The sequence below is a fragment of the Mercenaria mercenaria genome, chromosome 19, assembly GCF_021730395.1.
Source record: "Mercenaria mercenaria strain notata chromosome 19, MADL_Memer_1, whole genome shotgun sequence".
Classification (NCBI taxonomy): domain Eukaryota; kingdom Metazoa; phylum Mollusca; class Bivalvia; order Venerida; family Veneridae; genus Mercenaria; species Mercenaria mercenaria.
Genome location: NC_069379.1, coordinates 3,879,636 through 3,951,724, shown reverse-complemented (window position 1 = coordinate 3,951,724; position 72,089 = coordinate 3,879,636). Strand labels below are relative to the sequence as shown.

At 33.6% G+C, this 72,089-nt stretch overlaps 1 protein-coding gene across 1 annotated transcript; it reads right to left on the bottom strand.

The window, feature by feature from the left end:
• Positions 1 to 27,703: 27,703 nt before the first annotated feature.
• On the bottom strand, positions 27,704 to 55,706 carry LOC128550892 (uncharacterized). The gene is made up of 4 exons (XM_053530878.1): positions 55,610 to 55,706; positions 54,566 to 54,776; positions 31,834 to 32,007; positions 27,704 to 31,345 (listed from the first exon to the last, which is right to left on the bottom strand). The coding sequence occupies exons 2-4, from the start codon at positions 54,768 to 54,770 to the stop codon at positions 31,110 to 31,112; spliced, it is 615 nt and encodes a 204-aa protein (XP_053386853.1). The 5' UTR covers positions 54,771 to 54,776; positions 55,610 to 55,706; the 3' UTR covers positions 27,704 to 31,109.
• Positions 55,707 to 72,089: the final 16,383 nt, after the last annotated feature.

Here is a 72,089-nt window from a genome sequence, read left to right as displayed (position 1 = left end):
TATCCATGGTAAGCAACCAATTAGTTTCACATTTATGTAGCATTGAAGTTTGTCTCAATTTATCATTTCTAATATTAATAAGCATACTTTGTAACGACTAATAACTAATGTTTCTGACGAATCGAAAAAAAATAAACCATTTTGGTAGTGGAGCACACAATAACCATTTGTGCAAAATTATTTTAAAATCGGGCCAGCAGTTTCACACTTACATGGTTTTTAAATTTCTACTATATACATATAGGGGAAAGTGACCATGCCCTCAGGCGGCCAAGTTTTTGACGAATCAAAATAATTTGAACAATCTTGGTAAACGGTCAAACAAGGACTATTTTTGCAAACTTATTTAAAAATCGGGCCAGAAGTTTCACACAAGAAGATTTTTAAAATATCAACTATATACATGTAAATGTTTATAGATGAATTAAAATAATTTGAACAATCTTAGTAGAGGGTCACACAAGGACCATTTGTGCAAAATTATTCTATAATTTGACAAGCAGTTTCATATTAAATAGATTTTTAAAGTTACCATTATATAAATATAGGGAAAAGTGACCACGCACTCTGGCGGCCATGTTCTTAGACGAAGCGGTATAATTTGAACAAACTTAGTAGAGGGCCACACAAGGACCATTTGTGTAAAATCATTCTAAAATCGGTCAAGCAGTTTCACACAAGAAGATTTTTAAAGTTTCCACTATATACATATAGGGAAACGTGACCATACCTCTGGCAGCCATGTTGTTGTTGTTTTTTTGGACAAATCAAAATAATTTTGACACATGCAATCTTAGTAGCGGGTCACAAAAGGACCATTTGTGTAAAATCATTTTAAAATCGGTCCAGCAGTTTCACACAAGAAGATTTTTAAAGTTTTCACTATATACATATAGGGAAAAGTGACCATACCCTCTGGCGGCCATGGTTTTTTTGACAAATCAAAATATTATTTTAAGGTTACGAAGTAGGCCTTGAGAAACAAAAATCAAACAACTCTAAATCATAGAAAGAAAGATTTGTTTGACATGAAAATTGAACAGCATGTAAAAGATGTATATTACTTTACGAAACAAGTGTCAGTATACTGATATAAACATTGAATTCCAGAAAATGACTGCCTATAGGGGCCCCACTTGCGGACAGTCAAACGCCTTTAAAAACTCACCATTTTCGAAGGGCTATTACACATGTTCGTTTTGATGCATTTGCAATAGCGTGCGAGTGGTGAAATTTGACATAACAAGGTGGAACACAGTTTTCAGCAATTGTTTATCTTTATTTCTTTACAAATGACATTCATTTTCAAAGGGAAACAACTTTTTCTCGACGATTACTTAAAATAATCGGAAAAAGTTGTCTTCCTTTGAAAATGAATGCCATTTGTACTTAAAGTATTCCGAAAAAGTTGTCTCCCTTTGAAAATGAATACCATTTGTAAAGAAATAAAGATAAACAATTGCTGAAAACCGTGTTCTACCTTGTTATGCGAAATTTCACCACTCGCACGCTATTGCAAATGCATCAAAACGAACATGTGTGACTGTTCTTTAAAAATGATGAGTTTTTAAAGGCGTTTAACTGCCCTTAAGTGGAGCCCCTTTAGGCAGTCCTTTTCCGGAATTCAATGTTTTTATCAGTATACTGACATTAGTTTCGTAATGTAATATACATGTTTTACATGCTGTTCAATTTTCATGTCAAACAACTCTTTCTTTCTATGATTTGGTGCTGTTTGAGTTTTGTTTCTCAAGGCCTAATTCTCATCCTTAATAATCTTGGTAGAGGGTCACACAAGGACCATTTGTATAAAATTATTTTAAAATCAGACTAGCAGTTTATACAAAAATATTTTTAAAGTTTCCTCTATATACATAAAGGGAATTTGACCACGCCCTCTTCCGGTCATGTTTTTAAACAAATCGGTATAATCTGTATAGTCTTGGTAGATAATAGCATAAGGACCATTTGTGTGAAATTATTCTAAAATCGGACCATCGGTTTAGGAGGAGATGTCGTTTGATCTTTTTTCCTATTCTATAGCTCTTGCAGTCTCTATGTGCAACCATGCGGGACCATTTGAACAAGTTTTGTAGAGGATTATCACAGAAACATCATTACCAAATTTCATCAAAATCAATTTAGTGGTTTTGGAGATGTCGTATAATCACAAATGTTGACGACCGACGACTTGACGCACGGACGGACGACGGACACAGCGTGATCACACTACCCCGACATGAGCACTTCGTGCTCAGGTAAGCTAAAAGACAATGATAATTATAACAGCCTTATTGTAATATACAATCATGACCGCACCCCTCCCCTTGAGGTCATTTTACTACTGTTGCGAATACCAGTGCTTAAATCATCACATGGTACGCCAAGACGAGCTGCATACAGAGGTTCAAATCCCCCGGTAGATTTCAGAAACAGTTTAAATAAAATGATTATTCACTTTGGAAAGAAACTTTGAAGTCTAGTAGATAGAGCAAAGCCTTTTTGTTTTTTACACCACAATGAATATTGACGACGAACGAAGCGCTATGCAGTCCAACTCTCAAAACACTATTGCACAAACACATTAATCTGTATGTGATACTGATTAGCAGGAATAGTGTTGACAACACTTAAAATATTTGTCACATATCTATATACAAAGTTTGTACATTAAATATCCCATATGCCATAGTTGGTAACATTTTTTTTCGAACGTGGGGAAGTAAGGAGAGTAGGTAACGGACTGGAGGAGCGTTACATCTTTTCAACATGATAAGGAGCATCATAGTGGTTAGGGTCGCTGATTTCGAAGTACTTGCCCCTCACCTCAGTCGGGGCGTTGAATTTTTATGTGCTTGTCTACGGAAGGTCGGTTGCGACTTTTCCATAGTTTCTACAGACTTCCACAACCGAAAATACTATTTCTGGTGAAACTTTGTATCTTCAGCATCCACAAGGGGAAATTCTTAGTGTGCTGTCCAGTTAAAATTTGACATAGCGTTGATAATTGTAACACAAAGCTGTTCTAGGTTTCCTTACTATAATTTGAAGACACTGCTCCAACTAAATTTACGAGATTCAGACAAATAAATATTGCAAAATTGCATTTCTTTTGCTGCTTTGAAGTAAATGATTGTTCATGGTTGTCAGCTTCAGATTTCTCAGAGGGCATTAATATGTAGCTTGTCCTTATCGGTAGTTAAGAAGTCGATGTACAGGTCGAGGGAAGCCATATCTATTAGCAAATGTACTTAGGAAAGTGTTGACATTGTTAACATCAGAAACGATGAGGGTACGTCTGGGGGATTTTAGCAACATTGCCATGTTCTCAGCAAACAATCCTTCATTTTCTGTCGACTGTTTTTCCTTGAATACCACGGAGAACAGCAATGTGGTTCTACAAACGCTAAACATATTACCGGTATTAACACGTTTTTAGTGAGTAGCATCACCTGATTTTCTGTGAAACCATTAGGCCTAGTTCTTTCCTTTCAACCTGTAAACAGTAGTTCCGATACACAACAAGTGCCTTCCAATTTATAAAGTTTATACAAGGTTTGTTTGAGTAAAATTCTTTATGATGAAAAACAAATGTATAACAAATATATCAATCAAACGTGCACTTACCTGCAAATTCGTGGAATATTACCCGCTTCTCTGCAGAAATAAAACGTTTAATGAATTTTTTGATGACTTATATTTTTCGTTCTATTTTATACGCCCTTCACATGTGGAGATATTCAAAGGCAATAAACCTATTTCTTGAAAGTAAAGGAAATGGCAATGTACGGAATGGATTAAATGCGTATGTGACATTTCAGGATTTTTCTGTGTTCACAGAACACTTAAGAAAGAGTAAAATAAATAGTATTTGAAAGGCGCAAACACGTGTTGAATTACACAAATTCCTGTGACGAATTTTAATCGAGATTTTCTCAAATGACATTTCGTCAAATTTCGACCCAAAATGTCATGGTGTATCACAATCTTAACAGAAGTTCTGTCCTGTTCTAAGACAGTTATTGAAAGCATCGTGGAAGGTTCCAGCACATTCCCGTATCACCAAGAAAAATGAAAATTCTGGAAAACCTCAAAATAAACTAGATTTTTAAAATAATCTTAACACGCTGTTGAAAGAGCCCTCAATAAAGTCACAGAATATTCATAACTTATTTGCATACATGATGTCTCAAAAGTATGACAACCATAACAGTATGGAAAAACTCATCAATATAAATAATGATACAAATGAAGATCATGGTGTTTGAAATGTACATAACACATTTCTACAAAGTATCATAAGCGTCTGTCTCCGTGTCATAAACTATCATTTCAAAATCAATCAAGAAATTTTGTTAATATTGTCGTTAAATAGAAAATAAATCAAATTGTCTTTAACCGCAGTAAATAGGCTTCAATGTAATAAATACATTAAATCAGCTCCTAAATGATGTTTCTGTTACTTTAGATTTTTTTATGTATAAATTTCCATGTTATTTCTTCTGTGTCGATTACTACAGAGAATGCATATTAAGATTTGTTTTCAAGATTTAGCACTGTTTTGAGCAAATATATTTAAAAAAAAAATAAATGTAATTCCGATTCAGTAAATTCGAATAGCACTATTAAAATTTAAATATCAGAGAACTTCCAAGAACAATGCCTTCGAAAAGTAGTATTCAGACAAAAAATAATTTCAAGTAAAAAAGGAGGTACTACTGTCACGACTAGTCTGTTCAATTGATGAATCAATGCTACATATCCGCCGATGTTTGTGGTTCAAATATTGACAAGGTTAAATCCTGCCTTGCGAAAAAAGCCATCATGCATACATAGGGTTACAGTGGCGCCTGCGTGTTTGTTCCCCGAGTTTGCGGGATAACGCGAGCAACTCGCGTGTTGAAGGCGAAAAGTGAAACGTGTTGCACGGTTAGAAACGCGTGCATAAACGAGAAATAGTTATTGCGCATGCTCAGCGTGCAGCGTGCGCTGCCGCGCAAATAAATGTTCTCCTGCGCATGCCCAGCGTGCCAAACCGAGAAGGTTAAATGCGCATGCCCAGCGTGCAAAACCGAGCAGGTTAAGTGCGCATGCTCAGCGTGCAATGGATTTAAGTGTTTTAAAAAAAGTATATGGATTCATCGTCTTACGGTTCTAGTTTGAAAGATGATATTTCTTTCAAATTTTATTTTTGATTTGAAATTTAACTTCTTGATCATTTCCGTAAAGAATTTTTTGTAAACAGTATACCCGGAAAGTAGTGTAGACAGGATCTAGTAGATGTTGTCTACATCATAAAAAGACGGCAGTTTCACTGCATATTAAAGCGGCGACACTGAGATAATTTAGATTCGCCTTCCATCAGTAAGTGTTGAAATGTTACTATAGTTTCGCTTGATTTTATTGAGCACTATGTACTGTATGATAAACACAAATGTAATATATACTTCACTGTATCTCTCATAATTTCGCGCATTTGAAAGATTTTTAATACTTGTAGCCCGCAAATGTAATTACAATCAAACTGACTAACAGTGGTGACTTCCCTTTAATAATTTTACACCATTTGCTGTCAACGAAGGTGTTGTCATCAGTTGTTGAAAATATGAAATATTCATGTTGGTTTTACTAGTTCTACGGTAGGTACTGTACCTCATTTTACTTTTTCAATGTATGTATTCCATTTTTCATGATGCTAAGCCTCCTAATAGTAATACCAGTGCTAACAGGGGCATAGATATTATACTCTAAAGTGTCAAGGGAAGCTGTTTTACAGAACTTCAGTAGAGCACACACAGTAATTAACAGATCATATATAAATCAGTATATCGCCTGTAAATTCATATATCTACACATCTTTTAATCAATATTTCGGTAAGTAAAATTGTTTACAGGGCTCAAGATAAGATGTGTATTAGCGTAAATTATGCTTTGAAATAATGCATACACGCTGCATGTCTGATAATTTTTAAGCATATAAAAACGTAGATCTATATGAAATAACAGAAACGCACGCAATGACTTTTTATTGGCATAAACAAAATCTGAATCGTCCGGATGCTTTATGTAACAGAGCACAGTCGGCATCAATTCTCCCACATTGAACATACACACGCATTGAATGGTACTCTATAAACCTATGTTAAACTGTTTTTTACACTCAATATCTGTGTATATCAAATAGTTGGGAATTAATATTGATGGTACGGTAGTGTATTTTAAAGCGGTGTCGATTTAAAATATCAATTTCCGGTGCGGAATAAACAAAAACATAGGCGTAGGAGCAGGGGGGGCCAGCGGGGGCCAGGCCCCACCAAAGCTAGGAGAGGGGGGGCCAAAGTATAGTTTGGCCCCCTGAATATTTTGGAAAAGAGATATAAATTGCAGTCTAATATAACATTTACTTAGCATCATATAATTCTTTTCTACCTGAATTCTGATTTGCATTTGGCCTTCCCTTGTATTCTGACTAAAAATGTCTCTTTCCGTAGTGTGAGTACTGAAATCTGTACGCGCCACGCCAAGAATTGTTTACATTTTATAAAAATAATATATCATTGAGCGCAATCACTACAGTTCCGGTTTGAGCGTCTGCAAAATCAATGTAGGCCTAACTATTAAGCCTGTTTACGCATGTAAACTTTATGTATTTTTTTGTCTTTCAGTCCATTCAAGGGAAATGATATTTCCACAACTTTATACCACAATTAGACAAATGCAGTGCTAATTGATTGTATGTCCAGGGCTTCAACAGAAGAATGTAAAAAAATGGCACACTTAATTAGAACAATACATAATATGACTGATTAAGACAGTTCAGTGCCTAGTCATATGTGTATCATTAGAATAACTCAATGATTGCTAAAACATAAAGGTTTGAGGGGTCTATGGCCCAATTAATCCCTGTACAAGGCTTTGAGGCTTTGTCACGAATAATGCACTGAGGATACCTTGCCGCTAACTCCCCCCCCCCCCACAACCCACACAAACCGCCGGTCGAAAAGGTTTGGCCCCCCCAAAGTTAAACTCGCTCCTACGCCCATGAAAAATGTCTATTTCTAAGAATGTATAAAAAAGTGAACAAACACTCTGTGCATTCTTTAAACCAACAAAACTGATCCCCAAAACATAGCTTAAGGTATATTGAATATTCTATTTTATTCGGTAGCGAGTGTGAAGCCAAAACCAGCCAAGGGAAAAAGAGAAGCAAATTAACTTAAATGATGAATTGAAACTAAACTGCAAACAAATGCATGGGTGTTACACCCAATAAATATGTTAAAAAACTGATTTCTGTTTTTTTTCACATTTAAAAATTTTCAAGAGTAAAATTACTTGTAGTCAGTTTCAGATTTTACCATTTTACTCATTCACAAAAAATATGTTGAGTAAACACTCATTGGCCAAGAAAATTATCTGGAGCCCTGGTTTAGAAAAAAGTCACAGTCAAATCAGCACCTTTAAATGCACATCTGGGGGTTTATTTTTGATTACACCAGCACATAAATTTGTGAAGTTTTAACTTCGAACGCTGTGAATTTTGCCTTTGGGGACATGTTTTCAAAGAACTATACAAGTGACGTACTTTAGGGTTATAATATACTCCCAAAATAAGTCGACAATTCATTTCTCTGCCTTTCTTTCAATTCACCGGAAGCATTTTGATGTTGACCGGTACTTTCTTTTAAGTTTAACAAGCTGCTGATGAAATTGAATGACCATGTTGTAAACCAGTCAATCATGACCTTCACCTCAGAAAAGAAAGGGAGAAGAATTTCGCTAATTTCTAAAAATAGAAAAACCTTGTGACCTCTCTAGAGGCCATATATTTCATAAGATCTTCATGAAAATTGGTCAGAATGTTCACCTTGATGATATCTAGGTCAAGTTCGAAACTGGGTTACGTGGGTTCAAAAACTAGGTCAGTAGGTCTAAAAATAGAAAAACCTTGTGACCTCTCTAGAGGCCATATTTTTCATGATATCTTTATGAATATTGGTTATAATGTTTACCTTGACGATATCTAGGTCAAGTTCGAAACTGGGTCACGTAGGGTGAAAAACTAGGTCATGAGGTCTAAAAATAGAAAAACCTTGTGACCTCTCTAGAGGCGATATTTTTCAATGGATCTTCATGAAAATTGGTCAGAGTGTTTACCTTGAAGATATCTAGGTCAAGTTCGAAACTGGGTCACGTGGGGTTAAAAACTAGGTCAGTAGATCTAAAAATAGAAAAACCTTGTGACCTCTCTAGAGGCCATATTTTTCATGAGATCTTCATGATTATTGGTCAGAATGTTCACCTTGATGATATCTAAGTCAGGTTCGAAACTGGGTCACGTGGGGTTAAAAACTAGGTCAGTAGGTCTAAAAATAGAAAAAACCTTGTGACCTCTCTAGAGGCCATATTTCTCAACGGATCTTCATGAAAATTGGTGATAATGTAAAGCTTGATGATATCTAGGTCAGGTTTTTAACTGGGTCATGTGCGGTCAAAAACTAGGTCAGTAGGTCGAAAAATAGAAAAACCTTGTGACCTCTCTAGAGGCCGTATTTTTCACGAGATCTTCATGAAAATTGGTGAGAATGTTCACCTTGATGATATCTAGGTCAAGTTTAAAAGTGGGTCACGTGCCTTCAAAAACTAGGCCATTAGGTCAAATAATAGAAAAACCTTGTGACCTCTCTAGAGGCCATTTTTTTTCAATGGATCTTCAGAAAATTGGTCAAAATGTTTTATCTTGATGAACTAGGTCAATGTGCCAAAAACTAGGTCAAATGAAAAAAATAGAATAAGGACCCATACTCATCAACAGGGGTCATGTGGGGATAGGGGCGATTCGGACCATCAGGGTCCTCTTTTTTCAAAAGCTTCGTTTATAGATTACTTTAGTTGCTTGAAATTAAAAAATTTTCTTTTTTAAATATCACTGCATTTTGGTTACATTCTTCTAGTCTGATTTATTTTTTCAAAATTTAGCCCATTCAACTTAAAGATTTTTGGGCACTTCGCCGGGAAAATTAAAAACCCTTTACTTCAACATAAGATAAGATTTGAAATTAAGAGTTCTTTATAAACATCTCTGCATGTGTGGAACAACCTTTTTAAAAATCTGATTTGTATTTTTTACCAATTAGCCCTTTATATTAATTTTTTGACAAATTTTTTTTTCTGGGCATAACTTGGTTTTTTAAAAAATAATGATTTAAACCAAAATATATTTTTTACCATCGTCATAGCATGTCTGGTAAAAATCCAAAAAAAGTCAAATTGTGTTTTTGACAGAAGACCCCCTTAGTGTATTTTCCCCTTTTAAAAGTAGAGGTCTCTTATTGAAAAATATTCTTTAAAAAATGCAAATCGCTAAATAGTGGAGGCGCTGTCTTAGGGACGCTTTTAATTTTAAAATCTTTTTTTAAATGAAATCTTTGTCAAAAGGAAGACCTAATTGGGTCATTTTGCTTCAGTTGAGCGACAAAGGCCCCATTTGGGCCTCTTGTTTTCTGAAGTCTTTTAAAAAACTTACTAAATTTTTTTCCCCAGTCAATAGTCAAACTGTACTTTCAGTGCAGCCCTCGGCAAAAAAATTGACTCCTTGAATGTTAATGTTGTTGCTGCACAACTCAAATAAGTCAAATTTAAAAAATAATAAAGTAACTGACAGCCATATTTCAGAGTTGAAATGTTTGGAATGAGGTTTTTTTTTTCGGACATTTAACCACAATATAGTTAGAAACGTCTTGAATTTATTTTGAAATTTATTTTTGCATCCCGGACATAATTTTCAACATAAAAAAAAATAGTGATTGAATAGTTGGGAATTTCTTTTTTGGAAATATCAACTCATTAAACAACAAAGGGCAAAGGGACTGAGGCCATTTAGGTTTGGGGATTACAGACAATTAGAACAATTACAATCGGAAATTTTATTACGTCATCCCCCCAAGGATATAAAAAAAAAATGGCATATAACAAAGGGTACTTTAAAATTTTTTAAATTGCGGGTTTTCCTGGTTTAAATAAAATTTTTAACCTTTACCCGCAAATTTTCAAAAGGATAGTCGTCATAAATTTTTGGGCAGTGTCTTTATTATTAAAGGGGTATTCACTCAAAATTTATGACCGAATAGCAAACAATGAAACCATGATCGGCCCGCACATTTTGGCCGCCGGCCCAAAAGGGAGAATAACTTGCCCCCAAAAAAGTACATCTTTTTGCTAAGGCTAGCCAGGGGGGTTGCTGGTACCCACTTGAATTTTTTTCCCGGCAAATTTTTTTACTGATAAATAAGATCGTTTTTCTGCCAATTGTACTTTAGTGAAATTTACAATTTGCCACTTTTTTTTTTAATGTAAATGTCAACACCGGTCAATTCGGAAAAAAACCCAAAAATTTATCTTAAGTTTTTCTATAAGTTTACGAAGCTGTAACTTGAACTCCAAAATGACGTGTGCTTTTTTGCTCCGATTCAAATAATGGGTAACAATTTATATAGGGACAAAAAAATTTTTTCTAAAAGTTCAAGGCTTACGTTTTTGATATTTGGATGTAGCTTTTCTAGGGTCTCTAAAAAAGTTTTTCAAATTAGCCCCGGGTTTTAAAAAGGGGGAACACACGGGGGTCACTTTTCATGATTTATTTGAATAGATCTTCAAAAATTATCAGATCATATTTCCTACCTGTTTAATTATAATTACCTATGCCCCGAGCTATAAGGGGGTCACTTGTCTGTGACCTTGATTTACTGACCACTTCCTTGTTTTTTAAAGATGCAGCCTTAAAATTTTGGATGACATGACAGTTTTGCACACGTCTTAAAACTGACTTTCATGACCATAAATTGACTTACTGACCTACTTTCTAATTCTTTTAGCATCAGTTGCCATTTTAAACATGGGCACTATTATTTTTAGGGACACCCAGAGTATATGACGATGTTGTTTTGTAAAAAGATATTTAAATAATTCCCCCTTAACTGATTCTATTTTTGGAAATTTGTATTCACTTTATTTATTTTTCTATTACTCTTTCCCCAGGGCAGGTCATAAAAATACAATTTTTAGGGACATTATTTTTCTTTTTACGGTCGTGTAAACGTAACAAAAAGTCATGCGAATGGACTCAAAATGTTGACACAGTGGGGTATTTGAGACTTAAATTTTTCAGGATATAACTTCATAAAACGGCGGATAAATCAAACTGCGAAGTTTTTCGAGGGGCGAGTAAAAACTTTGTGTCTCTTCGTGGGAACCGAGATACAATTTTTACGTAGCATTCAAATAAACTGTTCGGGAAACAAGAAAAATTAACATTTGGGCAGTGTGAGAAAGGAAATTTTTTTCTGCATACGAGAAAATGATGTTTGCATGCATTTTTTTATCGGAGGCAGCTAAATTTTATGTTGTGATAGACTTTTTGACGGTTTTGGGCCCCGTTTTGGCGAGAGGGAACATAGTTTATACGAAAAACTGCGATTAAGTCTGGAATCTCGCTTGGGAGAGAAGAAACTCGATTTGTTTTCCCGCTAAAGAAAAAAATCTTGCGTCGAACCAAAAGCGTGTGAATCACCCCCGAGAAAAAGCACTGCGTCGGCCAGCTGCAGTTTTTTACCACTCTAGTAGTTTCTTTCGGGAATAAAGTTTTTTCGCGGGACCACTACTCTGCCAAACGGCCCTCTTTTTCTCGTTCTCCTTCCGGTGGTGCGAAAAACTCCGGCTCTTGATCCATAGCGGACGCCCACGACTGAGCATCATGGCACCATTCCGTTAACAGTGTTTTGTTTGTGTCAAATTGTAGGCGATTTTAAAAATGTTAAAAAATTATTTACGACTTTAATTCAGCAACGGCCGCATACTAGCGTTTTTATAAAGCAAGCTTGTTTCAAAAATTTTTTTTCAATTAATAGCAAAGTACTGCTGCAGACGACAATTTTACGGGAAGCGAACAAAACAGAAATACAATCATATCACTTCGCGCAAAGGGAAACCCACAGAACAGTTTGCTGAGGTATTTGACCACAAATACTCTATATAAATAGGGGACTTTGACGTGCAGCGCGCACTGAACAATGCACCCCACCGGGGCCCATTTGAAAGGTCGTGACTTACTTTTTCTCGAAAATGTTGTCGTGCAAAATAAAAATTTTATTAAAAGAAGATTTATTTTCCGTGACAATTCTTTGTTTTTTTCGACAAAATCCCCCAACATTTAAAGGGATATTGTTAAATAATTTGACCCAAAAAAGAATGCTCACAAAAAAGGGAATGTTTTTACAGACCAAAAACTCAAACTATTAAACCCTTTTTTTCTGTAATTTTTTTCGCCCTTTTTCCCTATTTGTGAGTCGTATACCTACAATTTTAATTTTGCACTTTGAAACAGATGTTTTTAAATGCAGAATTTAATTTTGAATCCTGATTTTTGAAAACGAGGACTTCAGCTATAAAATGATAACTCGTTCTTGATTTATTTGTAAGCCCGATTCGGCCTTAATTTGTTCAAAAATTTGTAGTGGTTGACATTTTTTCATACTTAACAGTGTTTCTGTTATGTGATAGGACAGTTAACCAAAACCCGGTTCATTTATTTTGGGTACCTGTTTACAAACTTGTTCTTCGTAAGTAACGCCAATTCCCCCCCAATAATCGAGGTGGGGCAATGATTTCGGACATGTCTTTTATCAAATGCAAAAAGAACATACCCCCTCCCCCCGGGAAATGGGAACCACGACCCTGCGTTCGTAGACGGCGCATTCCTTAGTTAGGGGGGCGGACGAAACAAAAACTAAAAAAACCCGGATTCTAAAAATTTTTTTTGATTTTTGCAGCTTTTTTTTATCCACTAATACAGATTTTACTGCACAAACCAATTATTGTTTTGGTTTTTTTAGCTCACCTGCCACAAAGTGACAAGGGGCTTTTTTGATCACCCTTGTCGTCGTCAGTCCTGCGCCCGTGCGTGCGTCAACAATTTCTTATCTGCACGATAAGGTTTCTTTAATGATTTATTTTAACCAACTTGCACATAATTGAATCACCATAAGATCTTGATTCCTTTTTTAAAAGGGCCAAAATCCTTTTATGATTCAATTTTATGGCCCTGAAAGGGAACCAAATTATTTTTTTTGCCCTTGTTTCAAATCAGCTTATTTTATATTTGAATTAATCAAACTTGCAAACAACTTTTATCACCTAAGGTTTAGTTCCTTTCTTAAACCGGCCAAATGCATTAGGGTTCCAGAGTGTCCCCTCTGAAGAGCCAATTAGCTTTTTTCCCCGTCTCACAAAGCAGCTTAAATTTATGTTTTAAAATTTAATAAAACTTGCACACAACTTGGTCACCATAAGATCTGGGTTTTCTTTTTTGAACGGGCCCAATCCCATCTTGAGTCGAAGTTATGGCCCCTAAAAGGGCCAAAATTAGCTTTTTTACCTGTCTGCACAAAGCAGCTTCATTTATGATTTGATTTTAAAACTGACTTGGCAAAATTTGATCACCACAAGATTTTGGCTCCTTTTTTAACGGCGGATTCCATCATGGAAAACTAGAGAATGGCCCCTGAAGGCCAAAAAAAGCTATTTTGACCTTGTTGCAAAATACGCTTCATTTATGATTTGACTTAAACTAAACTTGCGCACAACTTGTATCACCAAAATCGGGTTTCCCTTTCTTGAACTGGGCAGATTCCATCAGGTTCTAGAGTTATGGCCCCTAAAAAGGCCCAAAAATTTGGCTATTTTGGCCTTTGCAACCATATAGAGATTTCTTTTATGGTTTGACTTGATAGAACTTCCAAAATCTTCAAAAACAAAAATCTTGGATTCCTGAGTTATTTTTAAAATTGATTACCTCCCCCGATTTAATCAAAATGGATTTATTTCATAAGTACTAAAGGACTTTTTGAAATTTATTATTGTCATTAGTTGGACTAGACAATCTTGGGCTGTTTCAAATTACCTCCCCTTTTTTGAAATTAAAATGGAATATCTTCGTAACCAACGAAGATACTGATCTGAAAAGCTTTTCAAAAATGGCCTTGGACAATCAGGGAAAATACATATTGACTGAAATTTTTGACAAATTACCTCCCTTTTTATTTTTATAAAAAGAATACACCTTAGCATCTTTAAATGAGATTTGTTTGAAAACGTTATTTTTTCTTTCATGGGAAGAAAAAGCTTTTAGGTAACTCTTTATAGAACTTTTTTCAATATGAATATTTTCTAATATTTGGTATAGGGTTGTACTCTGTATCTTTTAAGCAATACCAATGATCATTTCCTCCCCTGATTTTAAAAAAAATGGATGTTGATAGAACTCATTTTGGAAATTTTATTATTTTTTTTATTTGACTGAGGCAACCAGGGTTTTATAGGACTGATTTTAGTCAAATTACCCCCCTTTGTTTCAAATTTAAAGGTTTTTATCCATAACCCAAAGAAACACTGATTTTAAAAGTATTTGTCCACAGACCGACAATCAGGGGGAGATAACTTTTGACTGATTTATGACAATTTAAAACCCCCTTTATTTTGTAAACGAATATTAAGTATGTAAAGGGAAAATCAGTTAGTACAAAAAGCGCATTTAAAACCTTGACCCCCTTTTTCAAAAAATTGTCATATCTTTTGAGAATGGGACCCCCGTGAAGGAAAAGGGCCATCATCGCCCCGGTTTATTTTGTAAATTTAAAAAACGCACCACGTAGGGTTGCTTATTAGGGAAAAAATTTTTTTTTTAAAAATTAATTTTTTTAAAAATTTTGTGTTTTTAGGTAAGATACTCCCCTTTTTATCCATACGGTTTTAAAAATGTAAAAGGGACGTTCCTGTTTAATTTTGCTTCTACTGTATTTTTTTTTTCGATTAAAATATTTATAGTATCAATAAAGTTTATTTATTTCATGTTTGGGTTTTAAATTTTTTATCGCTTTGTTGTCTGTTCACCTTTACTCCATTTTGCTACTGATGCATTAAACTTTTGAAAAAATCTCTAAAACCCCAAAAGGGGGAAGCTCTATCTACACGAAATCATAATCCAATTCCGCTACCAGACCATTGTCGATTTCCGTATATTTTTGTTGTTTTTATAAAACGGGGGTGGGGTCGTAATTTAACAGCTTTTGGCCCTTTTTGATGCATTTTCTGGCGGCGGTTGCGAACATATACTTGAATGAAGTTTTTTTATTTTAAATGTCGAAAATTTATACTATTTTTATCAGTTGTCAAATAAAAGTGAAATTAAGAAAACGACTATGTTATCTAAAATATTTAGAAAACGTTACTTTTAAAAAATCAAACACATAAATTTAAAGTTGTTTTTTCAAAACGAAACATCATGTTAAACATATATTATGTACAAAAAAAAGAAATATTTAAAGCCAAGAAACGCTGTAAAAAAAATAAATATTCAAGAATATGAATAGCCATCAAGTATTTTAAAAAAACGTAACATTTTTTTTTTTAATCTAACACTAAATTTACATCGTTAGATGATGACAGCCTGCACATCCGTGAAGATGATATGATTTGCACTGTTTTTCCTTCAACCAGTAATTTTTTGGGATGCACCCCTTTTCATAAATTTTTTAGTACTGTCCAAAAATTGAAAGATAGACAAGTTCCTAAAAAAATTTAGCTGGTAAGGATTAATTTTTTTTATATCGTCTTTAAAAAAAAAATATCAAAATTTGCGTGACGAAAAAGACTGCGACAAATACACTACCTGTATATTTTAACTATAAATGCATTTTAAAAAAAACAAAAAATTAAAAAAACAAAACTTAAGCAATAGCTCAATTTTTGAATAGCAGAAATTAATAATTAATTAGGTTTTTTTCATGAAATTTGGGGCCCGGGCTTTTTTTGTAATTTTTTTTCGGAACACATCTTTAAAAACGATTTTGGATAATCTAAAAATTTTAGAGGACAAGTATAATAATTTCTGTGAATTCTAAATTTCCCTGTATACGATTAATAAAAAAAGGGTAAAAATCTAAAAATAACCCCGATGGAAAGGGGAAAAAACTACAGAAAAGACAAAGAAAGTGAAAATAACAATCAAAGCAAAAAAAAATAAAAATACCTAATAGATCACTTTAAATAATTGGGGAAAGTATTTTTGTGACCCGCTTTGAAACAACAATGACCGGATATTGTTTTCCCCCAGGCAATATTGAAAAACACAATAAATATAAAAGGGGGAATTTTAAAAAAATTTACAATTAAATTATATTATGCTAAATGGTGCAATCTTTGGACTAAAAAAATAAAAGAAAAACGCAATTTTTAAAAGATAAATTAAAAAATGTATCAAATTATGCATTAAATTTTAAAAATACGATAAAATATTGCTTTAAGGGAAATTTTCATTTTCCCCACGCGAGTTACAAAAAAAATTTGTAAAAGTACACCCCACATTTCATTGAAACAAAGATGCACAAATACGTTGAGATGAATGGTCTTAAAAAGAACCTATGCTGTGTTGAAGAGTAATTTGGGTTTTTTCCTTTTTGTAGCTAATATTTTTTTGTCCAAAAAGTACAAGAAAACTCGGACAGTTTAACTTTTCATGAATGCAGGCAGTAACAAAACATTACTAGTTGAAAAGCATTTAAATTATCTCCATTTTTACTTAATTCTTCCCGGGCCAAGCGTCATTTCAAAAATGGTAATAAGTTGCAACTACACATTGGGGATCATGAGTGTGTGCAGGGGGGGGGGGTGGGGGCCGGGCCGGGGGTTCGGTCGTGGACGCAAAAAAAGTCTGTGCTTACAGTTTGTAGCTTTTCTAGGGTACGCCCCCTCGGAAAGAGATAGATAATCTCAATGGGCAACCCGCGTAATTCATTGATTGAGCCCTTTCATTTTTTTCACAAATCACTTTGAAGTCTGTAAATTCTAAAAAAAATCTAAAAGGAAATGAAAAATATATAATGAACCTTGTTACCGGGAAATTTCCGTTTGCGCCAAAAACACAAACTTTGAATAGCAAATTTTTGATGGAAAAGCAAATGGGGAGAATTTGCTTGGCGAATTATTACGGTCCCCCCCCCATTTTTTTTATTCAAAAAAATATCATTAAACGATTGCGAAATAGGTCACCGTTTTAAAATTTTAGGAAAATATAAGTCAGCTGTGTAATATTTATATTTTTTTTAAACCAGTAAACTTTTGTCTACGAGAAAAAACACATCCCCCCCGGGTTTTTTTAAGTTTGAACTTTTAATTTCCGATTTTATAGAAAACTTTAAAACTTGATAAATATGTTAAACACACTAAAACACATTTTTTTTTGAAATTTAAGAAGACTTTTTTCGGATCGGGGAATATTTTTCCACTTTTTTTTACCGGCAAGCGATCCATCAAGTTTCTAATTGCATCGGTCGAAATAAATTTCCTTCAAGTTTCGAGTTCAGTACAGGAAAAATTACCCTTTTCGCAGAATTTTCCCTTTTTTTCACATAATTCTTCCTTTCCCCAAATAATGACAAGTGCACTCCATGAACACTACAAACAAAAAAAAAAAAAAGGTTTTTTTTTTAAAAGATACATAGACTAAGTGCGTTTTTCTATTAGAAGGGTTTGTTTTTAACGCATGAAGATAGTTTTAAACAGCGGCCGTAAACGGAAAATTTTCTTCAATTTACCCCCAAATTTGCCCAATAAAAGAAATTGCCGAACTAATTTGAAAAAATGTACTAATTGTGAGACTCTCTTTGATTAGGTAGCTCCAAACAGCACTAACGTTTCGCCAAAGGGGGTTTGCACTTTGATCCTCGACGGCAGGTGGATATTTTTCATCCGGGTTACCATTAATTGTTTGCGGGATACATTTTTCGCATGTTTTAAATATGTATAATCTTTAGTATTGAAGGGATTACAATTTTGCGAAAAAAAAATTATGTTTCTTCTTTTTAAAATTACGATATTTTTAGAGACATTCCTTTTATAAATTTTCGATTTTCGTTTAATTTATAGTTGAATAATAAATTACATATTAATAAAGTTAAGCATCTCCCTTTCTTTTTTTTTTTTTTTTTTTTGATTGATTTTTTTGACAATGAAGTTTATAGTACATACTTGGAAGAAAAACGTATCTTTTAATATACGCTGCTCCCCCTATAAAAGCTGTATTTTTTTCCCTAATTGAATTCTATCAAAACATCACACTAAATCTAGCCCGATTTTGACAGAGTTTAATCCACGAAAATTTTTTATTTTTAATTTTTCAGCCTCAAAAATTATTAAACATTTTTTAAAAAAGAATAATTAAATAAATTGGGAACCTCAACTTGTAACAGTGGGGTTAAAAAACGCAGCAAAATCCATTAAAAATTATAAGATCATCACCGAGGGATTTGGAAATTATGATAATTTCACCTTTTACTTCTTTTTATTTCTTTTATACAGTATTTTTCTTTGATTTCATTTTTGTTGTGCGCTGTATTTTCGTTGTCTAACAAGTAAAATAATTTCACCTTTTCATTTTAAAACTTATGTAAAACAGCGGTGTTCGAAAAAAAAAGAGAAGTCACGAAAAGGAATTAAAAATGTATTTTTAACACTTGTTTAGAACGAAACGATAAATAAAAAGAAAAAAACACTTTTTTATTTTTTCTTTTAAAAACAAAACTTTTTTCGGTAATTAAAAGAAGACCCAAATTTGTAAATATGTTTTGATTCCCTTAAAAACTTTGAAAAAGGAAGCAAAAAAAGTTAAAAAAATTTCCCCTTGTGATCAAACACAGGCATCATGCAGACGACGCGGCTGCGCACGCGCTTACCCCTCTCCAATTTCACCTGGCAAGCGTTAATGCAACAAAAACGCTCCCCCTTCCGCACGCTTAAACGGTTTAAAACTATTTTATTGGCTGCACGATTAACTAAGCGTGTAACGTGGAACGTTTATGAATGGTGCCACGCAAGGGTTTAATCGTGTGCACGGGGAACCAACACGCGGGCGCCACTGTAACACCAAAAGATAATAGGTAAGGGCAGATTTCTCGGAATCACAGATCACCAGAAACACAGCCCCAGAGGCACGCATTAACATAGTAGGCCAACAAAAAAAAGAAGCTGTAATGGACAAATATTCCAGACGGGTTGCTTCAAACATCCAACAAGTACATATTGATATAAGTTAAATATTCATAAAGGGGAAGGAAATGGTAAGGGGCGAAATAGGGTCGGGGGTGTGGGAGGAATCCGAAGGGAAAAGTTGAACAAGGACGAATATACAAGGGAATGCCATGTTCTTTAAAAACAGTCGCACTGCAACGTAAACCGCAATAGCGCATACAATCATGTACCAAAGATAAACACACAACAACGATCAACTGAATAACATAGACAAACGAACAAGCAACACATAAGAAAACAGTAGGGCACCGTTATAGACTTACAAGCTTACAAACGCATCCACACAAGTAGGAAAAAACAATCAAGTACCGTCTTGGGATTCGGCTGCCAAAACAAAGAAGAGCCACGAAAACTACTAAAAGTAAAAGGGGAGGGGATGCAAAAAGTAGCGTAAATGCAAGGGAAAGGAGAGGGCAAAAGGGGGAGTGGGGCGGAGAAAAAACGCTTACAACAAACAAGAAAATATACGTAACACATAATACAAGACAGACAAAACAACCTGTTGAAAATAGGGGCACCGCCTTGGAACGGTCAGTAACCTAAATAAAGGAAACTGGGGGTTTAAACGCGTTTACGGCATGTCAACCTCGCACTTACCCTATTTTCAACAAGTTAAACAACACAATGTAAATAAAATCCCCACTGAGAAACATCAGTGCAAAAGTAACAGATAAATAAAGCAAAACATAAAATTAAGGTAAATTTAAGGTACAATTACACCAATGTACTCAACAACTTGTCTGAAGTCAGAGCAACAAGAGCCTAACTTTTAAGGGCACGACTAAGAAAACTGTAAGTCAAAAATCAACTCCCTCCTTCCGTTGTATGTAGGATTTAGGACAGGGGAAAGTTGACAATTTCAAAATTAAAATCGTCCCTTTTATCACATATTTTCGTTTCTAGATTGTTTTTCACAATTCTTAATTTAGATCCAGAAAGGACGCTTCTACATCTGAAGTATTAGCCTTGTTAAGCTGTAACTCTTTAGGGTAAATATATTTAATCATTTCTGAAAAATATTGTTGTCCATATTTAAAATATCATCAAGATACCTTGAGGTTCCATTAAAAGCTTCAATAATTTCAAATTGTGTCTTAGTGGATACACTAAGCATGAAACTCGATCTTAACAGTATAAGAATAAATCAGCAATGAGGGGTTTGGGCGCAGTTGGTTCCCATCGGGATACCAATTACTTGTCTGTAAGTTTTATTCCCAAAGGGGGGGTCCCAGTTAGGTGTCTGCGCAAAATGTTTTTTGATTTTATTTATATTTTGTGGTAATATACCTACATGTATTAAGTTTCATTAACGAGTGTTGCTGTTACCAGTTTTGACTTACTTTAATAGATATTCACATTTAAAGTGGGTGGGGTAATCTGACATGTGACCAGCCAGGAACACAATTTCTGTTATTTTTTTAAAAATGGTTCTAACTTTTTACCTGAAACGTTCATGATAAAATAACTATGCAATGGACATTCACACAACATGTTGCATTTTAAATTGTACTGAATACTTTTTTCATCACAGAGCCACAAAGTGGTCTAATCAAAATGGACGGACTTTACCAAAAAGCTAAAACATTTTTCATTAGTTGAGATATTAAGGTGTTATTTACAGCAGATATTGTAAACTAAATAAACATTAAAATGACAGTATATCAGTACACTCTGATTAATACTGGAAGAGTGATACACTTTCAAACTGGGAAAAAGTGGGTGGGGTAAATAAATATTCGAAGCAACACTACAAAAAGTGTGCAGTTGTTAAGAAATGGCCTCAGATTGTCTATTACTATCTTAATTTTATTAAATACACCATTGATTGATAAATTTTAACAAAAAATTTCCCATTTTATTAATGTGTGTCATGGAAAAAGCATGGACCTTGAACATGACATGTAGACAAACCAAATTAACCCTGAAAGCTCAAAGTATTTAACAAAAGGTTTTGCCTGAGGCAGTATATTTTGAGGAAAGCTATTGTTCAAATTAACATTAAATTTTCTGCAATGATTTTTCCATGGCACACATGTATGAAGTCTTATTAAAGTGAACAAATTTTGTTGAAATTTATCAACCAAGTCTGTATTTAATAAAACTAGAATGTGTCTGTAGGATACAGGGTGTCCCCCTCCCCCCGCATGGTACATTTGTCACAAATAAGTGGAAATAATTCAAATGTTTGCAGTCTTAATGGGGTATAGCCTCAAAAAATACTATGGAAAGGATTCATTATTCTATACCATATACTTTTTGAGCTATGAGCATCACAAACAAAAAATCCACTATTTTAGCTATTTCAAGGGCCATAACTCTGTAATAAATGCTAAAATTCTCAAGAAGTGCCATGTTTGCAAAGGTCACATTATGATAAAGACTCACGCAAGGTTTCATGAATTTACATTTAAATACTTCTGAGTAAGGCACCGAGAATACTTCTGAGTAAGGCACATAATTAGGTAAAAATGTACATTTTGTTAATATTTCAGGGGCCATAACTCTGGAAATAGGGGCAAACCCAGATAAAAGATAGTAGATGCGCAAGTTCATATCATGATAAACACTCATCAATTCATATCAAATACTTTTTGAGCTAGGCATGTCACAAGGTGAAAATGTGCATTTTTGACTATTTCAGGGGCCATAACTCTAGAAATAGGGCGCTGACCCAGATTAAAAATAGGAGATGGGCAGGTTCATATCATGATTAAAACTAATGCAAGGTTTCATGAATCTATATCAAATACTTTTTGAGCTAGGCGTGTCACAAGGTGAAAATGTACAATTTTTACTATTTCAGGGGCCATAACTCTAGAAATTGGGAGCGGAGTCAGACGAAAAATAGGAGGTGTGCAAGTTCATATCATTATAAAGACTCATGCAAGATTTCAACAATTTATATCAAATACTTTTTGAGCCAGGCATGTCACAAGGTGAAAATGTGCATTTTTTACTATTTCAGGGGCAGTAACTCTAAAATTAGGGGGCGGAGCCAGACGAAAAATAGAAGGTGTGCAAGTTCATATCATGATAAAGACTATTGCAAGGTTTCATCAATTTATATTAAATACTTTTTGATCTAAGCGCGTCACGAACTTCGGACGGACGCACGGACGAATTGACGGACGGACGCACAGACAAGAGCAAATTTATATGCCCCAACCACTCATGGGGGCACAATTAAGATAGTAATAGACAATCTGAGGCCATTTCGTAACAACTGCACAATTTTTGTAGTGTTGCTTCGAATATTTATTTACCCCACCCACTTTTACCCAGTTTGAGAGTGTACCACTCTTCCAATATTAACCAGAGTATACTGATATACTGTCATTTTTATGTTTATTTAGTTTACAATATCTGCTGAAAATAACACCTTAATATCTCAACTAATGAAAAATGTTTTAGCTTTTTGGTAAAGTTCGTCCATTGAAAATCAGTAAATTTGATTAGACCACTTTGTGGCTCTATGCTGAAAAAAGTATTCAGTACAATTTAAAATGCAACATGTTGTGTGAATGTCCATTGCATAGTTATTTTATCATGAAAGTTTCAGGTAAAAAGTTAGAACCATTTTTGAAAAAATAACAGAAATTGTGTTCCTGGCTGGTCACATGTCCGATTACCCCACCCACTTTAAATGTGAATATGTATAAAAGTAAGTCAAAACTGGTAACAGTAGCACTTGTTAATGAAACTTTATACATGTGGGTATATTACCACAAAATATAAATAAAATAAAAAAAAACATTTTGCGCAGACACCTAACTGGGACCCCCCCACCCCACTTTGATAAATATATTATCTAGTAGAAACTTTAGAACTTCACAAACCTGATCACAACTCCATAGGTTGTATCCCTTAAACGCACTGTTAGAAACAAATGCTCTATTTTCATTACAAGCCAGATAATTAACATTTTCTCTTGCAAATGTTTTCTCAATTAAAGCTACTAGTTTATCTTTAATAAGATTATGTGGTAAATTAGTATAAAGAGTAGAAAAATCATAAGTACCTATCATCGAACATTTGAAGTGTTTGTTTTTTAGCTTTTTGATAACATCTCCAGATGGACCAAAACAGATTAACACCAGAGTTCTCATAAACCTTGGAGCTATACTTCTGTACGTGGTTTCTAATTGTAGTAAGACAGGAAGTCAAAAGTACTGAAATGCTGTTGTTTTTTTTGTAGTGCATAAGGTTGAATTTGCAATGAATCGAGCTTTATATGGAGTTTTGTGAAGTTTAGGGATCCAATAAAGAGTAGGGAGCTTCATTTGACTTCGGTCAATTGCGACATTAAAATTTATACAATGATTTGCATGACTTTTTGCAATAGTTTCCTCATCTAGTTGTGATAACTGGTAAGTTTTTGTATGTTTCAGTTCATTTTGTAATACTTCTGTGTAATAAATGCGTCATATAATAATAGTAGTAGTAGTAGCTTTGTCTGCAGGAGTGAAAACAAAATTCGTATGTACCTTGGATAAAGCTTTCCTTAAACTTCGAAGTAAAAACTTGGGTTTAGGAGTGAGTGAGTGAGTGAGTTGGGTTTTACGGCGAATCGACACAAAATGGTGATATATCGCCGAGAAGAAGCCACATTGCAAACGCCAACTGTAAAGCCTAAACTTTGATGTAAAAATGTAAAGCATACCTAAAATTATCCATGTAAATATGTAAAGAACACTATGAATAATGTAAAACATATCTAAAAGCATCCATGTAAAAATGTAAAGCATATCTAAAAACAGTAATGTAAAAATATATGTACGTGTGTGTTAAAATATCAGCTGCAAACATAATAATATTGCAAGATGTAAATAAAAATAAGAAGTGTTAGATCTTTTGATATATTCCTATTTGCTTTAAAAACGATAAAATATTTCCGACTAAAACGTTGTCAAATAATTCTCTCAAAGATTGAACGTCATAATATGTACTGCGCTGTGTAGCAAAGTCTACACAGTCGATTAAAATGTGTTTAATAGGAAGCGGTGTTTGACATGGCACACATTCGGGTTGATCTTCTTTATTCAAAAGGTAAGAGTGAGTCAAACGGGTATGACCTATTCGACAGCGAGAAAGAACAACTTCCTCCCTGCGAACAGATCTGTTCCCTTGGTGCCATTCCCCTAGAGTAGGTTTGATATCATGAAGTTTATTGAATGAAGCACGGTTCCATGACGACTGCCGTTTAGATAAAATGTATTTGTTTATATTGGGCCTAAAATCGGTATGTGGTAATTTCAAATTAGACTGTGATAATAAAAGGGATTTCTTTGCTGCAATATCAGCATCCTCGTTTCCATGAATACCAACATGACTAGGAATCCAACAAAATATGATAAACTTTTTTAAAGATAGTTCATGAAGCCTGAGAAGAATATTTTGAATGAATGGATTTTCCATATTTCGGTTATGAATTGACTGTGAAACAGAAAGCGAGTCGGAAAAGATAATAAATTTTTCTGCACTATTTTTTTATATAAAATTTAGAGCTAAATCAATAGCTTTGGCCTCGGCTGAAAATATTGTTGCATTATAAGGTAATAAGGAAGAATTTGATTCATAAAATTTAACTCAAGTTATAATGATTTTAAATATATTCTTTTTCTATTCAGTGAGAACGTTCTGATCTGCATTTTCCTTCCGACACCATTGTTTAATATAGTCATCAACAGACTGAGTTATTTCAGAGAGACATTTTTCAAAGTTAATGGACGAGGGATTTCTATATTTTGGACCTTTGGGAAAAATATTTCTGATTCTTTTATCATTAAAAATCTTAAAATTATCCGTTATGACATGGCCAGCTGGTTGGTAACAGTATGTAGATTCTTTACAGTTACAACTATTTGGAACATTAAGTTCTATATCTGAATCCGAGACAATTTGATTGTAATTAAATTTAACGTTTCTAACTGGTTTATTATATTTGTAACAGATAATAGGGGTTTCTGAATTCTTGAAATAGTTAGGAATAAAGTTAACTACAGATTGGTCTCTCAAATTACTTGGTAAATCAATAAACTGAATTCCTTTATTTATGAAAGATAATTTTAGAGTTTCGTTTATGATCAGATTCAGAATCAATATGAGGTCTAAGAAAATGTTGTGTATAAGTTTGTATCAATGAAGCAGTGTCGTAAAATGGATGTGTACGCATATAAATATTATCAGCTTCTTGATCAATTTGACTCAACGGAAGACCAGGTAAAGAGGTTAAACACGATAGCATAACATGTCTACCAGAACGTTTTAGTATCATATACCAAGTATACGCTTAGTTTCTTGCTGCTTCAGTTATTTCAATCAAAACTTACTTAAGTCTCCCAGTACTTTGAGTCTCTGGTTTGCTATTTATCTGCTTGATTGCATTCCGTGCTTCCAAATTATCTTCTTTTTTCAGACTTTTTATTCATTATTTACTATTACTTAGATAAAGGAACCTGAAGTATATTTTTCTTTCAAGGTATCCTGAGCCTAATTTGCTGCCTGATTACAGCAGAATTTGTGTCAGATCACCAACAACAACAATCCAACTATGGGACTTCGTTTTTCATGTTCCTTTCTGTTGGAATTACGACCATTGTAGTGTCTGTGACTTCAGTTTGTTGGTACTTGTGTGCAAAAATATGTGGATCGAGACTGGACTATCAACATCAGATCAGCAGCGATGACGCGGATCGGGAGACCACACATATCTTGCAGACTGAAGTGTAGTTAAATTGATTGAATGTTCATTTATTAAGGGAGGGACTGAACCTTACCTTAACAACAAACATGATGTCACTTAACGAAAAGGAGACTATTACCTAATCATTTAGTTGCTTTAAACATGTTTGAGAACATTACCTATATGTGAAGGTGCTACACAGTTTTTTTTTGGAACATGTAACAGTTTTGGTTGATAAGTAAGATCTGTTGAAATTTTCCCAAAATGCTGATCGAAGATTCGAATCGAGAGAAAATGTATATAAAAATGTAAGATAAGGTTCAGTGCATTTTTCCTAAGTAGTACTTTTCTCAAAATATTCACGTATCTATACTCTTTATCATAAACTGTATAAACATAATAATTAGGTAAAGTTCACCTTTTCGTGAAGTGCCGCCATCTTTGTTGTTTTAGTAAGGTTTAATGCGATCCCCTTATTGTTATGCAATTTGGTATATCAATAAATGTCTAGGTAAGGTTCAGTGCGACCCACCCACCATCCATTGTTTATGCAATTTGATTTGTGAGTAATTGTTTCTTGTTTGTTTGCTTGCTTAATAAGTAAGTGTTTCTGAATGTATTCCATACTGGATCATTTATCTTTGAAATTTGATGAATAATTCAGATAAACGTTGTTAAACAGAATGTAACAATTTTTGAAGTGTTTAACAGTAGACTTAAAGAAGACACCCATTTTTCGTAAGAATTATATTTGATATTTATTGTTTTCCACATAGCTCAGACCTTTTTACATCTTAACAGATTTGAGATGAAGTTTTGTTCTCGCGAAAAGTTCTCTGTTCGGTCCAAAAAGAAAACAAACATAAAAGACTTTGTTTCTGAATGAAATAGGCTGAAATACCTTATTTGCCCATCGTAACATTAACGTTTAAATATTCTAACATTTTGACAAGGCGATTTGTTTTTACATGTATGTATTTAAATGTTAGATTTAAAGCGAACATTTCGTTTAAGGTCATAGACATATTTCTTAAACTGCAATTAATTCGGAATGTCTGGTCGATATTTTTAATAGGCAATGTCAAATATAGGCCCAGACGCATGCATTTTTACTAGACATTTATCCTTGGATGCTATTTGTAGGCATTGAAGCCATCCCTATGAATCAAACAATGTCAGTGTTCACAATATGAAAAATACTTTTTGACTCGGTACAGCTTGAACAGTTCTAAAATTTGTTTAAACAATAATATATTCCACAAGTACGTAACTTTAATAACAAATATAACATGGTGTCCTTGCATATGTTTATTTTATGCATGGTATATAGATAAATGACTACTTATGGTTTAACCTCAGATCACCGGTTAAGGTCGCTGATTTCAAATCACTTGCTCCTCATCGATGTAGGTTCGAGCTTCACTCGGGGCGATGAATTCTTCATGTGAGGAAGCCATCCAGCTGGCTTACGGAAAGTCAATGGTTCTACCCAGGTGCCCGCTCGTGATGAAATAATGCACGGAGTGGCACCTGGGGTCTTCCTCCATCATTAAAGCTGGAAAGTCGCCATATGACCTATCATGTGTCGTTGCGACGTTAAATAATAATGAAAAAGGCATATACACTAATGGCAAAAAAACAAACTAGTCAGTATCTCCCCCTTTAGCGTGTTCCCGCTTTCTTAGCTTTGGGTATTGTATAATCACCCCTTGGATATGGTGCCTGCTTTTTAATTTTGTCTTTTGACAGTTCCTGTGATACGCAGGCTCCGTAACCTCAGATCCCCTTCCTAAATTCCAGTTTGTTCAGTTCTGCCCATCGTTCGGGGCAAACCTTTAACTGGGGACCAAACGCCGCTCTTCATGGAATTACACGTCTCAACACGTGTATCATTGAAGGTTCCAGGTTCACCGCCGTTTGAATACATCTGCGGATGTGAATACATCTGCAGATGTCTCTAAATTGCTTTTTGTACTTTTAGCATGTGTAAATGTTGAGTTCTGGTCAACCCGGGGTTAGAGGGCGTGGACGGTAGCGTGCATTTCCACTACCGTCCATGAATAGGTTCAATCAAACCGAGCCTGCAACATTTTCGTTTTTGTCGTGTTGGGTGACCTGTGAAGTTTCCACTTTTTTCTAATTTAATCTCCATGTGTAAACATTTCAATGAGGAAGTAATTGTTAAACACTGATCAATTTGTCTAAAAATCACGGCATGTGTTCGAACATTCGTTGGATAAGTAATGCATAATGTGTAATGAGCAGTAGCATTCGTTCTTTATTTGTTTTCTTTCTGATTCACTTTTGAAATATTCGTTCGAAAAACATGCGTACTATAGGAAAGAAGTCAGCCAGTCAGTTCCCCACTTTACTGTCTATTATCCAGGTATAGATATGTACTAGGGGTTGGGAAGTTGGGGCCAGAATCAGTCAGTTAGCAAAGTAGGCCGACAACAAAAAGAAGCCGTAATGGAAAAATATTACAGACGGGTTGCTTAAAAAAATCTAACAAGTATATATGAATTTATGCCAAACATATATAAAGGGGGAGGAAGTGGCAAGAAGTAAATAGTAAAAATTATACAAAAGTCCTTTGGCTTCTTGTTTGCCACGCCACCATATCTTTGAAATATAAAAACGCTTGGACTAGTTCTGTTGCAAGCAAATGGATGTAAGCGTAGGCTTTAGCTTGGTGCATTGTATCACATTATTTCCGTAGGCCTTCAGACTACCTTCTATTCATTCTTGATATTGATCAAATGCCCCGTTTCTTCCCTATTCACTTGTTTCTACTTTTACCTTTACAAGCATCTGTACAAAACTTGTCCTTAACAGGAAAATATTTGATAGTTCCAAACAAGCATTGTATGACTTACATAGGTGAAAGCAAGGAGTTAATATTACTTTTTTTCATGTATAGCTGTCACTTTGGCAGAGCACCTATGGTTTGGGATCGTTAGAAAATTCTAAATGTCATTATGTTGTTCCATACTGCAATTGCCAAACATTTAATGATAGTTTCTGTACTATAGGTCCAAACCTGTGGAATGAACTGCCGTTAGAACTATGCATAAGCAAATTACTTGATATATTAAAACAATCTTAAGACACTGTATTTCAGACACTCCAGAATTTTTGATAATTGTTTTATATGCGATAACAACATTTCAACATTGATATATTCAAGGTTTGTTAAAGTTTAGTTTACTTGCTGGTACAGGCTCTGTGGGTAGGATATTGTGTAGTATTTCTTTTATTTTAAATAATAAGTGATGTCACCATTGCTGGTACAGGCTCTGTGGGTAGGCTATTGTGTAGTATTTCTTTGATTTTAAATAATAAGTGATGTCACCATTATCCAAGAGTTTTGAACCTCAATGTGCAGCCTGTTTGGTCGTACCATGTAAGGCTGTATGCATTGCTATTCGACAATAGGGGTAAAGTGGCATCTTGGTCCAGGATGTGGTCATGCTTGTTTGTTTAAACGAAGTTATTACCATCATCATCATCATTTTCATTGTTATTATTATCATTTCTAATATAAACATTATTATCATTATTATTATATAAGTATTATTATGTATTATGCCATTGAATATGTCATTGTATAGAAATAGACGTTCAATCAAATTATTCAGTTTAAGTTTGCTATGACATCCACACTGCATAATTTTCTGGATTCAATACAAATTTAAATTATTCAAATAGCAAATAAATTCCATGTTACAGCAAATTTAATGAAATGACAGGGAAAATTTATAAGAATTAGGACAGTCTTCACACAAGTAAATATGAATGTCATTAAAGTAAATCTTACGCAATATGTTTATATCGTCAAATTTAATGCCATGATTTTAAGGCGGACGGAGGATGTGGATGGGCCTCACATTGGCCCTTCCCCAGTTTGAGGTTACTCCATTGATTAATCTCATCAAATTCACATACGTGTGTTTTAGGATTGATATTCCTGTATATATTTACATTACGCTAACACGAGGAGGTTCTCGTATCTTTTTTTTCATAGCGCACAAAAGTAACAGTTTCTATATTGTGAACTGTTTTATTCTAGCTGGCCTTCAAAAAATCAACAGGGTAGTATTGATTCAGAGGTTTTGGCAAACTATTTCTCTTATATGCCCTTTCCTTAAACCGTAGCAGAACATGATCTTTTACTATAATAGGATTTCCTGATTTACATACTGAGAATTATACTCAGTGACACCGATAATTCCAAAAGGCCGGACAGGTTCATTTATCCTACCTTCATGCAAAATAAAGGCAAAAATCAAGGGGTCAGATAAATTTTGCTTTATCTGGTAAGTGACTAAATAAAGCTTGGCGGACTACTTTTTGGATTTTTTTTTAAACGACGCCATCTTGTTTTCGAGAATAACTGCTAAAAAGACATATTTATGCAATTATTTTCATAAACGCGCTTTAATTAGGTACGTGAGACCCTGTCACAAATGTATAGTGTATACATACCGTACTTTTTATAACGGAAACGCTCGGAGAAACGGAAAGTGACTCATGTATAGCGTTTGTTCAGATTTTTAGCTTTCGACACTTCAATCTAGGAATATATTGCATCTGTAATGGAGTGTTATTGAATGAAATCACCAAGGAAACTGTTTGCCTATTTGTTTTGTCAAGCGGCGATATGGCGTGTATATAAGTCTCGTCAGTCGTTTGCTTGGTGAGGATGGGCAATCCGACATTCAACTGAACTTCGGACAAAACTTCACTTGGCAGCAAATTAAAATTATTCTTTAATGTTCAGCAGTACAGAGAAGTCAGACACAAAGCAGGGCAAGGTTAGCCTTTGTTTTTCGGCTCTTATTTTATAATTATTTTATTTTAAAGTCCTGTTTGTGTAATGGTGGGGCGTATTAATTTATGTGCAAGACAGACTCAGATCTAGTTGGTGGTAAATTTTGAATTTTAATTAAAGAATGATTTTAGATCAGAAGGTAGGATAAATAGAACATTAGGTTACTGTCTTATAAATTCAAATTTAAATTTATTAAGTTCGTCTACAAAAAAATAAAAGTCTCGGCAGAGCCTCGACTTTTATATTTTCTCCGACTCACTTAATTTTAAATGTATAAGACAGTAACCTAATATTCTCTATATGTCAGAATTGTGTTGGTAAGCTTTTGATTCCCTCAGCATATCTAGTTGTATAAAAAGTAAGTTAAAACACACTGCAAATACTTTCCAAATATCGACATCAGTGCGGCAGTAAGCCTTATGTATGGTATACTGCCGTATATGGCCTAGTGCGTTGTCACACTGCCGGTAATATAGGCGTCGCCTCCCCTTCGGCCTCATCACTGCCGATCTGATGTTCATAATCGTGTCTAATCTTACATAAGTATCCACACACTGATGCTAGTGACACTACAATGGTGGTACATCCATTAGTAAGAAACATATAGAACGAAATGCCATACGTGTATTCGTATTGTCTGTTACCCGATACAAAGATTACAGTTATCATGCATAAGGCCAAACTTAGAATCCCTGTAAAAGAGAAAAAGTATAACAGATTCCATCATATAGGAAATGGTATTGCTTTCGGTGGTTTAGCTAATAATTCAGTGAAGAAGTAGTCACTTTATTCAAAATCGAATAATTGCCATTTAGAGGGAACTCGGTTAAATATATTGATTCATTGAATGTGTTGTGTTAATTTAACAGTATCAGTCAAGGTTCGGGGCACAGACGACTACATGCAGATGAAATAGACCACTTACCAAATCTTGAAGGAAATTAATGGTAAGAAATAGATGAATCTTATTGCAACTTCGGATGCTTGTCTTTTATCACTTTCATACATGGAAGTTGGCAATGATATTGATTGTAATGTTAAAAGTGTCCGTATTTTTGTTGGCCCCACCGCCGCCATTAATTACAAATGTATTGGAAAACCATTGCTACAGAAAGGTATTGGTTTTCAGTACTAGAATAGAAAATCGAAACTTCAGTGTTTATAATATGTGGTGGCTTACCTTGTACAAGGTTGATTGTTGGAATAAAACACACGTAGCAAATGCTGCATGACTGAAGATCAAACCGGCCGCCAATACATGACCGGACACACAGTCCAAAGCCAAAACAAACAAGCAAGAATTGTACGGAACAAACAGTGATTCCAAGACCACAAATGGATGCATTCGGTTGATCTGAAACATTGGCATTGATACAAATTTGAATTACCCACCAGAATAGCTCAATAGGAAGTGTAAACATATTCTTATTGTACAGTGAAACAAAAGTCATATTTAACTCATAAAAGGATTAGAATGAAAGTTTCGTTGAATAATTCCCCTTCAATCTATTGTTAAGATACGACACAGGATAGCTAACCGTCGAAGGCAGACAGAGATAACATGTCAAGAATAACAGTTCTGCGAAAGTGACTGGTCACATACATCAAATTATATATATTTAAAAAAAAAAAAAAAAAAAAAAAACATGGATTCACTATACAATTTTTAAAGCCAATCCTGTCTTTAAAACCACTACTTGCAAATGAAATCTGTAGCTAACACCAAACACAGGTAAAATTAAATCAGTAAAAGTATTAGAGTGGAAATAAATCTAAAGAAGCATAGAAAAGTTTATAGTTACAGGACTAGAACAGTTTAAAAATAAACACGATGTTATAAAGGATAAGGAATGGTGGAACACGTTGTTATAAAGGGAAAAGGTGGATCATGACATAATTAAGGAACACGTTGTTATATAGCATAAAGAAAGATGGAAGCGATGTATTAATGGACAAAGAAAATAGGGTTGTTATAAGAGCACTCTTGAATATTTCCCCTTATCCGATGAGGGTCGAAAACAGGGTTTAGTATTAGTTTGTACAATACAAGCTGTATTATTTCAGAACATTAAAAAGTATATAATGGCCGCCAATTTTAATTTGCCACGGACAATAATTGGCAAAAACGTCAAGTACTTCTACAAAGGCTTTGAACTTAAAAATCGTACTGAATGATAGCCCATATCTACCATATAGCAGCCAACAACTTTCATCATTCTAATCTTATTATTTTAATAAATATTGCTATTATAATATTCTGTTTCCCATGGGAAATGGCCGATTTCCTATGGGAAACGGTCATTTCCCATGGGAAAATTGCTTTCCCATGGGACGGTGTTTTCCCATGGGAAACATTTGGGAAATCTTTCCCATCGGAATTTCCCATGGGAAAACCTTATTTTTTTATTTTCATATAAACTATTAGAAAAACATCATAGCTATTTTATAAAAATACCTTTATGGCACTGGCTAGTTTATTTGTTTAAATAAAAGATAATATAGTTTTCCCATGGGAAAGAATTCCTTTGGGAATCCCATAGGAAATTGTTCCCTTGGGAAAAGTTTCCCATGGGAATACTTTCCTGTAGGAAACTGTTCCCAAGGGAAGCATTTCCCATGGGAATGCATTCCAATAGAAAATGTTTTCTGTATGAATTTTTCCCTAGGGAAGAGTTATGCAAAAAAATGTAGCCAGCCTGCTCAGGTAACTATAGTACGGTGCCCCTAAAGTGACATGTTACACACTTTTTTCCAATTAGGTAATGTGAGACTTTTTTTTATTTCGTTTAAACGAAATCATAAATAAGTTATTTCGTTTAAACGAAATCATAAATAAGTTATTTCGTTTAAACGAAATGATTTCGTTTAAACGAAATAACGTATTTCGTTTAAACCACATAACTATTTCGTTTAAACGAAATCATTTCGTTTAAACGAAATAAGTTATTTTGTATAAACGAAATAAATGATTATTTCGTTTAAACGAAATAACTTATTTCATTTAAACGAAATCATTTCGTTTAAACGAAATAATAACTATTTCGTTTAAACGAAATCATTTCGTTTAAACGAAATAAGTTATTTCGTTTAAACGTAATCAATTCGTTTAAACGAAATTATTTCATTTAAACGAAAACGAAATAGTTATTTCGTTTAAACGAAATAAGTTATTTCGTTTAAACGAAATAAGTTATTTCGTTTAAACGAAATCATAAATAAGTTATTTCGTTTAAACGAAATCATAAATAAGTTATTTCGTTTAAACGAAATCATAAATAAGTTATTTCGTTTAAACGAAATGATTTCGTTTAAACAAAATAACGTATTTCGTTTAAACGACATAACTATTTCGTTTAAACGAAATCGTTTCGTTTAAACGAAATAAGTTATTTTGTTTAAACGAAATAATCATTTATTTCGTTTAAACGAAATCATTTCGTTTAAACGAAATCATTTCGTTTAAACGAAATAAATGATTATTTCGTTTAAACGAAATAAGTTATTTCGTTTAAACGTTTAAACGAAATAATAACTATTTCGTTTAAACGAAATCATTTCGTTTAAACGAAATAAATTATTTCGTTTAAACGTAATCATTTCGTTAAAACGAAATCATTTCGTTTAAACGAAATAAAAAAAAGTCTCACATTACCTAATTGGAAAAAAAGTGTGTAACATGTCACTTTAGGAGCACCGTACTATAGCACCCTTAATTACACAATTTGAATAAAATAATAAAATGAAAGGCTCTATAGAAAAATTTTTTATCACATGCAAGATTTGTTATGCTGTTTTTCGTGTTACAACATATGCAGAATCCCGAGGAGTTCTAAATACATGTATACAAGCATAAAGCACATAAACGAATGCAGAATTAATATATAAACTCTACGTCAACGTCATTTAATTTCAATGAAATGCGCAGGGATATCTATTGTTTCTTCACGCTGACGTTATTTCCATTGAATTATATATCCGTTATGGGCCGTAATACCTTAGCGCTTTACCACGGAACGTGCATATATTAGACTGTTTTATAACAGCACGTGAATCTCTCTGTTAACACGTTTTCTCTCTTCTTAAAACATCCCCGAAAAGTGACTAGAACAGCAGTTTTATGCTAGAATATCTACGAGCGACCAAGTAAATCCGAAGTAAAACGACGGTAACCTCAGAACTGCATTACACTGGTTTATTTTTTGGCTTTATTTCATTCACACGACGTCAAAACATCAATAAAAATGTATGTGTAGTTGCAAATATATAGCTACTTATATATTAATTTACTAGTGCACGTTCATATGTGCATGCATATTTGTAAGTATACAAGCACTCAGAATAAAGCGTGCATGCATAAAATTAAACGCCTATTATGGAACATGTATATGCACACGCGATATATATATACAAGCACATAGAATTTCGCATGCGCGCGTTAAATTATACGCGTGTGTAGATATAAATTTACACGTACACTTATTAATGTATATTAAGTAAACGAGTATATATAGTGCAGCTAGAATGTGCGTGCACGTTTAAAATATAATACGTCCACCTGTCCACCCGTGCGTTAATATGTTGGTACACGTGAACATGGATATGTCTATATAATTTCTGGCAGCAGGAAATCTTTCGACTTGCTGTTAATTTCATTTCGGACAAGGAATCGACACTGTGGGAACGCTAAATGATACAACTTCGCTAAATGAAACAACTGAAAACGACACAAAACTGACACTAAACAATCAGCGCTAAATGATACAAAATCGAAGCTCGCTAAAAGATACAAAACTAACGCTAAATGATACAACATTTTAGGCTCGCTAAAAGATACAAATCGTTTACGCTAAAAGATACAAATTTTCTAAAGGGATATATGGAGAATTTTTACATTTGTTGACGATTTCATGAAATTATTATCTCATTTCCCGCTATATAAACATATAGATGATCCCAACTGTATTTTTCTGGAGTTTTTTTTATTTTTTTTTTTTTTGTTGGATTTAACGTCGCACCGACACATGATAGGTCATATGGCGACTTTCCAGCTTTAATGGTAGAGGAATACCCCAGGTGCCCCTCCGTGCATTATTTCATCACGAGCGGGCACCTGGGTAGAACTACCGACCTTCCGTAAGCCAGCTAGATGGCTTCTTTACATGGAGAATTCAACACCCCGAGTGAGGCTCGAACCCACATCGATGAGGGGCAAGTAATTTGAAGTCAGCGACATTAACCACTCGGCCATGGAGGTCTCGTATTTTTCTTATGTAGCATCCGTGCACTCATTGTATTCATAAAACTAGTTACAAAAACTAGCGAAAATTGAAAGGAAGTTGAAGACATAGGCATATGAGCCAGAAATACAAGTCATATATATCATATTTCGTCAGTCTGTCTTGCGACAAGAGAGGATGACTGAGTTAACAGACTGCCCATACATAACTTTAGTGTACAATCTAGGTCGAAATCTGCTTTGCGTGTGCGCACATTTCAAAATACACGTGCAATTATATACAATGTAGAGGACATTACATGAGTGTCCTGTCACATGACTTTATTGCAGGAGTTGAATAAAATGATAAGATGAGAAGGTCTGCCAAGCATTTTATGAGTTTAATAAAATCTATGCGGGAAGATTATTCTTATCACATGTTTTTTCTGCTTCCGAGGGATTCTGAAGATGTTATAAAACAAAGTGAACATGCGCTAACGACATTCTGGCATAAAGCGTAAAAATCTAGTAAATGAATACACTCTACCTCAACGTCATTCAATTTAAATAAATACGCAGGAATATCTGCGTTGTTTTTTCACGTTGACGATGCTTAAATTTATCAACAAAATAAATACATATCTTAAACATACCACGGTAAGTACGCACGCATAGAATTGTGTTCTTGCCTACCTAGAGGGGAAAGTATACATTTGTCCGGGTACGCGCCGGGGACAGATATTACTGTCTTTCCATAGGGAAAACTCTTGTCTGAAATAGCGTGCACTAGGGTGACGTCACATAGTACTGGCACTATTGTGACGTCACAAAACTATATAAATGAAAGCTATCAGAAAATATCAAAATCCACTTGTCTCCACGATCTATTTTGAACGTGATAGGCAAGAAAAATGATCTAACATGTTGCCTGTATAAGACAGCTGTTTCCCCAACCCTCTGGACAGCTTGGATAAAAAACCTCGCTAACGCTTGGTTTTCCATTCCACACTGTCCCTCGGGTAGTGAAAACCCCGTCTTACACAGATGGGCATGTAAGATTCTTATATTCTTGCCTTCCTAGCAGGGAAATAGAGAATATTAGGTTACTGTCTTTCTTAACTTAAGTTTATCCACCAAGTTGGAGAAAGGTTTATCCACCCGAGGCTTGCCGAGGGGGATAAATCTTTCGGAGACGAGGTGGATAAACTTAAGTTAAGAAAGACAGTAACCTAATATTCTATTTATCCTGCAGTCAATAAAATCTGTGTATAACATATATTTACTTTCAAAATAATTTTCTCTACAAAAATAATCCAGAATTTCACTCACTTGTGAATTCCTACGCCCTTCAACCCCCTTGTCTGCTTGATCCAGTTACACACGATTCCTTATAATAAAACATTATTTCATGCCTCATACTTTGCCTTCTGAAGTTCTATGTATTATAAATCATCGATGCTAACAGGGCATTCGCGTACAAAACAAGCAGAATGGTTTTGACTCGGATAAAATACAGCCGAAAACCACGCTTTCAGAGATGAATTCAAATGCCCGCAGTCTTAAATTTACTCCATTTCCGTACAGGACAATGTGAGATAATGAAATTCCTTCCACCATGAATAGTTTAGATCCAATAATTACAATAAACGACTGCTTAAATCTGGTTATTTGTGTAAATTTCTAACTAAAAAAGAGTGAACGCCAGATAAACAAAGACAAGGTCGATTCACACAGACTTTTAAAAACCGTCACCGTACCATTCCGTATGGAGGTTTACAAGGACAGAGTGAACCAATTTTTTTATTTTTTTTACCGTGGCTGTCCTCATAAATGATGAAATGTTTGAGCTTCGAACTCTTGGCCCAGTTTACATTGCCTATAGCACATATACTTGAAAAAGTAGTCCGTCAGTTGCATTGACGGTATAAACCTGCATTGACTGAATAAACCTCAAGTTTACACGGCAGGCAGATATCGGCCTGATAAATGCATAGTGGTAGGATAAAGTATACATTTGTTCGAGAACGTGCCAGGGATAGATAGATTCTATTTCTGTCTTTCCCTAGGGAAAAACCTTGTCTAAAATAGCGTGCACTTTGGTGACGTCACATAGCACTGGCACTATTATGACGTCATAAGCTATATAAATAATATCAGTTAACATGAAAGGCAAGAAAAATGATCTAACATGCCACCCTGTTTTCGTAAGATATCTGCTTTTTTCGTAAGATAGCTCTTTTCCCAACCTTCGAGACAGTGTGGGATGGAAAACCGAGCATTACCCGTCTAACAAAGGCACGAATGTAACATCCTGATATATAGTCTACTGTGAATAAGGTTAGGGTTCTGTTTAAGCTAACTTTGTAGTGTGCATTTTATGCATGTATATATTCAATGAGTGAGTATTAATCTCTTCTAACAACACTCGGATAACACTTTCATAAGGTTAATGAACGTGAAGGTTGCGAGAGGCAAGTGATATTAAGGTTTAGGAGTATATCACCAAAACACAAAATGTGAAATTTCAACACACGCACGCTATTACAAATGCATCAAAACAAATATGTGTAACAGTTCCTTGAAAATGGTGAGTTTTTAAAAGCGCCTGGGTGTCTGGAAGTGGGCCTGTTTAAACAGTTCTTTTTTCGGAATTCAATGCTTATATCAGTATACTGACACTTGTTTTGTAGAGTAATATAAGTAATATACACGCTATCATTACAACAAAACAACAAAACAAGTGTCAGTATACTAATATAAACATTGAATTCCGAATAAAACGACTGCCTAAATGGGACCCACTTCCGGGCAGTCAAACGCCTTCAAAAACTCACCATTTTCAAAGAACTGTTACACATGTTAGTTTTGATTCATTTGCAATCGCATGCGAGTGTTGAAATTTCACATAATTAAGTGGAACACAGTTTTCAGCAATTGTTTATTTTTATTTCTTTACAAATGACATTCATTTTCAAAGGGGGACAACTTTTTCAGAATATTTTCAGTACGGGACAGTACGGCAGAACATGTAATGGTTAAGTAAAATATTGGTAACGATGTTATTCGTTTATAAAATATTTCTGTGTTTTGGTGATATACTCCTAAATATATCCACTTACAAACAAATATTCAACGCTCAAGAACGTGAAACTTAGCTAAAAACACGAGTTTACATTTAGTGTCATCATACCTCTTACAGCAAATATTATACTTTGCATGTTGGCGCGGTTTACGAATTTCTGTGACTGATTCTGGATGCTTGGATGTTCATGCAGACAACCAGTCTGCGCAGTGTTCTGTGCAGAAAATGAAGAGATAATACAATATGATTTGGTTTTTATAGTTATAAAATGAATGTTAAAAATCAGCTGTGGTTGCTACAACACAGATGAATAATTATATACGAACGTTACCGTCTCGGCGATTTTCATCCCCTATTATACCTCACTTTTGTCTGCAATGGTAAAATCCCATTACCCGAAAAATAGATATTTTGACCATCAAAAACATTTTTGACACGTGACCAAGCCGAAGTGATTGTCAGGTCATGCGGCCACAGGTAAATTTTAGGTAAAAATATTTCACGCGTAATTTAGGCGTCAGGTACACAGGATCCGCGTGTAAAACATTTATTAACCGATAGTTTTTCTTCAAATTTTCAGTATCGCTAACGAGCATATATAGCTAAAATACTAGAGCATTTTTAGTAAGATAATGTAATTAGAATAAGCAAAATCACATAGAAACGGTTGAATTTTGATAAAAACTACAGTAACATTTCATACAGCGCGATCGTAAATATCTTTTCTATACAATAAGTAAAATAACGAATATCGATATAATCATTAAATTTAGACTTTAGGCTAGAAAGTGCAAAAAAAAAAACAGATCTGAAAAGCATTAAAAAATGACAAAATGACAGTAATTTAAAAACAGAGTAAAGTGGTATCGGTAAAGTACAGTATAGAGTAAGCATATTTATCGATATGACACAATTATGCAGTAGGCGCGGCGTGTAATCTATAATATAACCTGTGTACTGACAACAATAAATGGTTTTTAGATTTGTTTCAAAGTTTTTAAAGTTTGGTGGTTAATAAAATAAAGCAGTAGAGTATAGATGTAGTTCATGGTCAGTGGCAGTTTTTCTCAGGCGTTTCAGGAGTGTAAGAAAGGTAATCGCGGCTCTTACCCTGGATGAAAAAATTTAATAAATTTAATTATATATCTCATAATCTATTTATTATTTTGGCAATTTAGACACAATTCAGGGGGATATAACAGTTAAAACATTAAAAAAAAACAATAAATACTCGAGCCAAGACCCAGACATGCTCCAAAACTAACACCCGGGCCTTGAAGTAAGGTCCCCTTTAATTACGTCATATGAATCTAAGTCTTTGGAATCAATCCAGGAACCGACCTGTATCTGGCAACGGGCCTCAAAATTCAAATCTTGCTGGGCCTACGATTGATTAGTTTGACTGGAAACAGTCATAACTACGCAGTACTTCTACTCCTACTACAACTAGTAATATTAGTTACTATTATTATCAAAAATGTTAAAAGAGAACATAGAAGTTAACTTAATACATAAATTATGAATTTTCGTTACTACATCATTTATAACGTATATAACGGATATAAAAGCCATAAAATATTTCTAAACAGAAATATATCCTTAAGATTGATCTAATTAAAAAAGATAGCGATTAAAACTATGACAACTGAAACTATATCGGTACCTCTAAAATCTGATAAATTATGCGCAAATCGATAAATATTGGTAGCTCTTAAGCCCGCCCACGATAGAAAATCAATATTCTTATAAGATACTAGGGGTTAGTACCCGCCCCTTTAAACATTTAGACCAATGACAAGTTAGAGACGGTTTTGGCCCACTGATCATGGCAGGGGCTGACTTCACATTGTATGCAAATTGTGCAATGTATATTGAATATTTCATTTATGTTAATTTACTAAACAAAAGGGAAAATATGATTTATTAAATAGTTATCTATGTGTAAAATACATGCCATATTTACTGCAAAATATTTATCACATCATTGTTTGGAACTGAACGCCGTTTTCCAACATTATATTAACTATGTGGCTAGATTCGATCACACTATAATGTTCATGACTATGTTAAAAGGTTAATAAAGGAATTAGTTTGGTTTTTAGAACGACACCTTTTTATTACTTTGTGGGATATAACAAAATCGCAAAGACATAAATTGGCGTATTTATTAACGTCCTTGATTGCAGTCATACATTCTCGAACCATAGCTTTCAAAACTTATTTATTCGAAAGAAAAAAAACGAAAAGAAAATGAAAACGCATTTTTAAGGCCCGGTACAAGGCTCGAACATTTTAATCATTACAATGCGCTATTTACACCGTTTCTAATACACTCTTTCAAAAAGAAGATAACTGGACCTAAAATTTGTTACGGAGAAAAAAAGAATGCATCCAATATGACAACTCATTCATGGTGATAAAGTTGCTTAGCTGAAAAAATGTTTTAGCCTGCTGCACTTCGTCCTTATTAATAATTAGATAATTAAAGTCAAATAGTTTATGTTTTTTTTTTCACACGTGCAGCATGACAAAATAGTACATTATTCAAATATTTTAAAATGCGTACGCTTTTCTATACAGAAATACAAGTGACAATTTGATATATATACTAGTTTAATACATATATAATACTGATACGGTATGTCGTATTACAAATGACCTTCTCAAGCATTTTAAATTTATTCTAAAGCGTAGAATACAAGACAAAGGATTATGATATAAGTTCACACAGCACCGCCAGCGAGATCAAAACGAGAGCGTGATTTCCTGGTATTCCATACAGACGACTTTGTATAATACTTTTGTTACATCATATGTGACACTATCATCTTATTATAATACGTGAATAGACACCGCTTAGATCTACCGGAGAGAAATCATACTCCAGCTTCTTCAAAAATTGATAAATTTATAGCAATAATGAACATCCTCAGGTAGTGTATATAAAGATTTAAGAACGACATACTATTTCGAATTTATTTAAGATAATTTTCGGGTTTATAATCCACAAATGTTACAAAATTCGACAATTCATTTTTAATACAATAAGAGAAAGTAATATGATATCAGAACTCCTGAAATCCTCAAAAATATGCTCGTTTATTGATTTGTAGTGTAGTACTTCTCGTTTTTAGCTGTCCATATTAAATGGAATATATATAAATGATATAACGACATAATTTCATAAGGGCGCAACTTACTCAACATTTTGCCGAAGACTTGTACATTGCATTCTTACAGTTTTTTAATTATTGCCTTCATATAATTATTTGACTAAAAATACCGGCAGACAATTAGAGCATGGAAACAACAAAAAGAAAAGTAAACGTGTGAACATTTGCGATGGGCTCTTGTCTACCTTCTGTGATCTATCTATGTCGCATCTCCGAGATCGTTACATTTTTTTAAAAAGGTATTATTGCCCCGAGGCACTGAAAAAATGTCGGTGATTCTGTGATATATTAAGTCGCACTGTGGAAGGCGCATATAACTGCAATGCTATTTAACCTCATGTCTCAGAATTTTAATTGAAGAAAATAAATGATATTCAGTTAATATTGTTATAAAGCATGCCATTTATATAACATATATTATACACAAAAACATCAAAATAATAATAAGAAGAAATACCATGGTCTAGGAGCTAGACAAGACCAGCTAATTCTACTATTTTAAAATACAAATTTTTAACAACCAAGTGTTTGTGTGAACATAATTAAGTTTCCTAAGATTAAATATAGTACATGTATGTACAAATATGGAAACCTTGAACATATTAGATGACCAGTGACCTTTCTCCCCGTCATTGAATAAGTTTTGTTCACAGGACTGATACGGGTATAAAATAAAATCTCGCATGTGGTCAGTAGATTAAGATTAATTTTCAAAATGTGTGATCCGTTTCTCGGCTCACCACTATTAAAATATCCATTTATACCATTTCATATTAAAATATCAAAATATGTAGCATAAAATCAAATATAAATATTACACTAAGAAAAAGACAGACATGATATCGGCTGTATTTAAAACATTACTAGTTTTCGTTTACTCCGCCGAAGTTCGCCGTCGGCAGTATAAATTCCTTATTTCTTACTTTCAATAAATACTAGATTTATATATTTACATGTTTTCTGTATTGAAGCATTTGAATGAAGAAAAATCATAATTACCAAACACATCAAATTAAATTATCTAAATTTACAATTCATATAGTGCAATTGTAGCTGATCTATTATGCCAGACATCACGTTGTATTTAGGAATTTCGGGCGCCAATTGGGAGAATTTGAGGTATACAAGGGAGGAAATATATTTAATACGGCCGAAATACCATCCAAAATTTATATATTCGAAATAGTGTTTGAATGAACTGATACAATGAATGAATGAAATAATACAACCAATTTTATACATTATGTCGATGTAACTTGCCACCGTATGTGCATCGTTCAAATTGGTTCAAAATAGAAAGAAATTGAGCCGTTTTAATGACTTGTTTATATGTGTAGAAAACAGCTATGCAACCATTTTTTAGTATTTGCATTTCCAAAAAAAAAATCTTTATAACTTCCCCAGACAAACAGAATCTGTAACATGTGTTTGAACAGCGAAAAAAAAAAAACGAAAAAAAAAAAAAATTAAATAAAACACTATGAAATCAGAAAAAAGCAAGAAATTCAAAATAGATATATTGGTAAAATGTTCACACATTATTCTTAAAAAGAAATGTGCATCCAGTATAACAACACCGTGAAGGATATTCTCTTCTCAAACATTTTCCAGCAGCGAAGACGTATATAGGAGAAAACGGAAAATGCTTTCGACGCCACCGTAACACGCACACACAAACACATCTTCCCACCCTTACCCCCTGTTTTATGACACATACCACCTCCCATAACCTCGCGCCATTTATTACTGATCTATCATTGTTTCTAATAACTTTGATTACAGTCTGTTGCAAAAATGATAATCACCTCTCCATGAAAAAATATTATTTTACAATTCTGTTAATAGTTTCTAAATCTAGTGTTTTTCTAATAACTAAAAATACGTGGTGGAGCAGCAGGATTTTGTCCGCCTTATAGTCACATCAGATATTCAGAGTCTTTACTACCGTCTGAGTGCGTATCGTCTAGAAATTTAAAACAACTCAATTTGTATTTCATTCCGTTGAGAATAAAGGGAAGAGATAAGCACGCAGAAAAAAATATAAAGAACGAATGAAGAGGTATATGAAGTAAAAAGTAAGAAAAACAAAACAAAACAACGAACCCTTGTGTCGCATTTTGCAAAACTGTTTAATTTCGAATAGGCACCCTGAGGATGACACGCGGCCAATATCCGGTCCAAAACAAGTTCAAAGTGCTATACCGCATGCGGTGCTTGTGATCATGTTGTATATTGAAAATTAAGGGTCTCTAATTAGCGCAGGCTTGATCTTATCTTCCATATCGGCTTCGGTGTAAGTACTTATACATGCTATATGGCTTTTGAATTTTAAATGAGATTCCAGTTAAATTTTTAGTGTAATTCTTTAAATAATATCTTAAAATAAAATAAAGATAAAAAAAATGTTAATAGATAAACGATATGATTAAATACTTCAGGACTATCATCTCCTCTCCATAATCTGACAAAGGCAGACAAAGTATCTTTTTCATTTTTATAAAGCATAAAAACAATACACTTAAATCAAATTTATTTCATAAAAATGGTGTCCAGGAAGGATGAGACTGGGAATCGAAACCGGCCCTCAGCGGCAACAAAATCTTCCAATAAACTCGGAACGACCGTTTAATATCATAAATAAACTGTTTATGCAACAAAACCTTTTCAATTTTTAATGAAAATATTAGAAATAACAACCAATCCTCGTGTACTCCATAACAATAGTGTACCAGTTTTTAAGTTTCGATGGTGCCTTAAGAAATATAGCATTAACTTCACATCGCTATAATGATGATGTGTAAATCTGCAATTAATCTTATCTCTTACATTTTTGTTTACTTATCTATTCACATATTAAACATAGTAACAGGAGCTGATTATTAATAGAGCGTAACCTGAAAAGTCCGAAAGAGGTTTTTATTATTATATATTTTATATTATTTAGTTTGTAATAAATGTATATAATTATACACGTATTTCTTATATTATTTTATAATAAATAGCTTAAAGACCTTTACTGTAACTATCACTTAAAATCTTTAAACTAAAATAATTTAAAAAAAAAAAGAAAGAAAAGAAAACGTAATTTTAAGCCATTTAAGACTAATTTTAGACTACAATTTTAAAACTAAGAGACATTTCCATGCACCCACTTTACATTTCGGCAATGATGATCACCTGTTTTTACTACATTAGTTTTAAATATAATTTTATATCAAAATTTAAAACTTTAGGCACAATAAAAATCAGAAATAAACTCGGAGTCTTTGTGTTTTCGTTTTTTCGGCAAAGGACGACTCTGATTTGATCAAATTTTAGCTAGTTTTAACGATTTTAACCAAATTTTACACAATTTTAACATGTAATAATAGTAAATATTATTTTAAATAAAGTTAGGCAGCATTTGTATATATAATAACGTTAGGGACATATGGTGACATAAACAACATGCAGACCGAAGTATTGTGCTATTTAATTGACCTGTCAAAACATGTTCCCGGCTTTCATGTTAATCTTATATACGCTCGAACAGAATATAATAAAAGCCAGGTCCATTTTTTAACAGGTCAAATAAATTGGACAATAACAGGTACAAGTAAAAGGCCAACATAGGATAAACTAGTTTATCAAACTTTTATCAAATTTTACCAATCTTAACAAAATTTTAAACAATTTAAAGATATTTTTAATAGTAAAAGAACAGAGAAAATAAAATCATGATAAAGTAAATACCAAATTACATTCTATTTTATTTAAAGTTAGGCCAGAAGTTAATACTATATGTAGTAGGGACCTATGGTGGCATAAACAACGCCCGGACCGAGAAAGCATGCACTAGAAAGACGCCACCATAGGAAAATCCAGTAGTGATGATGATCCGGAAACATACAGACGTCTACACACAATGGTAAACAAACAACAGGTAAACAGGTAAATTTTAAGTAAGAATTTTTACGCGTAATTTAGGCGACGGGTACACAGGATTCGCGTGTAAAACATTTATTAATATATCGATTATCTTGAAATTTTCAGTATCGTTAAAGAACACATATAGCTACATCGATAGATCATTTTCAGTAAAATAAGAATATTAAAATAAGCAAAATCACAGAGAAACGGTCGAATTTTGATAAAATCAGCTGCAAAATTTCATACAGCGCGATCGTAAATATCTTTTTTATACAATATGTAAAGTAATTAATACCGATATAAACATTAAATATAGACTTTGGGCAGTAAAGTGCAAAAAACAGATCTGAAAAACATTACAAAATGACAAAATGACAGCATTTTAAAAACATAGGGTAAAACGGTATCGGTAAATTACATTCAAAGTTTACGAGAATATAGATTAAGGAGGTAGGTTACCTTGTTACAAGGGTAAATTCAAGTTAGTTTAACCGCAGCATTTGTTTGTATTTCGTGTAATATGAAGTTTTACCTGCTACAATCTCAATTTCGTTTGTCTCTGTCCCTTCAAATTCAATTTTTATCTAGGTTTGAAGAACATGACCCTCTAAAGGTATTTCATATTGAAAGAAGAAGGAAAATACGGACATTTAACACTTTTCAGTGTATTTTAGTTTCATTGATATCCGTAGAAGTCTGCATAATTGATAATTTTACTAGTATGCACGTTAGCTTTCTAATATAAGCTTTAAATGCATATGTCGCGGGGCTCGTGTTTCCATGGTAACGCATTTTCTCTCATTTTTAAACTACTATGTATAAAAATAGGGGTTTTCGACGGCTTAAGTGGCATTCTGTTAATGACTAACATGGAATATTTGGGAAATATTATAAGCAAAATACCATGCACTTTACATGGTACCCTTTTTTTCTTAAAGTTTACAGTAACCATGGCAACAGAGATGTTTAAAATAGCTTATATCTTGCTTTTTGTCATAATTTCTTATAAAAAATATTGAATAAGATTATCTTTCTAGTTAATGTAGCTTTAAAACATATTATTTCTAACGTAAGTTATATTTTCTTGTTATTTGCATTGTTTTCAAACAAATTTCACAGCTTAGAATACATACGGCAGTACCCCTCGCCTGGCATTTTTCATGGAAAAATCGTTCAGCATGCTGATATTATTCTAATGGATATTGTTGAAATGAAAATAAAAAGCCGAAGTTGTGTTTCTTAAATAGACCAGTGTCAACGCTTTTGAATTTTACATTTAGATACATAGGTCACGGGCTTCGTTTCCACGGTAACATCAATTAAATTTAAGGAACCACATTTTTCTACTGAAATTTGAACAATTTTAGATCTTAGTTTTAGTATATAAGTAACAAATTATCAACGGAACCCGAAAAATAGGTAGTACAAATCAAACTGCTAGATTTTTTATTTGAAAATGGCCGTTACAAGTATTCTTTCATCCAACTATATACCAAATAACATTGGTTACCATCATCCATTTTCTTACAATCCGCATAACGTTTCAATATAACTACATAAAAGAAGCAAAATATTGATGATTATTCAGAGCAAAAGATTCATAACAAATATTTCAGCAAATATTTGTTATTTGAAGATAGTTAAAATAAAGAAAATGCACAGAATTACGTACTTTCAAGATAAAAGCTATTAATTTTGCGCGGTAACTGACACGTAACGTCATGACGTCAATGACGTCATTTTAAGGCAACATTGTTTTGAAGCGTTTCTGCGGCAATTGATTCATTATTTCTGCATTATTAAACCATAAAGTATCAGATCGGAGGCAGGTTCATGATTTGTTTTCAGGAGAATGAATATACAAACACATTTAATTTGTCGTAAACGTCGTCGTAAATCGTCACGTTAGCTTCCGGTTGGACATGCGCACATACAAATATGAAGGTAACCTACCTCCTTAAGCATATTTATCGATATGACACATTTATGCAGTAGGCGTGGCGTGTAATCTATAAATAACCTGTGTACTGTCAACAATCGGACGTTGTTTTGTATGGGTTTTTAAAGTTTTAAAAGTTTTCTGTTAATAAAATAAAGAAGTAGAGTGTAGATGTAGTTCATTGACTGTGGCAGTTTTCCTTAGGCGTATCAGGAGTGTAAGTAAGGTTATCGCAGCGATTACCCTGGACGACAAAATTTAATAAATCTATATATAAATCTCATAACTTATTTATTATTTTGACAATTTAGGCCTAATTTAGGGGGTATCACATTTCAAACATTACAATAACAAAAATACTCCATCCAGAATCCAGACATGTTCCAAAATTAACACCCGGGCTTTGAATCAAGGCCCCCTTTTAATTATATAATATGAATCTAATTCTTTGGAATCAATCCAGGCACCGACCTGTATCTGGCAACGGGTCTCAAAATTCAAATTTCGCTGGGCCTACGATTGATTAGTTTGACTGGAAACAGTCATAACTACGCAGCGCAGCGTAAACAAATAAAAATGAATAAAACAAAACAAAACAAAACAAGGATAAACTAGTAGTAAATCCTGTAGGGATGACGTGTAGTAAACAAGCAGACGACGACAGGTATTAAAAAGAAAATAAAAGATATACTTTGACCTTCAAAAATGACCTTTGGACGACTTCATTAACTAAGGTGGATCTGGTTTTCGGATAATCTCGGCTGATGATTTACGTAAGAAGTAGCCTTAAAAGGTATGTAATGTAAGAAATTAACCGAGTTGCGATCAGAGACTGCACATCGTATTTGTAAGTGCGATTGCCCCTGATACATGGCATGCACGCTACCTGTGGGTTCGAACCCCGACAGAATTTCTTTTTATTGTATTATGAATCATACATTGTAATTCAAAAAGTACGTATCATATTTTATTGCCTGGACTTCAATATTTACCGTTTTGAATTAGTTTTCTTCATTTTTCCCATTCGTGCCCACCCGCTTAGCTCAGTAGGGAGAGCGTTGGTCTAGTTATCGCGGGGTCGCGCGCTTCATCCTCGGGCGGGGCGTATGTTCTCCGTGACGATTTAATAAAAGACATTGTGTCTGAAATCATTCGTCCTCCACCTCTGATAATTCATGTGGGGAAGTTGGCAGTTACTTGCGGAGAACAGGTTTTTACTGGTACAGAATCCAGGAACACTGGCTAGGTTAACTGTCAGCAGTTACATGACTGAAATACTGTTAAAACGGCGTTAAACCCAAAACAAACAAAGCAGCGTTTTCTGTTACTTTTTTTCTCTAAAAATTTATTTCATATCTGAAAAATAAATCACAAATAAACAAGGTTAATCCGCAGATTCGCTGGCAGTGTCTGTTTCTGAACCGTTCATTGAATCATCAACGTTAAAAACGTCTTTCGTGAAAAAAAAAGTTGGACACACACCTACACCTAATAAGCTGCATGCGACGTTCACTCTTACCTACTGCGCCAACGAGACAAGTTTAGCATGTCCGATTGGTTGGTGTCTTTTATGTGTAAAATATTTATTTAGTAAACTATAGCACCCCTTTACTTGGATTGGTTCAATATTAAAAGTACATTTACGCCCGAATGCACAACAATCTATAACTGTAAGCATGCAACAGGTAAACAGGTAAATTTTAGCTAAAGATTATATCGCGAAATTTAGGTGTCCCGTACACAGGAAACGCGTGTACAGCTTTTATTATTCAATAGATTTGCTTCAAACTTTTAGCATCGATAAGGGACAAATATAGCCAGAATGTCAGGGCATTTTCATTAAGATATTTGTATTAAGTTAAATAAAATTACATAAAATGTTTTATTAAAAACGGACGATTTGCAGTAAAATTACCGGGAAAATTTCATACAGAGCGATCGTCAATAGCTATTATGTTTTAAAAGTAAATAACTTAAAACCACTGCGATCATTTAATTTAGACTTTTGGCTGGAAAAGGCAAAAAAACAGATTAGAAAAATCTTTGATAATGAAAAAATGCCATCAATTTAAAAACATGCAGTAAAGCGAAATTGTTAACTATAATACGAACAGTAAAGTGCAAAGTAACATATTTATCGATATAACATAGTCGTGGCGTGTAATCTAAAAATGAACCTGTGTATGGAAAAGTATCGGACGTAAATAAATTGATTTTATAAAGACTGGTGTTCCGTTTGGACAATCGGGACTTTTTATCTAATACTAAACCGCGATGCACGATAGTACGATGACGAAAACTCGATGGTGCGATGACACGATGATGAAACGGTGAAAAGGCGATGGCATGATGATGAAATCGCGGTGGTGCGGTAGTACAATGGTGAATGTGTATGTAATATCGCGTTTTCATCATCGTACCATCGCGTTTTCATCATCTTACCACCACGTTTTCACCATCGTACATCCAGTATATGTGTCAGTAAAATGCATATAGCTCAAGTCCTAAGGCATTTTAGTAAGATATTAACGTTTTAAGAAAGCAAAAAAACGGTCGGTTTTCTATTAATTTACTTGTAAAATTTCTTACAGCGCGATCGTAAATAGCTGTCTTCTTTTATGGGTAAATCAGTTTATAACGTTACGATCATAGAAATAAGACTTTTTGCTGGAAATTGCAAAAAAGACAGAATAGAAAAACATTAAAAAATGACAGAATGGCAAAAATTTAAAAACATGATATTAATAATCGGTCGTAAATAAATTGTTCTCATAAATGTTTTTTGTTTGTTTGTTTTTTTTCTGTAATTTTTGATATATTTAGTTATAATGGTTTTAAAGTTCATAAAAATAGACAAGTTGAGTATAGACGTAGTTCATGGACAGTGGCAGTCTTTATCTTCGTTTCTTATGTGTAAGTCAGTAAGGGACCCGCAGTGAGCTTACAGCGCATAGAGCTTATATGTGAGCTCTATGCGTCAAGTCGTGACGTATAGAGCTTACATGCGAGATAAGCTCTATGCGTCGAAAAGGCATGATCGTCACGTATAGAGCTTACTTATGGATGATGATGCGCTATGTGAAATTATGCCTAGGTAATACGGTATGAATGGTCTCATTGAAAGGAATCAGGAAGCATCACTATGTCCGCCCGTCTGTATGTACAGCTCTTTTCAGGCATGTTTCCTGTGGAACTCTACATGAAACTTCGCTGTCACAAGTAAATGCAAATAAATTAAAGGCCCACAGGAACGTGGGAGCACCACTGCCAACCCAACGTTTGCTACATACAAGATGACTAAAGAAATTACGGTTACATCGGACTGATAAACATTGTCTAAAGTGGTCTAGTCTTTAACACACTGGACTTTCATTCAATATATCGCATAGGAAGCGTCGTATGAGGCCCTTTCCAAACGCCCAGGAATCTACATTTTGGTTGTTTTTATACGAAAACTGTATCTTGGCAGTGGAGTTCCAAACCCCCTCCCCCACTATTTTTATAGAAGACATGTCCTCCTTTTATCTCTCTCATTTGTGCATTATGTAAAAATGAGCACAGCCCCTGACTTAAAAATTAAAAAAAATACGTTTCAACCCATGATCTTTAACTAATCATATGTACCCCTGCATCGCATTTTGTCGCTAACAAAACTCGGCCAATTTGTTGAGCTTCATTTCTTATAAGTATTTAAGAACTCAAGACAGATTGTGAAGCCTCGATATTTGGAATACATTGGTTCTTTATTGGGCGTAAATAATATGTAATCTCCAAAAAAAGGTATTCCGTGTTATTTAGAGATAAAAAACAAAACAAAACAAACTGACCGCACACTACAAACGTAGTTCTTTTGTGAACGAAATAAGTATGTTTCAGATTAAAATAACAACACATATTTATAAATAGAAGATTTTAGATTAGCAATATCTTTTTAGATTTAATTCAGTACACCATCTGCGTAAAAATATAAATAATTATTATATTTTCATATGTGATAATGACAGCAAACCAGCATTAATGGGGATTTGTTTTAATCGCGACTGTGCTGTTGCACGACCTTGTCACAGTGCAGACTCGGCCACTACTACGATCAAAATAATTTGAACAGGAGTTTGGTGAAGGATGATACTCAATACAGCCTTTGTCAGTTTTTTTTGTAGTTTCACAGTGTTTTAATTGTATGCTAAACACAAAAAGAGATTATAGGAAATATGCATAATGAATATGATTAGAACACCAGTCTAGTACCAGCGCAGGAGCTATTACAGGAGCTATTTGATCAAGTAGCGTCATGAGACAGAACGATTAATGAACACTTTTTTCACTTTAGGATTTAGATTAAAGCTAGTGTTTGTTTTATTCACTTTTTTCAGATTGTTTGACATTAGAACGTAGAAGAGAGAGAATATTAAACTCTATTTTAGCCCTTACCCTGCTGAATTTCTATAATGAACCTGTCCATCTTTCAGTTTGGACAGTACAATGAACTGTTAAACGGGGTGCTTACAAAAGGATACCGACTGAATGGCGAACAGTGCAGATCATGATCAGACTGCACGGATGTGCAAGTTGATCATGATTTACACTGGCCGCAAAGATAGACTCAATCGTGTCCAGCATTAATAGGGTTAGTATGAGTAGTAACTCCAGATCACAGCAGTGTGGTTTAGATGTGATTTTGCAGTATTTAAATTAAGTGTGAAAAGATTTTTTTTGGTTGGATTTAACGTCGCACCGACACATGATAGGTCATATGGCGACTTTCCAGCTTTAATGGTGGAGGAAGACCCCAGGTGCCCCTCCGTGCATTATTTCATCACGAGCGGGCACCTGGGTAGAACCACCAACCTTCCGTAAGCCAGCTGGATGGCTTCCTCACATGAAGAATTCAACGCCCCGAGTGAGGCTCGAACCCACATCGATGAGAGGGGAAATGATTTGAAGTCAGCGACCTTAACCACTCGGTCACGGAGACCCCGTGAAAAATCATTGAATGAGATATATTATTTCGATTCTAACACGTTACCAAGGATTTTTAAGTACATCCTTGACGACATTCATTAAATATTTGCACGTCAATCGGTTTCTTTTCCAACGCGCCGCTATCCCGTTTGACGCCATGACGTAATAATTGTGACGTCAGAACAGTTGTATATTAATTTACTGTTTTCTGCCTTCTTTGTTTAATAGGAAAATAAATCGGATCGTGTTAGAATTCCAATTTGATGCCAGTTTAAACGATAGTATCGACGACTTCCATATCTATAAAGGTATTATTCAGTTTAGAATTTTCAGTTTCTTATCAAGTATTTTGGAAAATTATACACATGGCTCATTTTATATCAAATATTCCCACCGGAATTCATTCCCGTCGGAAATATTTCCCATGGGAATATTTTAAAAGTCTTCCCATTGGAAATATTTCCCATAGGAAATGATTCCCATAGGAATGTCCTCCCATGGCCAAAATATGGGAACGGTTTCCCATGGGAAAATGTGTAAAATGATAAAATGACAAATAACTTTTTCCAAAGTCATGTTACGATGTACCTAGTGTAAAATAAGTTTAAAAGATAATGATTTATCATTTTAAGAAACAAATATATTTCCCATGGGAAATTCCCATGGGAAATCCACTTTCCCATGGGAAATTTATCATATGTTCTTCCCATGGGAAAGACCGCATTCCTATGGGAAAATAGCATTTCCCATGGGAAAGTTAAGTTTTTAATGTTGACTGCTGCTTTGTTGGTGGTATAAAATCAAATTGAAAAGTATGGCGTACATGAGAATTTGAAGTACTTTACTTTTGCGAAAGAATTTTTAAGATAGCATGTACAGAAGTACTTGCTGTTTTTGCCACATATTGGCGTGGCAAATTAAAATTGGCGGCCATTATATAATAAAGACTGTGATGCCGCCATACTAGAAATAAGAAGTCATTTAAATTTTAAGGTCATTTTAAGATAATATGATATAATTTCAATCAGGAGGTAGCGCATAAAGTTAACTTAATACCTTTATATCTTCTATCGTTAAACACTGCTAAGCCTAGAGTAAAGCTTTCAACGTGCCTATTGAGTTGAAATATATATGACAATAACATCATAGTCGCAATTGTTTCAGATAATTGTGTTTAAACTTTTTTGCCTTTGATGTCAATGTTATTCTTCAGGATTAGAACAGAACGACTTTTATGTAACATACCTGACTTGAAAACATTGGTTTATTGTCATAGCATTACATAGATACTAATACATGCATGTAAAATAGCAAGAGTGACTACAATTAATTAATTACCGTATATGGAGTATTTCTGAATATACTATCGAAACATTTCATAAGATCTATTAAGCCACAATCAATTTTTGCTTAAATTGCTTTCCGTCAAATCCAATTTACTTTTAATTTTATCGATCATAAAAAAATATGTACTGGATATGTAAATAATACACGAACTAAGAGCTGTTCATTAGCAAAAATGGCAAGAAATAATGCAAACGGTAGGTTTTCAAATATGATATGAACAAACAGAAATGTAAATTTTCACAAGCGAGCCTAATAAGTGCCTTTATCACGTAAAAATATAATCACCCGTGTTCATACAAGCCAATTCGTCATTGTCTGAAACGGCCCAATTGTCAATTATAAACGCCGTCATCTGGAGGACAAAGGATGCTGGTAGGAGAATGGCGGTACATGTAGCGACACACGCCTTCTGCCAGTTTAGCGTGGTGCAGCTACAAAACTGACTAAAATTTTCTCTTAAATCTTCATATATTGTTCTTGCCAGATTCATTATAATCTGTGATATATAAAAAGAATAACAAACAGATATACGCCAAATATATACATTGGAATTAACTGCGCTTGGAAAACGTATAAATGGTTAAAATATTCTATATAATATTAGAATTTACTTTAATCTTAAATGTCAAGAATTTTCCATATTGACGGACGATCAAATTCCATATCGGGTGCCCTCCTAAAGTTGCGTAATATTTCCGCTGCCGAACTCAATAATAAGCAAATAACCTTTGGAGATCGTGTGATAATTCAATACAAAAACACGCGTGAGGTAATCCTTTGTTAGTTTTGTCTATTATATAGATTATTGTACCGATACCGCTCTATACACACGATTATTTTATTATACCTGTTCCATTATTAACCTGTAAGTGTCTATTCTTAAGATAATGGATACCTTAATAATGGTGAGTTACAGGTAAATAATGGGCATGCATAGTAACAACTTTGTGCGTTGAGAGATGTTAGTACATTAACATTAACGGAATTCAAAAGTTTCGATATATAAACTGAAACGTTTTACAGAAATTGTAGCTGCAATAAAAATCTGAATGGTTACATACAACTTTTACCAATATCGGCCCACAGATTATCAGTTAAATGAAAATCAAAGAGTAGGCTAAAAGTAATCACAGGAACTGCAACCGTTAGAAAGTAATAAATCCTCATAAAAAAGTATCGCAGAAATACACATTTCAGCTGAAAATAAGCGACGTAATGAACAAAAACATAGTTATTTTTCAAGTGCTGCATGTCTGCATTAACTTTCGTTTTCGGGTTATGTTTTATCTTTTTTATTTTCGCATTAAAAGAGAGGTATTAAAGTCTTACCTTGAAATGAACAAAATCACCTTTCTACTACTAACTTAAAGACAAAGAAAAGAATTTAAATGTTTCAGTTTGTTTCACACGTGTTGGTATTACCAAAATATTTTGCCGTAATGATCTTATCATCAGTGTATTAACGATATATATATATAATATGTGATCTTGAACGTACTGACAGTGTCAGATAACCACTTCTTTGTTTGAACGCTTAAATGTTTAAATCTAGTGTTGTAACATATAACTGCACTGCGTCAAATGGCAGGTTTTATTTATCTGATAGGTAGTATGCACATACCGTAATTAGCATTCGACGTAACCTTCCTTATACGGTTACGCTCCTGAAAACAATGTTATTATATTGTAACGTATCTCCGAGCTATTATCTAAAGTACTACTAGTTTTCTACTAGTTAATATATAATTTTCCTCTAGGCTACTTTACCTATTGATGATCAGCAATATGTTCAACTTATGAACATATTTATATCAATTTTCCTCAAGGTTGATTACCTTCTGATTAGAACAAATGATTCGTCGTGAACAGTAAATTACCTCTGAATTAAACAATTGAATAGGTCAACTCACAAATCAGCTCAACAGTCTAGTCTCAACCTATCAAATAAACACTAGCTTATATACTGCTAATAGTTGACCACAATGCGTTCAACGCTCCTACTACCACAGGGCAGCTAGGCTGCTCGTAAGGTAGCTGATCAATGGTAAACTTACTTATTTCAATACTTACAATGCGTTTAACGTTCACACCATCTCAGGGCAGCTATGCTACTCATAAGATAGGTGATCAACGCTTAACTTTTTACCTTGACCCTATTACTGCAACCAAACCTTTATTATTTACTTTTAGTAGTCCTCTAGGAAGCTGTGCTTCTTCAGAGGCTATACTGTATAATTAATATATGGCAAAAATTGTAGAAAATATTTCTTAAATTACTAGATGTGCTCTTCAACGTAGCCTGGTAGATTCGGCCTCTTTCACTATTCAAACAGCGGTATTTAGACGCTCTTTGATATCTCTTACCCAAAGTAAAAATAGTCTCTAAGAAAAGTAACTGAATTCAACCCAGTAAACCCGCCCGCTTAGCTCAGTAGGTAAGAGCGTTGGTCAACGGATCGCGTGGTCGTGAGTTCGATCCTCGGGCGGGACGTATGTTCTCCGTGACTATTTGATAAACGACATTGTGTCTAAAATCATTGGTCCTCCACCTCTGATTCATGTGGGGAAGTTGGCAGTTACTTGCGGAGAACAGGTTTGTACTGGTCCAAGAACACTGGTTAGGTTAACTGCCCGCCGTTACATGACTGAAATTCTGTTGAAAAACGGCGTTAAACTCAAAACAAACAAACAAATCAACCCAGTAGGTTTTTAGACTTAAAATGCATTACTGTATCAAACTTCTGATTCGTAATGATTAAATTGATTAATCTTTTACTATATATTATCAAAATGACACATAAACTTACCTTGTTTTATAAAATACAATCGGTAATTTAAATTGCGGGTTAACAGTGCAAATAGCGTAATAGCTTTAAGGGGAAGTAACTTAGTCCGGCTTGGAGTAACTAAATTGCATTCCAGTACGTACAAGACCGTAGGTCTCTACAATATCTTGATAACAAAGGGATGTGAAAACAATGAACACTAAAGTATGATATATTGATATCGCAAACATGGTCGAAATTGCTCGATTCATGTAATATTTTTGCATAAAATTCCATTATTACTTGACAGATTTCGACAAAATAAAAAGCGTGGACGACAGGAATATATTGCTTTCCTCGCAGCAAACGTCTGTCAGACATTCTTGGTACTTGTCTCTAACACTTCACCAAACTGTTTTATTAAGGACAAAGTGTGTAGGGAACGTACACGTTGGAATTTGGGCAAAATGTATGAAGATAGTATTTATCAGGCTTGCAGACATTTTATGTCAAGGAAATTATCCGTTTTCTGTCTTTAGCTGTTTTATTCCATTAAAATCATCAAGTAACAAGGAAATATCAAACAAAAATGATACATGAATCGAACAATTTTCATCGTGTGTACGATACCGAAAAGTCACGTTGGCTGGCCAAATTGATGATTATCTCTACAAAGTTATGTTTTCAACTGTTAGTAAAATCATTTGATATGCTATTATGGGTAGGATCTGAGAATCTTGCCTCAATGAAATTTGCTCCTCACGCGAACCATCCCTCCTTATCCACCACCACAAATAAGAAAGTAGACTGCTGGAAATTTGGCCCCCGCCCATTTTTAATTGTAGATAGGTTATAACATACCATCCCTCTCTGCTGAAATCGACATTTGCTCACCAATAGTTTTGTCCCTATATGATTAGTAGATATCGTCTAATTAACAAAACTTTGCACAAATGAGAATATCATAATGTTGTTATCAGCACTTCTGTTATGCAGTAAAAGGCTTATTTACCATTTTAACGACGTAATAGGGAGATTTAGTTTTGCTGCGGGTTATGAGGCCTTACGTTCAGCTGACTTTTTCTCCAAGGTGTTGGAGGATGTCCTATGGTGGTGAGATGTGTCAAATGTGTTCCATTTCACTAGAATCCTACGTTTTCTATTGTCAAAGATAAATCAGGTTCTATAATATTTCTTGAGAGTCCTCTTCTCCCACTTCGCCCAATATATCTCAAAGTGATAGGCTGTTAATGCTTCGAAAAAAGCAGAAGACATTCATATAGCAAGATATTAGAACTGAACCAGTTGTAAAAGAATAGAGACATTCATTACAAAGATGGCATTAAATATTACGTAACTACTTTTACACAGTTAAAAGAAGGTAAACATGCATCATTGGCTAGTAGGTTTAATAATAGTTAAAATGATTTTAATCTCAGGTGGAATGGCTCCAATCTCAAATGAAATGGTTTTTATTTAAGGTTTAATAGAATTTATCTCAGGTGAAGAGGATGAAATGGTCTTTATCCCAGGTGAAACGTATTTTCATCTCAGGTGATATGATTTTTATATCAGATGAAATGGTTTAAACCACAATTTCCGGCCAAAAGGTATTTTATTTCAGGTGAACTGGCATTTATATCAAATATAGAGGTTTATATTCGCAGGTGAAAATATTTTTATTTCAAGTGAAATAGTTTTTATCTTAGGTGGAATGGTTTTTATCTTAGGTGATCATGGATCTTTTAGATCATGGCATTCATTCAACCTGATTGTGTGGACCACATAGGTTGGCAGGTGGTCTAGTGGTAACACTTTTCACTGTCAATCCAGGTCCGATGTTCGAATCCCTGTCCAGGCACAGGATATTTCTGAGATATTCTTGAGTGTCTCACATCTAAGAAGCCTGTACTCGTTCTTCCTAGAAAAGACGGCTTCGTGTTTATACACGGACACGTTAAAGAAAAAGTGTTAGGCTAAGTTAACCGGACAAGTATGTATCTAAAAAGGACTTCTCTCTTTTTTCCTGGGGCTTTATCTCACTCTTTCCATCTTGTCAGATCGCTCTGTGTCTGTACTAGTAGACGATGAATTTTGGCCTTGTGTAGCTGCGTTTGCTATATGTAAAGCGCGTTTGAACGTGTTTATCATGAAAAGGGCGCTATATAAATCTGGTATAATATAATATATAAACCTGGTATTATATATATATATATATATATATATATATATATATATATATATATATATATATATATATATATATATAATAGAAAATATTAAAAGTTACTCCTGGACAAGTTATAATAAATAAAAAAGAAAAACATCCAATGGGTTTCCTCTATCTGTATTTCTGTCTACCTACCGGTTTCATATCATAATCATCAGGGCAGACATTTTTTATATGTCTGCCCTGATGATTATGATATGAAACCGGTAGGTAGACAGAAATACAGATAGAGGAAACCCATTGGATGTTTTTCTTTTATATATATATATATATATATATATATATATATATATATATATATATATATATATATATATTAAGAAAATAGTTATATTTGCGTCAGCAGAACGTTAAAAGAATTTGTTAAATGTGACCTGAGCTTTATATGTAGACAGTGTAATTTTAAGACAGCTATATCCATCGGCACTTTAATGAAGTATTGACGTTATTAAGTATATTCTATAGTGACTTGACCTTTAACCTGCATTGCTGACTCATGGGTTTTGGAAAATACAAAAGGTAAGGGTAGATTTCTCGGAAGCACAGGGTACCAAAAACACAGCGCCAGAGTACACAGATTCTCTGGAAGCATTTGGTACAGAAAACACAGCCATGGCCGCACACTGCAGAGTAAACCCGCCAGAAAAAGAATTGAAATAAAAAAATATAGTAGAGGGGTAGGTTGAAATATTCATCAAATATATTTCAATTCGGTGATTCTCATCACAGGTCTGGTGCAATTGCTCTGTGCATATCACAAAATCATTAATCATCAGAGCGCACGTAACAAAAATGCAAATATTTGCTTGTCTGCACGCATTTATTGTATAATATGTGTAAAATAATGACTAAAGTTGAGGTTAAGTATTACAATAGTTACTGAATACATTAAAACCTTCTAAATCTTCTCCGTTGTAGGCACCACATAAACACTGAAGTACATTCTTACAAGTTTATGTTTATACGTGTTCACAAATAACTAAGCACGTAAGTCGACACTTCGCATACAAATATACCCACCCTCCGCATCCTAACATGTTTTTAAAAGATTTTCTGCTGCCGTGTTGTATATTTTCATCGCCAATACACCATGTCATGCCACATATAGCCACGCCGATATAAACTGCCGTTTATGGTTAAAGACAATTATCCCTGCCAAGAAGCAAAAAAGCTTGCAATTAAGTGTATGTAGGTCTCTTTATAGATTTTATGGATTTTAAATAGTTAAAAAGACACCTAATATTTACAGAATGTTATCAACGTTCAGTTCTGAATCAAATACAACTTCTTTTCACGTGTTATACAATGGCCATGCGGGCACCAGTGGACTTGTTTATTTTGCAGCAAAATCTCTTCATCTTATGATCAAGATAACGATAGCTTAAAATATCATTTTAAAGTGATAGTCGTGACTTTTGTTCCCATCATGGCTGACATGTAAATGCATAAACATAGCAAAAAGTTTGGTCCAATAAACAAGCGCAGGAGAAGTAGTATTTCATTTTGGCAGTTTATTCTAACTTAAAGGGAATTCCTATAGTTTTTTATGTGCATCTTTCTGCGCAGCTGACACTTTCTATGGAAAACTGAACTGAAGTCAACATTTGTTGAAACATGTTACAGACAATCTTAAATATGAGGAATCTTGAATGAAATAACATTTTTGATAAGTTATATCAGTAATGAAATGTTGATACTGGTTTATGTTGTATTGACAAGTATCATGCCTGACAGGTATCTTGCTATTTTTGTGGTTGTGTTTTCACATCGCATTTCAGTACAAAGACAGTGTTGTTCATATAATGTAAGATAATTGACTTGGTACTGATAAGACAATATCACCTTTCAGATTATTTAGTATTCAATTATAGAAGGAATTAAGAATTTTTAAAACTTTTTTTTAACTTTTAGCAGACATACATGTAATCAGTTTGGCCAGGTTCGCGCCATTTCCGTCCGAACAGGTGTTGTATTCTAGCGGTCTTAACAAAAAATTTAGCCTGGTGACCCATACATTTTAGTTTTTTCAAAATTAAAAAAAATATTCTTCACTATGGGTATTTTTCATTGAAAAAAATTCACAAAAGTAAATATGAAACAATATTTTTTTTCATTTGTACCCATTACTGTAAGGGTAGAGTATTACAAATATGATTATGATATCCAATAAGTATATAATAAAATCTGTAAAAAGAAAAAAACCGTATTGTGCTGCCTGGATGTATATTAAGTATATAATAAAATCTGTAAAAAGAAAAAAACCGTATTGTGCTGCCTGGATGTATATTTTGGTTTGTATTTATAAAAAAGCAGAAAATTATGAAAATGTTGAAAAATCGCTGGCGGTTTCAGCAACAGTGGGTGTGTTCAAAACAATTTTTCACAAAAACAAGCCTGGTGACCTATTGTTTTTATTTGTTCATTGTTTTCAGCACAAATTTTCCTATCATATATGTGAATTTAAAAAAATTCTATGAAAGGAAAAAAACTATAGGAATTCTCTTTAAAGGCAAAGAAAATCTCCTATATAAGTGATCTCTCCTAAATACCAGACATCTTAATCCCCAATATACAGGATCATGCCTGGTCAAGTCCGATAAGGGTTCATAAAACCTGTGTAGACTTGATATGTAGTCCATATCAGAGGATTATAAAATTTATTGATATGCACAGGTAATTGGTTATTGCCTGTGTTTTGAATTTTTGATTGAAATGCAGCTTTTTAAGGAATACACACAAAATGATTTTATTTGATCAGGCTGGTAACATTGCCCGATCGGGCTTATGACACAAAAAGTAATATTTCTTGAAACATAATGAATATATTTCGTTCAAACTTGATCCATTTATTAAGCATAACATATGATGCTTATCAAGATAGAAATGACTTGGTTCTTAAGGTTTGCTTTTTATATATTTATACACGAGCATTTTTGTGTTTTACATGCCAGGCCTTTTTGTTTGCATTACGTGTGTAAGAGATTCACCTGGAGGGGATTACTTTTATTTACACTGTCCCGTGTCTTTGAAACATGGTGGGGGTAAGAGTGAGGTTGGGTGCGCACCATAAACCGGTTTAAGCTCCCCAGTGGTGTTTTTGCCACTGACCGTTCCAAGGCGGTGCCCCACTGTGTTCCTTTGTTTGTTCGTTTTGTCCTTATGTGTTGGCTTTGTGTGTGTGGGGTGGGGGGGGGGGGGGGGTGGTGAAGGCGTCTGCGTGCTGGGGGTTTCGTTTTGAGGAGGCTGTGTTTTTGGTGCGTGGCATTCCCTGTTTGATATTTGTCTTTGTTTTTTGTTGCCTTCAGTTTTGTTAGAATTACTTCCCCTTTTCAGATTTTTATGATGCATAATTTTTGAGGTCCAAAAATATGTTTTAATGCAATGCTTAAAACAGAAAAGGTTCAATGGCTTTCTATTGCTCCAAACTTGTGCGCCAATACCTTTATTCTATATATTTAGGGTAAATACTTTGTTTCTAGTGCGGATGTATGAGCAATTTTTTAGAACTAACATTTCTCTATAATGTTGTAAGTGAAAGCAGAGTAAAATGTATACTAGCGCAATGATTTAGAGCACTAGAAAGCCATTGAACCCTTTTTTGTTTTAAACTTAGCATTACAGCATATTTTTTGGACTTCAAAAATTATGTGTCATAAAAATCTGAAAAGGGGAAATAATTCTACCAAAACTGAAGGCAACCAAATTATTTTTATTCTAATTTGTATCATTTGTTATGCTTAATAAATGGACCAAGTTTGAAAGAAATATCTTCATTATTTTTCATTTTCATTATTTGCAAATAATACAATTAGGGATAAAAATTTATTAATGCACCAAATACAAATGTTAATTTTGCAGACACAGTTTCCGTGTCGTAATAATGTATTCTCTTGCACTTGTGTTACATTCATATCTTTGTTCCCTTTTAATACATTTTCATTATGTTGAGAATTCGTTGAGCATCTTAATCTCGGATTTTCGGTAACTTGATTTGCTCAGCACAATACATTCTAGTTTGGAACATGTGTGCTTATCATATTTTGAGCTTTAGGATTATAACGTTGTCTATTTTGTTTCTAGGCACTTTGGCTAGAAATCTTTCCATGCTTTATTTAATGATACTTCTATCTCATACAACATGCAATTATGTAATGATATTATAATAACAAAAGTCCCGACCTTATCCCATTCAATCAGCATTTGTTATTTAGTTTCAATAGTCAGAAAGACAGGCTGCTCTTACTTATATAAGGTTTAAATCTAGGTCACTTCTTATCATGGTTAAAACAAAGTGCGGACGAGTCTGTTGCTTCATAAAGTGATGTCTAAACTAAACAACGTAAACAGCAAGGAGCAAGCTTGTACTTAAAGTTACTAAAATTTTACCTTAATTTCGAGCAGAGTATCTATCCTTGGTCAGGCAACATTTAATCATGTCGTACCAACATAACTGCTTAAATATCTGACTTGTTTGTAAAAACAACAATGAATATTTTTTATGGTTGGGTTCAATTTTGCTCTTCAAATTAGGGTATTAGGTATATTAATTAAATGCTGGAAAATAGGGGTGACTGATAGAACTCAAGGTCAAATATTTAACAGCACTCATAAATAGATAACCCGTCAATGACACGTGTTTTATAACTTTTGGACATATCATTTCTAAAATCTTGCCGCCAATTAGACTAACTTAAGACTGATCTTTCAAGATCGTTATAGAAGTATTTATGTTTGAAAATGAAGGGCACAAAGTTAAGTATATTGCCAAGGTTTTAAACGTATTAACATTGCATGATTTATTCATTAAAATTATGCATAAAAAGTAAAACTTTCACATTGAACAACAGATACCTCATTTGAAATATCTATATGAACCAGTCAACACACTACCAATGATCTAATTATAAAAAGAACATGAATCTGCAGTTTTCATTGTTTGTCTAAAACACAGAATGTGTTACTTGTTAAAGATATAATTTCGGCAAATACACATGTTAATAATACACAATGAATATTTATGTACACGTGACTAAGTCCTTCTGATAAAAAGAAAATAGAAATGGCATATTTCACGGGCCACAAACAAAATACAGCAGTTAAAAACATATCGTAGACTGGTGTAGTTAAAACCATTTCAGGTGAAAAAAGCACATTCCACCTGGGGTTAGAACCACTAAACTACACCATTTCGCCTGAATTAAAAGCCGTTTCACTTGAAAATTAAAACCTTTTCAATGAGATCAAAACCTCTTCACCTGAGACAATAATACCCTACTGGTTGGGAACCATTTCCCGGACAGGACTAGTTGCCGGACATCCGCTTTATTTCGTTGTTATTCATGTAACTGTTTCATCCAGATCATTTAGATGTTTGTTCTTCATGTCTACAACAAACAACTATATTATAAGGCTGTATAATGTTTTGGCTTTTGATGATAACTCACCTGCGTTTACAAAACAACTTTCTGCCTTAACGGGGCATGAAGATAGCATTGCGCATGCGCAGTAGTTCACACATGTCGAGGTTTCAAGTTGGGAAGAAATAATCAAACTACATAATAATTTTCTGCTGATACTACATAATGATTTTCTGCTGATAACATGTTCTGCATTTAATTTCACGGTAAAATTTAGGTAAGATCCAGGGCTGTATAATTTTACACTAATTTTGTTCTATATCTATCGTAATTATCAAGAATTCGTGTTAGACGAAATTCGAGTTTATTATAGTCACCCTCGGATTGCTTTCGAAGCTGCTATTGAACGTCGGGTTATGTTTCATGTGAAATTTTGAAGAGATGAATGATAAAGAAATATGTATAAATAGTTAAATTACTTATTTTGATATCAAATTAACAACAAAACACCGTCAACATATTTGTCCGGTACGGGTTTTACCTGACAGGGAAAATAACTTATTTTAGTGACCCCATTTGAGCCCCCCCCCCCCCCCCCCCCCCCCCCCCCCCCCCCCCCCCCCGCACACACACACTTGAAAAATTGTTGAAAAAAGACGTTTAACCTTAACACACACACACCTTTTGAGGCCCCATGGAACCTATATTTTACGTCACAACGCGATGCTGATTACAACATTGGATCTACTACTAATTTTCAAAAAACAATCTTTTAAGGTGAAAACTATTCCGCGAAAAACTAAGAGTAAACGATAAACTGACCAACTGCGAAACGGGAGATCGCATAATCATTTTTAAAACTATTACCCTCAAGGAACCCCTACCTGCCTTTATGTCATTTGGAAAATTCAATGGCCGTGTTCTACATTTTGGCCAGAATAAAACTGACAATAGGCCAAAGAAATGTACAAAATGTTTACAGGAGGGACATGTGTTCGGGTCGTGCCCAAACGATTGGATATGTACACAGTGTAATACAAGCGGACACAAGAAAGCTGACTGCCCTGTCAGCGATTCGGAAACGGATTCAGAGGAATCGGAGTCAACACCCGAAGCCGAAAGTCAGCTGCTAAATACCGAAAAACAAACATCAAAATCGGAATGTCCTTTTCCGATATCAACAGCTGCTAGTGATAGCACGAAAATCACGGGTAAAGTAACATTCTCGGCTGATACACAACAGTCAATGGATAAATACATAACCCCGAACAAAGGAAGACAGATGAACGTGACTGACAGATCACCCCCAACACCAGTTGAAGAACTGCGAGACAAGCACTCAACTGAAACAGGGTCAAAGAGACAAAAGAAACAAATGACAACGGACAATGAATCAGATTACCGGTTTTAAACTATCACAGTATAGAAAATATGAAAATTATGATAAATATTAAAAGTAACCTTTTGAGGTTAAAATATAGATTATATATTTATATAAACAAAAACACTTAGTGCACATGTACTTACATGTACATAATTTAAGGAAACCAGACGTATGGCTAGAGTATTATAAATACAGAATATGCACTACTGAGATTGTTATATTAGATGACATGTTTATACATTAATGGACTAATAATCGTATTACTTAATAATATGTTTAGACTACTGGTCGTACTATTAAGTAGCATATCTATAAGTAGTGTTTTACAAGTTAAATTAAACGTCATAATACTGAATAACATGCTTATTAGATTGTATATATTATTTCATACTGTTGTAAACGTAAATACATGTAATATTGCTTTTCTTTTATCAAAAGAATATATAGACGTGTGTTGTTTACAATTTATAAGCAAGCAATACATGCACGCACAAGATTTCTATTTCGTTTCGTGAAATTTGCGCAACGTACTTCTAGCTTGCTAGTTTTTTAAGATGTGTATAGCTACCAAGTTTACGACTTTTATTCTCCATCTGTTTTATTACTACGTATACGAACATAAAATAAACTTTAACATATTAAAGTGTACCAACTTTTGTACGCTACCACAACAGACGATACAATTTTATTTAGTGTATCTTCGAGAACTTATCTAAAGATACTTACGAGGTTTACGTGAACTATTATTACTATTAAGTTGTATAAATTGTACTTATTACTATAACATGAAGTTGTATAAATTGTACTTATTACTGTGACATTAAGTGTACAAGTTGTACTTATATTGTTCTTACTCATATTATATATAGGGGATGTGCCTTTTTATTTTATCGAAGGGTCTGATTATTACATATAGTCAACATAACATAGCAAAATCTATACATTTCAATGACCTCCAAAGAAAATAGTAATTTTTCATTTATCCATTTTATTTCTTTAAACACGCAAGGCCTTAGAGACCAAATTTAAAAAACGAGGTAGATTGATACAATGGCTTAAGCATCAAAAATCTAATATTGCTTTTTTACAAGAAACTCATTTTTTCGCAAGATTTAGAAAATGACATTGGGAATGAATTTCAGAATTGGGATTTGTATCATTCTTTTGTAATACAAACAGTCGAGGTTTGTACATTTTGATAAGTAAAGTCGCTAGATTACAACAAATTAGATGAAATATACGATACTGAAGGTAGATACGTTTGTTAAATATTGAATTGTATGAAAATGTTTTTACACTTTTAAATATATATTCACCAAACGATAAAAAGAATAGAAATTCATTATACAAAGAAATGACCGATTTACTGATTAATTCATGCCAAGGAGTTAAAATTATAGGGGCGACCATAATGATGTCTTATCTCATAATGATCGTATTTATAAAATCAAATAATAATAAACCAAAGAATTTCCTGTAACAAATTTGAAAAAAATGATCAAATCTCAAAATTTACTTGATATATGGAAATAAAAAATAATGATAAATCTCAATTTACTTGGAGAAGGAAAATAGTGTAGAAAAAAGTAGAATTGATTTTTGGCTATTTTGAAAAGAACTTAATGCCTCTTATTTTAAAAGCACCGATATTCGTCCAGCTCTTATTCAGCACACTGATCACATGGCAATTTCTTTAAAATTAAAAGTTCCAAATAAAAGAGGTAAAGGCTTTTGGAAATTAAATAATGCTCATTTAAATGATCCAGAGTATGAAAGTATTATAACTAACATTATTAATTCTGTAAAATCTTTAACAATAAATAGCTTTCAAACAAAATGGGAATTATGCAAAATAGAGATACGTGACTCCTCAATAAGATTCTCAAAGGTAAAAGCTAGACAAAGGAACAACAGACTACAACAACTCGAAAAAGAATTAAAAATATTACTTTCCATACCTGATGCAAATTTAGACGAAAATACGAAGAGAAAAATCAATAAAATAGAAATCGAGATTGAATCATTATACAACCTGAAAACCCAGGGTGCTCAGATAAGGTCAAGAGTAAAATTCCTTGAAGAAGGTGAACGAAATTCAAAATATTTCCATAGCTTAGAAAAATCCAGACAAACGAAAAAGGTAATAACATCACTTAAAATTAATAATAATTCAATAACAAAAACAGAAGATATATTAAATGCAGAGGTCAACTTTTATAAATCATTATATGAATCTAAAACAAGTGTTGAAAATAACGATACTGATATTTACTTGCAAAACGCAATGCCTGAAAATGTCTTAAAAGATGAAAAAGCTAACATATGCGATGGTAAATTTACTCACGAAGAATGCTATATCGCTTTAAAAGATATGAAACTTAACAAAAGTCCAGGTCTAGATGGGTTAACCGTCGAAATTCTATCTAAAATTTTGGCTCTTAATTGGGAAATTTTAGTAACTCAATCATTAAACGAAGGATATGATAATGGGCGACTATCTAATACTCAAAGACCAAAGTTTTTCTCATTAATTTACAAGAAAGGTGATCCAGAAAATCTAGAAAATTGAGGCCTATTTCCCTTCTCTGTGTCGATTATAAAATAGCAGCAAGAATTTTAGCAAAGAGATTGCAACATGTTCTCCCAACAATCGTTAGTTTAGACCAACAAGGTTATATAAAAAATAATACATAGGGTTTAACATTAGACAAATTCAAGATATTAAGATTAACACAGAAATATTAAACATAGATGGAGTTATTCTATTTTTTAATTTCAAAAAGGCCTTTGACACGGACGAATGGAGCTTTATGTTTAAAATTTTAAAACGTTGTGGCTTTGGAAATTCCTTTTTACACTGGGTTCAAAGTGCTTTATGCCAACATTTCAAGTTGCGTCTTAAATAATGGATGGAAAAACAAATTTTCTTTAAAATATCACGTGGGATTCGTCAGGGTTGTCCCTTATCACCCTATTATTCATCATTATAGCGGAAATTCTTGCAATAAAAGTACGTGATTGTGAAAATATAATGGCATTTCTGTAAATTATGATGGTAATGTTAGAAAAATCAAAATAACACAACTAGCAGACGATACTACATTGTTTCTCAAACATGAAAATGATATCTCAGTTGCTTTACAAGTAATTGATGAATTTGGAAAACATTCTGGGTTACTACTAAAAAAAAAGACAAAACAAATTGGTCATGATAGGGAAGTCAAAAACGAAAATTATTAAGACTTTGAACCAAATAAAAATTACAAATCTACATGTTAAAGCTTTAGGAATTTATTTTGGAAATGACAAAAATGAAAGTGATAAATTAAATGGGATGAAAAGTTAGCAGCGTGCCAGTTTTCTTATTAACGCCTGGAACAAAAAAAATTTGACGATGTACGGTAAAATCTTAATCATCAAATCAATTTTATTACCCAAAATTACATATTTACTGCAAAATCTAATCCCTCCAAAGTCTGTTTTGAATGAATTCAATTCGTTATTTTTTAAGTTTCTATGGAAAGGCAAAAACGACAAAATCAAAAGAACAACAACAATCGGTCATAAATTAGAAGAGGACTAGATATGATTGATATTTATTCCTATTACAAATCAATAACAGTTAAATGGGGTTTAAAAGCTTAAAAGTATTAGACAATGCAAATTGGAAACTGATACCCAAATTTTTCTTAAACCAATATGGTAAAAAATTTCCTAGTATTTAATATGAATACTGATTCTTCTAAAAGTTGACCAAAAAAAAGTTTGTCTATTCCATCATTTACAAAAACCTCATTGAAATTTGGATAGAATTAAAACAAACCGACAAAGCAAATACAAAAACACTAAAAACATTTATGACATAAAGGGAAACAAATCATTTGGGGGAATCGTTATATAAAACACAATGGAAAATGTTTGTTATTTTAATCATGGATTGACTCTGGCTTAATATTTATAAACGATATTATATTTGACAATGGTGAAATTAATACAAACAGAATATATCGAAAACTTATAAACAAACACAACTGGATTGCTGAATTAGCATACTCAAAAAATCAATTCCTGGTCATTGGAAAAGAAATTCTTACTTCTGAAGAGTCAATAAAATCGAAGGTAAAAACATCTTTTAATATGTACGTCAAACACAAATTAATCGAAAATACAGTAAACAAAGACATATACAATTCTTTTCTCGACGCCAAATTTTAAAAAACCGTATATTCACAAATATTGGAAGAGCTATTTTCAAATAATATCAAATGGGAATCCTTTTACTATGTATTAAATAAAGTTGTAGTAGATAATCGAAGAAAGCAATTTAAATATAAAGCAATACAATAGAAAATAGCAACAAATGCTAATCTATTTAAGTGGAACATAGAAAATAGTCCATTATGTAAATATTGTAATGAGTTTGAAGACTTTGATCACTTTTTCCTTGGTTGTAAATATTTAATACCTTCTGGTCAAAAACTGAAGTTACATTTAATAGATGTGTTTTTTAATAAATCATTTAGGAATCTGAAATGTTTGATTATTGATACAAGATAGAACTCCGTGAATATGACAATATAAATTTATTACTAAATTGTATTTCATATTGCTTATACAAAACTTATTTTATGAGCGAAAGACGAACAAAAGCTTTAAACATTTGGAACATTTTATATTATGATATTTTAGTTTTAATCAGCTATTATGAAAATAGGAATATTAATCCGTGTACTTTGAAAGCTTTTTTAAAGAATATGTGATTGTGTATTCAAGTTACTATATAATCAGGAAAGTATTGCTCAGATGTATATCTCATATATTGTCTCATACTCAAATATCAATGTATGTTATTATAATGTATATGTTGAAATGAAAGAATAAACGGGTTGTTCCACGTTTGTGAAACAATTCCAAAAAGAAAAAAAAAAAGAAAACTATTCCAGAACAAAAATTACTCTCACTCAATACTCGAATTTCAAAATACAAAATGCGCTATTGTAAATGTAGATAAGAAAGACCTATGGAAATGTTATAAGTGTACTGAAAATAAATGTTAGTACCTTTTTGCTTGGTTTACTAGTCATGAGGTATCTAGATGTAATTATTCAAACTGAAAGCCACATTCTGCACTCAGACTATGGTAAATTACAGTTACACTACATGTATATAATTACAATGTACTGAACTATACTTAAAATGTTAAAGACCAATGTAACAGTCACATATTCTTGCTCTCAAAATAGTGTCATTATGTAAAAGAAGTCATTTCACATTTTATTCTTGTAGCTGTATTAATTACAGGATTGCATGTATTAGATTATTAATGACAACTCTGTAGGTCAATTTGGAATTTTCAAAACTGGGTATTAATTGAAAAAAAAAATGAATAAACTATCAAATAAACAATAACGAGAACAAACTATTTCTGATAAAAACCTAAATATTCGTCTCTGTAGAAATTGTTTTTGAAATCCATAAAATAAAATGGAAATATCTCACATATAAGTGAACAGTTTGGTCCTTGATCCCATGCGTTCTGGCTGGGTACATACTACTTTGACAATTACCAGTTATTATATCAATGTACTTTTGTTGTTCATTGCAAATATATAGTATACATGTATAGTACATATTTCTGACTGATAGATAATCAGTCAGGCCAGATGGTCAAACTGGAAATGGATGCTCATTTTGCTTCAAGTAATCACTGGGTAATAAAACATATGAAACGATGATTCTTAATAACCTGACAATTAGCTACATGCTATGACCACCTATCGCTACCAACATCCCCCTTTAAAACGTCCCGACATCTTATAAACAATATGTGGAATTGTCTCCAAGAAGTAAATAATTAACATACAAAGCCAATACATATATACCGAACGTATAAAATACAAAACTTTTAAAATAAAATCATGAAGGTAGACCGACCTTAATCCACGATAATATTTGAAATATGGATATCCAGTATTTTTCAGGAATGGTGAAAACTATTTACCCAAAAGGGTGACTACAGCTTAACAAGGCTAATACTGCAGATTTAGAAGCGTCATTTTTGGATTTAAATTTA

Coding starts and splice junctions, on each gene's coding strand:
- LOC128550892 (XM_053530878.1), bottom strand. CDS start 54,770: ATGAATCTGGCAAGAACAATATATGAAGATTTAAGAGAAAATTTTAGT. Junction 32,008..54,565: donor ATTGGCTTGTATGAACACGG/GTGATTATATTT, acceptor CCAATGTTTCAG/ATCAACCGAATGCATCCATT. Junction 31,346..31,833: donor AACAATCAACCTTGTACAAG/GTAAGCCACCAC, acceptor TCTCTTTTACAG/GGATTCTAAGTTTGGCCTTA.